This window comes from Somniosus microcephalus, chromosome 9 (genome assembly GCF_052327205.1).
Source record: "Somniosus microcephalus isolate GS21.2 chromosome 9, FLI_Smic_1.0, whole genome shotgun sequence".
NCBI lineage: Eukaryota > Metazoa > Chordata > Chondrichthyes > Squaliformes > Somniosidae > Somniosus > Somniosus microcephalus.
Genome location: NC_140995.1, coordinates 181261896 through 181333639, shown reverse-complemented (window position 1 = coordinate 181333639; position 71744 = coordinate 181261896). Strand labels below are relative to the sequence as shown.

The 71744-nt window shown below is 46.9% G+C and overlaps 2 protein-coding genes across 6 annotated transcripts in view; both read right to left on the bottom strand.

Moving 5' to 3' along the window:
* The window catches only part of ube3d (ubiquitin protein ligase E3D), a 182129-nt gene extending 169025 nt beyond the window's left edge, over positions 1–13104 (bottom strand). For all 3 annotated transcript variants that reach the window (XM_085997668.1, XM_085997669.1, XM_085997667.1), the window contains exons 1-2: positions 12936–13104; positions 3821–4017 (exon numbers count right to left, since the gene is read on the bottom strand). In XM_085997668.1, coding sequence (XP_085853794.1) covers positions 3821–4017; positions 12936–13012 — 274 coding nt within the window. In that variant the 5' untranslated portion in view covers positions 13013–13104. The remainder of the gene's footprint in view (positions 1–3820; positions 4018–12935) is intronic.
* A 30575-nt stretch (positions 13105–43679) lies between these two features.
* gjb7 (gap junction protein beta 7) lies at positions 43680–69058 on the bottom strand. Of its 3 annotated transcripts, none has more exons than XM_085996245.1 (3): positions 68889–69058; positions 56225–56315; positions 43680–45254 (listed from the first exon to the last, which is right to left on the bottom strand). In XM_085996245.1, exon 3 carries the CDS (start codon positions 45226–45228, stop codon positions 44470–44472), a length of 759 nt encoding a protein of 252 aa, XP_085852371.1. In that variant the 5' UTR covers positions 45229–45254; positions 56225–56315; positions 68889–69058; the 3' UTR covers positions 43680–44469. The 3 variants fall into 3 exon arrangements, with proteins under 3 accessions (XP_085852371.1, XP_085852372.1, XP_085852373.1); XM_085996246.1 differs by having other exon boundaries at positions 56229–56315; XM_085996247.1 differs by lacking the exon at positions 56225–56315.
* Between the last annotated feature and the right edge of the window lie 2686 nt (positions 69059–71744).

Here is a 71744-nt window from a genome sequence, read left to right as displayed (position 1 = left end):
CCAGTAGTGCCCGCTTCCCTCTTAGGGTGCTACCACTCAATTTCAGCTGCGGGGGCGCTAATTTTTTACCAGGCGAAGTTAGTGCCCCAAAGGGGGCGCGACTCAATTTTTCCCCCTCAATGTTTTCAAGGGGAGACTGGATAGGGACTTGAGGGAAATAAACTTGCAGGGCTACAGGGATAGAGTGGGGGAATGGGACTGACTTGATTGCTCTACAGAGAGCCAGCAGGGACTCAATGGATCGAATGGCCTCCTTCTGTGCTATTATGACTCCAGGGGGGAGAAATTTGGTTGCTTTGCACCTCCTGGTAGTGCCCTAACAGGGTGCAAAGCAACTAGTGCCCGGGCGCAGTGCCACCAATGCCTCCCGCGAAATTCAGCGGGAGGTTAGCGGCGGCAGTAGCCGTTAGCGCCCCATGACGCTGTGCCGCCGGCGATGACGTCATCGGTGTGCACAGCGCCCCGCTCGCAATCTTCGGTAGCGCCCCCTGAATTACCGCCGGACGCTATGTCCAACAGTGTCAGGGGGGCCTACCTGCGGCCGGGGTGGCACTATTTAAAGGCGAGGTACCAGGCGGCCATTTTTGTTGCTGGCTGCCTGCCAGCATCTGCCTCCGTTGCCATCCCTGGCCTCCTGAGCAGCAGCACCCCCCCCACCACCACAGTGCCGGCTGCGCTCCATGAGCAAGGCCGCTCCTGTTTAAGAAGGGGAGGAAGGCCTGCAGTACTGCGGCATGATATTCCCTCACAGCGCCCCAAGAGGGAGGCAGGGCGCCCCGCTTCCCTCTTGGGACACTACTGATGAATTCGGCCCCGGGGGGCGCTAATTTTTTTGGGGCGCTAGAAAGGGAACGCGACTCAATTTTTCCCCCATGACTCTATGATCTTCATACATAAATATTATTAATAACTTGCCACTTAAAAAAAACACAATGGGCCTGAAATTACGGTGCTTTCGACAACGTACGCTGTAGGAAGCTTCAGAAAGGCCCCGCAAGTTCCAGGTTTCTGCATGCGCATGCTGAAAACCCTGAACTTGCAATCGGTCAGGTTTCGCATCGACAGATCCATCACACCCGCTGCAAAAACACTTTCTCTGGTGCAGAGTTGTGCTATTTGCCCAGCGAATGCCCACCAAACCCTTACGTCTGGTAAAAGCAGGCGTTAGGCCTGCTTTTACCAGCGTAACGGTTAAAATAAATATTTAAATAAAAAAAATTAAATGGTTAAAACATACATACATTTAAAATTAGTTTAGATAAATTATGGCCCGTTTTTAAATGTTTAAATTTATTTTCAAAAAATTAAATTTTTATTTTAAATGCTTAATTAAAGGGTCTTTTAATTAATTTTGAACATGGGCACATTTATTTTTTATTTAAATGGTGTGAAATTTTATTTATTGGGGGATTTCTATTATGCTAATGGGGATTCCTTACATAAATGGAATCCCCATAAGCATCATAGGAGTCCCCCTTTGTCATTGGTTGACCGGGCCCACGTGATCCCGGGGACGCTTCCGAACCACATGCGCCCCGGGATCCATGGGCCTTTACGCCTGCAGGCCCAGGACCCAAAGAGTCCGAAGCTCCGGAGACACCAGGTACATTCAGATTTTTTTTTTCGGTTGGGAGCCTTTTTGTTCTGGTACGCCTCCAACCGCAAATTCAGGGCCAATCTTTTCAGCCACACACGCTTTGTCTGCTTGCAGGAATAACAGCCCAAAGTTACATTTTACACTGTGTGTTACTGTACCATAACCAATGCACTTAACAGTCCTTCCCTCCAACAGTATTCTTTCTATTCCAGAAAAATAACTCTTACTTTTCATGCATTGATATTTTTTTGTTTTAAAGCATATCAGTAATGATTTGTGACATTTAGTATTAACAATGCGGCGCCCGTCAATCACTGTAACATCACACCTGCAAGGCCCGTCCCCTCGAGCTCAGTTTCTATTACTGTCATGACACAGTTACTAACTGAAGTGCCTACCCCACAACCCTGACTGGCAAATATGCTTCAAGCAAAAAATGATAATGGAATTACTGGTGGCTGACAGTCCAAGTTTCTATCCGTGAATAAACAGACTATATAATTCACAATCGCCTCAGGCATGAGTGAACTATGCTCAACTTAGAAACAAGCAGAAAACTCATAGAACAAGACCCGTCATCGAATATTATAAGCATATGTGAAAACAACTGAGAAGATATATTAAAAAGGATGTACAAGTACACAACTGCTAGAAAAGGCCTGCTCTCACACTGTGCTCAGCCACCAGCTCAACACAGTAATGGCGATGAAACGTCTTGCTCAGATTTTTCATTCCGCTTATAAACTGATTGTGAGTCACTCATCCCTGAGCTGCCTGTCAATTTATTCATGGATTCAAAATTTGTACAACCTGTCCCTCAAAGCACTAACAAGCAGAGAAATGGAAGTTACCAGTGAGTCAGTAAGTGAAATAACACTGACAGACCATGAAACCATTCTGTAGACTATACTTGTCCTTCAACAGATTGGTCTGCATCTGCAGTTCTAACTTCCAAAAGGGAAGCAATTTAGGAGATTAGAATTCTATATTAATCTAACAGTTATAAGCAGGAAATGATTTAGGATATTAGAATTTAGGCTTGGGTACGAATTTATCCTCTGCACAGAACTCTGGGTAGCATTATGTTTGACACATACAGTATTTGGAAAGTTTTTTTTGTCCTTCAGTCTTACCCCTCCCTCTTTGGGACGCAGTTGAGGTACAACAGTCCTCAACCAATGGATTATTCTTACAATACAAGCCTGGACAGTGAGAATTGGTTGGATATTCAGTCAATGGGAGCCATCGTATCCAAAGTTCAAGCTGTCCTCCACCCCTGCATGCACATTTATGAACTTCCAGCAGGTGTCACTGGCATGCAGTCAGGAGTCGAAACCTCATCGGTTTTTTCCCCCGCTCTTAGCCCAGGGAGGTCGGGCCCAACCGTGCATCGCTATCAGCTAACTCAGCGGAGATTAAAACTGGGGCCCCTCCTGATCACATGGTGCTGTTAACCATTGAGCCACAGGTTGGGGGGGGGGGGCGAATTTGCTGTGCTGTGGTAAATCACGCCACGGGAGCTCTGAATGAGTTCACGTGATGGGAAAAGCGCTTCCTAGTTTGCCACGCTTTTGCACGTTAAGGATTGACCGGGTCACATTTATTATATGACCGAATCAAAATACGGACTTTAACCAATCTAAAGCTCAAAGAGCTGACCTTTGAAGCCAGTTTGCAGCCAATGAAATCTCTATTTTCGGACGTTTCTCCCAGCTGTAAAATTCATTGTGGGAGGCAGGAGGAAGGTGAAAGAAGGCAAGTAAAGAATTAGATTAAATAAATTGTGAGATTGGATGAAAAGAACATTTATTCTATTTTAATTAATTAAATTAAGAGAATGGTGAAGAGGAGCGACAGGGGAAAGGAACACAGGGTAAGCAAAAGTAAACTGCTTACATTTTTTATGTAAAATTATATTTGAAGTGGGTTATATATTGCAAAACTTTCCTGATATTCGAACAGCTTTGTTACTATAATCTTAGTTTATGTTTGAATGTTCAAGGTGTGTGAACCACTAGCTTAAAAAACTGGTGGGCCAGGAATTGTCCATTTCTCTGATCCAGCCAGCAGCCTAAAGGCTGACTATGAAATGTAACTATCTGCTGGGCTTTTGGGTAAATAATAATAATAATCTTGTGTAAATTGTGAGATTTTTAAATTGCAGACTATATTGGACAATAATTTTCAACATGATTAATTTAGTCAAAAATATAAGACAGTCACCTGCAGGTCTATCGATCTGAACTTGCAGCCTCATGTGTAATCCATCTCCCGTAATGTACTGGAGACTGCGGCAAGAGGGAGGAACAACTCTGACCCCTACTGGCAAATCTAAGCTCGCACACTTCTCAGCAGTCCGAAGATGTATGGATGATAGGCCGAGAGTAACTTGCAATTCTGAGTAATTCTCTGGGAAGTTCCTGCTCAAAGAATACAACGCATTATTTTCGTTGACCCACACTCAAACAGCACTGAAGCAAGTCCGCCCACTGTAGCCTAGAGATACAACATCCATAGTCGAAACACGCCTACCTCTCTGAATACATTATTCTAATCCTTACATGAGAGATTATCTTGTGAACATCATTTAATTTCAGATGATGATAACAGTGCAAAATTATGCAGATTCAATTAGCAGTCAAGCTGCATACTAAGTACCTGGCTAGAGGTGGCTAGATTTTTCATTAGCAGTTTCGCTAAGTCCGATTATTCACTGTCAAGGATAATACTATATTATGCATCGGCTAATAAAACTTAGACTGTAGAGCAACGTGTTAGGTTTATATCAATTATCCTGAGCCCTGTAGGTTTATATCAGTTATCCTGAGCCCTGTAGGTTTATATCAATTATCCTGAGCCCTGTAGGTTTAGATCAATTATCCTGAGCCCTGTAGGTTTAGATCAGTTATCCTGAGCCCTGTAGGTTTATATCAATTATCCTGAGCCCTGTAGGTTTAGATCAATTATCCTGAGCCCTGTAGGTTTAGATCAGTTATCCTGAGCCCTGTAGGTTTAGATCAATTATCCTGAGCCCTGTAGGTTTAGATCAATTATCCTGAGCCCTGTAGGTTTATATCAATTATCCTGAGCCCTGTAGGTTTAGATCAGTTATCCTGAGCCCTGTAGGTTTATATCAATTATCCTGAGCCCTGTAGGTTTAGATCAATTATCCTGAGCCCTGTAGGTTTAGATCAATTATCCTGAGCCCTGTAGGTTTAGATCAGTTATCCTGAGCCCTGTAGGTTTAGATCAGTTATCCTGAGCCCTGTAGGTTTATATCAGTTATCCTGAGCCCTGTAGGTTTAGATCAATTATCCTGAGCCCTGTAGGTTTATATCAATTATCCTGAGCCCTGTCGGTTTAGATCAATTATCCTGAGCCCTGTAGGTTTATATCAGTTATCCTGAGCCCTGTAGGTTTATATCAGTTATCCTGAGCCCTGTAGGTTTATATCAATTATCCTGAGCCCTGTAGGTTTAGATCAATTATCCTGAGCCCTGTAGGTTTAGATCAATTATCCTGAGCCCTGTAGGTTTAGATCAATTATCCTGAGCCCTGTAGGTTTAGATCAATTATCCTGAGCCCTGTCGGTTTAGATCAATTATCCTGAGCCCTGTAGGTTTAGATCAGTTATCCTGAGCCCTGTAGGTTTATATCAATTATCCTGAGCCCTGTAGGTTTATATCAATTATCCTGAGCCCTGTAGGTTTATATCAATTATCCTGAGCCCTGTAGGTTTATATCAGTTATCCTGAGCCCTGTAGGTTTAGATCAGTTATCCTGAGCCCTGTAGGTTTATATCAGTTATCCTGAGCCCTGTAGGTTTAGATCAATTATCCTGAGCCCTGTAGGTTTATATCAGTTATCCTGAGCCCTGTAGGTTTAGATCAATTATCCTGAGCCCTGTAGGTTTAGATCAATTATCCTGAGCCCTGTAGGTTTATATCAATTATCCTGAGCCCTGTAGGTTTATATCAGTTATCCTGAGCCCTGTAGGTTTATATCAATTATCCTGAGCCCTGTAGGTTTAGATCAATTATCCTGAGCCCTGTAGGTTTATATCAATTATCCTGAGCCCTGTAGGTTTATATCAGTTATCCTGAGCCCTGTAGGTTTATATCAATTATCCTGAGCCCTGTAGGTTTATATCAATTATCCTGAGCCCTGTAGGTTTAGATCAATTATCCTGAGCCCTGTAGGTTTAGATCAGTTATCCTGAGCCCTGTAGGTTTATATCAATTATCCTGAGCCCTGTAGGTTTAGATCAGTTATCCTGAGCCCTGTAGGTTTATATCAATTATCCTGAGCCCTGTAGGTTTATATCAGTTATCCTGAGCCCTGTAGGTTTAGATCAGTTATCCTGAGCCCTGTAGGTTTATATCAATTATCCTGAGCCCTGTAGGTTTATATCAGTTATCCTGAGCCCTGTAGGTTTAGATCAGTTATCCTGAGCCCTGTAGGTTTAGATCAATTATCCTGAGCCCTGTAGGTTTAGATCAATTATCCTGAGCCCTGTAGGTTTAGATCAGTTATCCTGAGCCCTGTAGGTTTAGATCAGTTATCCTGAGCCCTGTAGGTTTATATCAGTTATCCTGAGCCCTGTAGGTTTAGATCAATTATCCTGAGCCCTGTAGGTTTAGATCAGTTATCCTGAGCCCTGTAGGTTTATATCAATTATCCTGAGCCCTGTAGGTTTAGATCAGTTATCCTGAGCCCTGTAGGTTTAGATCAGTTATCCTGAGCCCTGTAGTTTTAGATCAGTTATCCTGAGCCCTGTAGGTTTATATCAGTTATCCTGAGCCCTGTAGGTTTAGATCAGTTATCCTGAGCCCTGTAGGTTTAGATCAATTATCCTGAGCCCTGTAGGTTTATATCAATTATCCTGAGCCCTGTAGGTTTATATCAATTATCCTGAGCCCTGTAGGTTTATATCAATTATCCTGAGCCCTGTAGGTTTAGATCAGTTATCCTGAGCCCTGTAGGTTTATATCAATTATCCTGAGCCCTGTAGGTTTCGATCAGTTATCCTGAGCCCTGTAGGTTTATATCAATTATCCTGAGCCCTGTAGGTTTAGATCAATTATCCTGAGCCCTGTAGGTTTAGATCAGTTATCCTGAGCCCTGTAGGTTTAGATCAGTTATCCTGAGCCCTGTAGGTTTAGATCAGTTATCCTGAGCCCTGTAGGTTTAGATCAATTATCCTGAGCCCTGTAGGTTTAGATCAGTTATCCTGAGCCCTGTAGGTTTAGATCAGTTATCCTGAGCCCTGTAGGTTTAGATCAGTTATCCTGAGCCCTGTAGGTTTAGATCAGTTATCCTGAGCCCTGTAGGTTTAGATCAGTTATCCTGAGCCCTGTAGGTTTAGATCAGTTATCCTGAGCCCTGTAGGTTTAGATCAGTTATCCTGAGCCCTGTAGGTTTAGATCAGTTATCCTGAGCCCTGTAGGTTTATATCAATTATCCTGAGCCCTGTAGGTTTAGATCAGTTATCCTGAGCCCTGTAGGTTTAGATCAATTATCCTGAGCCCTGTAGGTTTAGATCAGTTATCCTGAGCCCTGTAGGTTTAGATCAATTATCCTGAGCCCTGTAGGTTTAGATCAGTTATCCTGAGCCCTGTAGGTTTATATCAATTATCCTGAGCCCTGTAGGTTTATATCAATTATCCTGAGCCCTGTAGGTTTATATCAATTATCCTGAGCCCTGTAGGTTTATATCAGTTATCCTGAGCCCTGTAGGTTTAGATCAGTTATCCTGAGCCCTGTAGGTTTAGATCAATTATTATCCTGAGCCCTGTAGGTTTAGATCAGTTATCCTGAGCCCTGTAGGTTTATATCAATTATTATCCTGAGCCCTGTAATGGCAAAAGTAACTCAAGACCAATAAGAATGTATTAGAATAACAAACTATCACAAATCAGGCCAATTTCAATGAATGCCTGTCAGGTGATATGACATGCGTTTTTATACTTGGTGCACAATAAATACCTGTATCACAGGAACATAAGTGACAAATTACAACGTGCATCTATATAGCGCCTTTATCACAGTAAAATGTCCCAAGGCGCTTCACAGAAGAATAACCAGGAAAATCGATGCTCAACCAAGGAAGGTTTGTGCCTTTCCCTTTTTTTCTCTCCCACATGGCAGCTGTCTCTCATTCTGCCAGCGTATTTCACACTTCATCTAGAGCCAGCCTTTGTCTCTTTACCTGTCCTATTACCATCTCGTCTTGTCTTGAATATCTCTTAATGTCTCTTCACCTCTCACAGACCTTCCCTTTTGTTCTTTCATCCCCTCCCCCATTCCTGCTTTTCAATCTGTTCCATTTCCTGCTTTTTTCTCAGGTCTTGACAAAGGGTTTTGACCTGAAACGTTAACTCTGTTTCTCTCTCCACGGATGTTGCCTGGCCTGCTGAGTTTTTCCAGCGTTTTCGGTTGTTATATTGAAGATTTATAAGCTTGGTTAAGAGGTGGATTTTAAGGAGAGTCTTCAAGGAGGACAAGGAGGCGGAGAGGCTTAAGGAGTGAATCCGAGAGCGGGGGCCCAGACGGCGGAATGTACAGCCACCAATGGTGGGGTGAAGGGGATGGATGCACAAGGGGCCAGTCAGAGGAGCAGACAGTTTAGAAGAGGGTGCAGTATGGCTGGAGGAGGTTACAGAGATAGGGAAGGGTAAGGTTATAGAGGGATTTGAACATAAGGATTGGGATTGTAAATTTGAGGTGCTGGGGAACTGGGAACCAAATGTAGGTCAGCGGACAGAGGCGATGGGTGGGTGGGGCTTGATGCAGGATAGAATACTGACTGCAGATCTTTGGATGAGGTGAAATTTATGGAAGGTAGAGGATGAGAGGCTGGTCAGGAGAGCATTGGAATAGTCGAGCCTATAGGCGGCAAAGTCCTCGAGCAGGGTTTCAGCATTAAGTGGGTTAAGGTAGGGGTGGATGTTACGGAGGTGGAAGGAGGCAGTCTTTGCAACGGAAAGGATATGGTGTGGTCAGAAGTTCAGCTCAGCTCAGCTCAGGGTCAAATAGGATGCTGAGGTTACAAGCCTGAGAGAGCTGCCGGAAGGGGATGGAATCGGTGGCTAGGGCCGAAGATGATGGCTTTGCTCTTCCCAACGTTACCTGGAGGAAGCTGCAGCTCAAAGGCAGTGGAGAGCTTGAGAGTGGTGGTGGAGAGGTAGAGAATACCCAGTTTACCACACATGAAGAGCCCCTTCATTACCAGCTCTTCTTCACTTGCAATAGGAACTGCATGTTTATCACTATTTCCCTTACAGTCTATCATTGATTTATGACATGCGAAGTTTCTTTTTGTTTTTTAACTGTTGTAGATAATCGGTTAACATCAGTGAATGACGAATGACAAGTGTGCATTTAGTCTGGGTTTTAATCCACCAAAGAACAGTTTGCTTGGAGACAAATGAAGTGATGAAACTATCCATGGTGTACTATGCTCATTACTGCCATTAAAGTGTGCGCTTTTGATTGGGGCAGGAAAGATAACAGAGTGTGCATTAAAGAAAGTGGCCAAGCTAGTCCAATACACGATCCATTTCTGGTGTTTTCAATCCAAAAAGAACAAACTTGCATTTATATGACATATTTCAGATCCTTGGGATGTCCCAAATGCTTTACCACCGCTGAATTAGTTTTAAAGTGTAACTACTGTTGTTTTGTGGTCAAAAGTTGCAGCCAATTTATACATAGCAAGGTCACAAACACACAGACAGTAAGTGAGATAAATAATCAATTTATCTGTTTGTGAGGTTGCCTGAGGGACAAACATTGGCCAGGTCACTGGGAGAACTCGCTACTCTTCTTCGAATAGAGCCAGGAGATCTTTAGCATCCAGCTGGGCCAGCAGACAGGGTCTCAATTTCATGGCTCATCCAAAAGACGGCAACCTCCAACTCCTCTGAGCTTGATCACAGAGCTTGGAGACAAAGCTGGGTGAACACAATTGGAGTGGATCGCAAGCAGAGTGGAAGAATTTGGTGATAGCAGAAATCGGTGGAGAGGAGGAAGGCGGTTGAGGCGTCTAACTGAAAAGGAGGAATGGAGCTACAGAGCCCAAGGACTCTAAGTTAATAGGCCCAAGAGCGGGCCTGCGGGACAGCGAGAGGAGCGGGCGGAGATAAATGTAGGCCTGAGAGCCCGGAGGGAGCACGAGCATCAGGGAGCAAGGTAGAAGAACCTAAAGTGACATCAGCACAAGGGAGGGAGCTGATACGTGAGTAGCTAGTGATTTTTTTAAAGTCTTGAGTTTATTTCTGTTAAGTGAGTTAACAGTCTATTAAATAGAGGCATGGCAGGGCACCTCAGTCCTGTGGCATGCACACCTTGTGCCATGTGGGAACCCCAGGACGCTTCCTGTGTCCTGCACAACCACATGTGCAGGAAGTGTCGTCAGCTGGAGGAGCTCGAGCTCCAGGTTTCGGAGCTTGAGCAGCAGCTGGCGTCACTGCATCCATGAGGCCGAGAGCCATGTTTCAGGAGGCGGTCACCACGCAGTTTAAGTGTGTGCAGGCAGAGAGGGAATGGGTGACCACCAGACAGACAAGGAGGACCAAGCAGGTGGTGCAGGAGTCCCCTGCGGCCACAGACGTGATTCCTGGATGGTACGTTGCCTTCCTGTTGCCAGGGTCAAGGATGTCACGGAGCAGCTGCAGGACATTGAGGGGGGAGGGTGAACAGCCAGAGGGCAATGCGGTTGATGTGGTGTACAGGGACTTCCAAAAGGCGTTTGATGAAGAGCCACATAATAGGCTTGCCAGCAAAGTTGAAGCCCGTGGAATAAAAGGGATAGTGGCAGTGTGGATACAAAATTGGCTAAGTGACAGGAAACAGAGAGTAGTGATGAATGGTTGTTTTTTGGACTGGATGAAGATATACAATGGAGTTCCCCAGGGGTCGGTACTGGGACCACTGCATCTCTTGATATATATTAATGACTTGAACTTGGGTGTACAGGGCACAATTTCAAAATATGCAGACACAAAGCTGGGTGGGCGTGTGTGCTGTGAGGAGGATGCCGAGAAACTCCAGTATGATTTGGACAGGTTGGGTGATTGGGCAGAAGCATGGCAGATGCAATATAACGTGGATAAATGTGAGGTTATCCACTTTGGTGTCAAAAACAAGGCAGCAGATTATTATCTGAATGGCAATAGATTGGGAGAAGGGGAAGTGCAACGAGACCTGGGCGTCCTTCTGCACCAGTTGCTGAAGGTAAGCATGCAGGTGCAGCAGGCGGTTAAGGCGGCAAATGGTATGTTGGCCTTCGTAGCAAGAGGGTTTGAGTACAGGAACAAGGATGTCTTGCTGCAGTTGTACAGGGCCTTGGTGAGACCACATCTTGAGTATTGTGTGCAGTTTTGGTCGCCTTATCTGAGGATGTTCTTGCCATGGAAGGAGTGCAGCGAAGATTCACCAGGCTGACACCTGGGATGGCAGGAATGACGTATGAGGAGAGATTGGGTCGATTGGGCTTGTACTCGCTGGAGTTTAGAAGAATGAGAGGGGATCTCATTGAAACTTATAAAATTCTAACAGGACTAGTCAGACTAGATGCAGGAAGGTTGTTCCCGATGGTCGGGGAGTCCAGAACCAGGGGTCACAGTCTAAGGATAAGGGGTAAGCCATTTAGGACAGAGATGAGGAGGAATTTCTTCATCCAGAGAGTGGTGAACCTGTGGAATTCTCTACCACAGAAGGCAGTAGAGGCCAATTCATTAAATATATTCAAGAAGGAGTTGGATATATTTCTTGAGGCTCAAGGGATATGGGGAGAAAGCAGGGACAGGGTACTGAATTTGGATGATCAGCCATGATCGCATTAAATGGCGGAGCGGGCTCAAGGGGCCGAATGGCCTACTCCTGCTCCTATCTTCTATGTTTCTATGTCACAAAACTTGGAAATATAGTGAACAGTGAGGAGGATAAGGATAGACTTCAAGAGGACATAGACAGGCTGGTGGAATGGGCAGGCACGTGGCAGATGAAATTTAACGCAGAAAAGTGCGAAGTGATACATTTTGGTCAGAAGAGCGAGGAGAAGCAATATAAACTAAAGGCTACAATTCTAAAGGGGGTGCATGAACAGAGAGACCTGGGGGTATATGTGCACAAATTGTTGAAGGTGGCAGGGCAGGTTGAAAAAGCGATTAAAAAAGCATACGGGATCCTAGGCTTTATAAATAGAGGCATAGAGTACAAAAGCAAGGAAGTTATGATGAACCTTTATAAAAGACTGGTTCGACCTCAACTGGAGTATTGTGTCCAATTCTGGGCACCGCACTTTAGGAAGGATGTTAAGGCCTTAGAGGGTGCAGAAAAGATTTACTAGAATGGTTCCAGGGATGAGGGACTTCAGTTACATGGATAGACTGGAGAAGCTGGGGTTGTTCTCCTTAGAGCAGAGAAGGTTGAGAGGAGATTTGATAGAGGTGTTCAAAATCATGAGGGGTCGAGACAGAGTAGATAGAGAGAAACTGTTCCCATTGGCGGAAAGGTCGAGAACCAGAGGACACAGATTTAAGATGATTGGCAGAAGACCAAAGGCGACATGAGGGAAAACCTTTTTACGCAGCGAGTGGTTAGGATCAGGAATACAATGCCTGAAAGGGTGGTAGAGGCAGACTCAATCGTGGCTTTCAAAAGGGAACTGGATAAGTACCTGAAGGAAAAAAAATTGCAGGGCTACGGGGAAAGGGCGAAGGAGTGGGACTGGCTGAAGTGCTCTTGCAGAGAGCCGGCACGGGCTCGACGGGCTGAATGGCCTCCTTCAGTGCTGTAACCATTCTATGATTCTAACAGTGCAGCATTGCCTGTGGGTTGAAGCCCCACTATATACTTGTGCAGAAGTCTCAGCTAACACTTCAGCCCAGTCCTAAATTGTCAATGTGCATCTGGTTAGGTTTTCACCCAAATAACAGAAAATGCTGGAAACACTCAGCAGGTCAGGCAGCATCGTGGAAAGAGAAACAGAGTCAACGAAGGGTCATTGACCTGAAACATTAACTCCGTTTCTCTCTCCACGATGCTGCCTGACCTGCTCAGTGTTTCCAGCATTTTCTGTTGTTATTTCTGTTTTTCCAGCATCCGCAGTATTTTGCTATTGTATTAGGTTTTCTCCCATACAGCTTACCAACTAAAAAGCAATGAATTCTCATTGCTAAATACTCGACAGGAAATCCTCATTCCTCCATTGAAAAACAGTATAAATTATTCAGATCTTGACGATCAATGTAAGCAAACGCACTCAAATCTATTTTTAAAATCCACAAACAAGTTTTGAAATTACCACACCGATCATTTGAAAAAAAAAAGTTACCCAAATACTAAGTGCCCGCTTTGCGTGCTGTTTCTGATCTCTAAGAAAACCCGCGGCTGGGTTAGCTTTGTCTCCATTTCCCCCTCGAGCCCTGGGTCAGTGCAGATCCGGGGAAACACTGAATGAAATGTCAGAGAGTAGCACCCAAGCAGCGCGCGGCACCCTCCTTGGAACTCCGGCCCAAGCCCAGGTGCACGCGGCTCCCTCCTTGGAACTCCGGCCCAGGCGCACGCGCGGCTCCCTCCTTGGAACTCCGGCCCAGGCGCACGCGCGGCTCCCTCCTTGGAACTCCGGCCCAGGCGCACGCGTGGCTCCCTCCTTGGAACTCCGGCCCAGGTGCACGCGCGGCTCCCTCCTTGGAACTCCGGCCCAGGTGCGTGCGCGCGCACGCCGCCAACTCTCACCCCCCTCCCTCTCTCTCACGTTCCACTCGGCAAAGGCCGAAGAGCCGCATTCAGGATAAAACCCTTACACTGAGAGCAAAAATAAACAGCGCCCCCTGCGGCCCAGGAAGGTGCACGGCCTCTGAATCCTGTCGATAGGCACTACCTTTGATCCTCTTTTGGTTAGAACCAGTTAACTGTAACTTAATAAAACTTTAAACAAAACTTAACAAATTAAATTAAAATTTGGTTTACCACCTTTGGTGCCGTGCTTCAGAGGGCATGTTCGGAATTTTTGTAAAATTCGGATGTCAGAGTAATTAAAAATCTTTCCTCCGCCCACACCTAATGCAGAGGTTGTAATCATTCCTGAATTTCACAAATCCCAAACAATTTTGTGGTTTACTAATGTCCATCCACACTCGAATACAAAATGTACTCGGACGTTGTTAACAAAGTTGTATTTTTGATAATGCTACAGATATGTGCCCAAATATACACTGAATGTGCCCGCAAATGGAAGTTTGTGTATCAGCCAAGATGCTCTGAACATTTTGAGCTGAAGGGTGAGGAAAAATATCTAGCAGGGCAAGCTGCACGAGATGCCCCGCACCAGCAAATTCTGGGCCAATGAGTTTTTAAAAATTAAGCAATAGGTTGTAATATCAACGTACTATAGAATTTGCTGGAGTGGGGCATCATTTGTTAGCTTTTTTCCTCACCCATCAGCTCGAAAAAAATGTGCTTGAAGTGCGAGCTGATAACGGTGCAGCAAGGTCAATGGGACATCTGGGACCCTGGTGAACGAAGGAACCAACAGTATCCTTAACTAATGAGATTTAAAGATAGAGAACAAAACAGAGGAATGACGGAGAAGGAAATAGGGTGAATTAGAGTCAAAGTAGATAAAGAGCAAAATAAAGAGAGGGAAAGAAAGATTGGATTAAGAGAGAGAAAAAAAGATGAAAAATATTAAAACATTTAAAATTTTGAAAACCTCTAGGAACAATTTACTACCTGCAGGAATGAGATTCCACTGTTTCAACTGTTACCTTTCTAGGCTGGAGAGGTTGAGTGGCATTGCAAGAACATAAATCTCATCATTAAAAAGGTCGCTACGTCATTAAGTACCACCAGCCCTAAAGTTCTGCAGCAAGTTTAATTTGTTTTAACAGTGCAAATGCAGCAATTTCTTGAAACTCACGGGGAGGTTGACAGCGAGCTCCTGTTTTCGTGAGGCTAACAGTAGAGTGGCTCAAATAGTCCAGCTATTTGTGGCGATTCACAACTTATGGCGTATCTTTTCCTCACCACAAATTGTTGGGTTATTTAAACACTAATGTGTGCGCATTAAACTGGTCGTTACTTTCCCAGCAATTTTTGGCCACTACAACCTCCACATGGAGTAATTTATATGGAATTTGTAGCAGGAAATCATGCCTTACTAATCTACTGAATTTCCTGGAGGAGTAAGTAAACTAGTATATGAGGAAGTTTCAGTTGATATTATTTGCTCAGATGGCATTTGGTACACATGTGAAACATTCAAGAAGGTTACAGTTCATGAAATTAATGGTAAATTATTCATCTGGCTTGGCAACAAAATGCAAAAGGTAATGAAAAATTGAAAAAGTCATATCTGGAAGGCAGTGACAAGTGGATTCATGCATGTAAGGGGGTGGTGGTTGGGTGTGGCGCATGCGCCCAGTCAGTTATGCCCCTGACTGTTTTGTGAGCGGTTTGAATCGCTCCCACGCCCCTTGGGTTCTAGACACCGGAATTAGGTACAGGCGGCGATACAGAAAGACTCGAGTAGACAGGTGGTTTGGATGTAAGAAAACCAAGATTTTATTGAAACAGAAATTAACACAGTCTTACGAGAAATTACTAATGTAAAATTACAGGCAAATACAAAATAACTATATACTTATACAGGGAATGGGGAACACACGGCACATCGAGGGAAAACAACTATCTTAACAATCCCCTTATCCTTATCCCACCCCTTATACCTAACTAGATTAAGCTATGAGTGGCCAGAATTCATGCTCACCAATCCAAAATAAAACCAACTGTTAACGAGTGCGAGTTTTGAAGTCTGGTCTCTGGTCCTTCTAGGTACCCTGTCGCCACGTGGTCTTCAGGGGCACGATGTTGGGTCTGCTACTGCGACACATCTTCTCCCCTCCGCTGCCGTCATCGTCTCGTCGCGATGGGTTCTCCTCTTGTTCTCCCTCGGGCGGTCGTCGGTGGCACCGTTGTGCCTATAGGGCAGTTGGCAGTTTTTACTGCCTAGATTTTCCTACCCAAGCTTAAGAACGCCAGTCTATTCGTCATGGCGTGGCCACCTGCGTTATCGCAGTGTTCAACGAGATACTTGTCTTCCCAAGCGCCAGCTTATAACTAGGCGCCTGGATTTCTTATCGATATGTTTTTCGCTGCCCTGCTCTGCCCTTATCGAGTTATTATCGTCTTCTTCGTCTCCACTCGTCTCGTCTCGCCAGACTACTATACAAGTCCTGATCTACCTGCTCAACTTCGTCTTGCCCCTTTCTGCGGCCTGGGCGTCCTGGATGGCTATGGACTTGGGTCTCGTTCCCCTCCCCTGCAGTTGGTATGGTGTAACTGGTTACTGAAAATCTGCTATGGGGAGAGAACCCGCCACGAGGCCAGGGCACGAGTACAAGTGGCAGCCCAAGAGGCCGGAGCCACGAGAGCAGAGCAAGAGCCAAGAGCAAGAGCGCAAGCCAGAGATTGCTACCCGGGGCCTTCAGTTATACTCCTTTTGAAAACCCTTATCTGCGTGCCAAATCAGGTTAGTTCATTGTTCCAATTTTGGCAGGCTAGTTTAAATAATTGTAGCAATCTAAACTAACTGTTTTTAGATGGCCGTTTATGGCACCTAATGGCCTGATGTCTGGGCTGTATTGTTATTAATGCATTCTAATCGGCCTGTCCAGCCTCGATGGCTTCCTTAAGCTGTTTCCGATTATTTATGCAGACAACTTGATGGCCTCAAGTATAGGCCTAACTAGTTCTGATCTGTCTCCGATCTGACGTAATGCATATTCAAAGTCCTGTGTCTGCATTCCAAAACACAAAGTCCTTTTCACAGAAACTGCATTTTAGGTTTTGATTTCCCCAAAAGCTGCTTGTGCCACAGAGTCCAAGCTTTAAAATCTTGCAGGCTTTTGGTCACGAGGTGCGGACACCATCTTTTGGGTACCCTTTTTAAAATGTCCATGCAGGGTCCCCTTTTATTAATAACTTTGGGGAAATGTGGAAATTTTGTGAATCCTACATGTAGGAGTCTGTTTTGGCTTCCTTACTGTACATACGCAGATTGGCAGAAACCCCAGAGAAAGCGCAAACAACCATGTACACCATTTCTCCACGGTTTTCACCGAACTTACGGTGGGATATCGGAAGAACCTCTGGAAATTACCGGCAACTATTCATAAATGATTTGGAGAAGATGCTTCTTGTAATAATAATATTAAAAGTTTTGCTCATGACACCAAGCTATGTGGCCAGGTAACAAGGATAGGCAATCACGGGTTCTGGAGCAAATACGTAAACTAAAGATTAGCAGGTGGATTTTAATAAAGGAATGTAAGATATATGAGGACAGAAAACAGCAACATTTTTGTACAATTAAGGGGAATACATCAATGTATTACGTTTTTGTCAATATTACTATGTTATGTTGAAAATTGAGGACCCATTCACACAGTAATCCAACTATTATGTTATGTCATGTGAGAAGGAAGGCAGGGAGTTTGATCTTAACTGGCCATGGACTATAATTAGGGCCTTGAATTTTTCACCTTAATCAGAATCTGATCTTGTAGAATTAACTTTAATTTTTATATTTCACAATCCAGTGAATAGAAATTGTTTTCACTTTAATAAAGTTTTATCATAAAGAAGGGTTTGATCTGATCGGAGTTGTACGGAAGTGGGTTCAGCTGTACTGGTTATTTGACTATATATAAGGAACCTGAAATGAAGGTTTTCTTTTACAGTTACATAGAGTAAGTATTGTGAAGTCAGAGAGAACACTTGTGGAGATCCAGTAAATCAACAGAAAAAACTTTACTTAGAAAATGTGATGCAAATTCTTGGTTTGTGCAGAAGAAGAGTATTAGGAGATCACAACAGCTTCTGCTCCGTCAGCTGCAGGACTTTATCCAATAGCACCCTCAACTATTCTAATTATATAACAAAATGTCCTCTGGGTGGGGGACTTCAATGTCTATCACCAAGAGTGGCTTGGTAGCACCACAACTGACCGAGCTGGCCGAGTCCTAAAGGACATAGCTGCCAGACTGGGTCTGCGACAGGTGGTGAGGGAACCAAGAGGGAAAAACCTACTTGATCTCGTCCTCACCAATCTACCTGTTGCAGATGTATCTGTCCATGACAGCATTGGTGGAAGTGACCACCGCACAGTCCTTGTGGAGACGAAGTCCCGTCTTCATGTTGAGGATACCCTCCACCGTGTTGTGTGGCACTACCACCGTGCTAAATGGGACAGATTTCGAACAGATCTGGCAACTCAAAACTGGGCATCCATGAGGCGCTGTGGGCCATCAGCAGCAGCAGAACTGTATTCAACCACAATCTGTAACCTCATGGCCCGGCATATCCCTCACTCTACCATTACCATCAAGCCGGGAGATCAACCCTGGTTTAACGAAGAGTGCAGGAGAGCATGCCGGGAACAGCACCAAGCATACCGAAAAATGAGGTGTCAACCTGGTGAGGCTACAACACAGGACTACTTGCATGCCAAACAACGGAAGCAACATGCGATAGACAGAGCTAAGCAATCTCACAACCATCGGATCAAATCAAAGCTCTGCAGTCCTGCCACATCCAGTCGTGAGTGGTGGTGGACAATTAAACAGTTAACAGGAGGAGGAGGCTCCAAAAATACCTACATCCTCAATGATGGTGGAGCCCAACACGTGAGTGCAAAAGACAAGGCTGAAGCATTTGCAACTATCTTCAGCCAGAAGTGCCGAGTGGATGATCTATCTCGGCCTCCTCCTGAGGTCCCCAGCATCACAGATGTCAGTCTTCAGCCCATTTAATTCACTCCACATGATGTCAAGAAACGGCTGAAGACACTGGATACTGCAAAGGCTATGGGCCCTGACAACATTCCGGCAATAGTACTGAAGACTTGTGCTCCAGAACTAGCTGCGCCCCTAGCCAAGCTGTTCCAGTACAGCTACAACACTGGCATCTACCCGGCAATGTGGAAAATTGCCCAAGTATGCCCTGTCTACAAAAAGCAGGACAAATCCGACCCGGCCAATTACCGTCCCATCAGTCTACTCTCAATCATCAGAAAGTGATGGAAGGTGTCGTCGATAGTGCTATCAAGCGGCACTTACTCAGCAATAACCTGCTAACTGACGCCCAGTTTGGGTTCCGCCAGGGCCACTCAGCTCCTGACCTCATTACAGCCTTGGTCCAAACATGGACAAAAGAGCTGAACTCAAGAGGTGAGGTGAGAGTGACTGCCCTTGACATCAAGGCAGCATTTGATCGAGTGTGGCATCAAGGAGCCCTAGCAAAACTGAAGTCAATGGGAATCAAGGGGAAAACTCTCCATTAGTTGGAATCATACCTAGCACAAAGGAAGTTGGCTGTGGTTGTTGGAGGTCATTCATCTCAATCACATGACATCACTGCAGGAGTTCCTCAGGGCAGTGTCCTAGGCCCAACCATCTTCAGCTGTTTCATCAATGACCTTCCCTCCATCATAAGGTCAGAAGTGGGGATGTTCGCTGATGATTGCACACTGTTCAGCACCATTCGAGACTCATCAGATACTGATGCAGTCCGTGTCCATATGCAGCAAGACCTGGACAACATTCAGACTTGGGCTGACAAGTGGCAAGTAACATTCGCACCACACAAGTGCCAGGCAATGACCATCTCCAACAAATGAGACTCTAACCATCTCCCCTTGACATGCAATAGCATTACCATCGCTGAATCCCCCACTATCAACATCCTGGGGGTTACCATTGATCAGAAACTGAACTGGACCAGCCATATAAATACTGTGGCTACAAGAGCAGGCCAGAGGCTGGGAATTCTGCGGCGAGTGTCTCACCTCCTGACTCCCCAAAGCCTTTCCGCCATCTACAAGGCACAAGTCAGGAGTGTGATGGAATACTCTCCACTTGCCTGGATGAGTGCAGCTCCAACAACACTCAAGAAGCTTGACACCATTCAGGATAAAGCAGCCCGCTTGATTGGCACTCCATCCACCACCTTCAACATACATTCACTCCCTCCACCACCGGCGCACTGTGGCTGCAGTGTGTACCATCTACAAGATGCACTGCAGCAACTCGCCAAAGCTCCTTCAACAGCACCTTCCAAACCCGCGACCTCTACCACTTAGAAGGACAAGGGCAGCAGACGCATGGGAACATCACCACCTACAAGTTCCCCTCCAAGCCACACACCATCCTGACTTGGACCTGTATTGCCGTTCCTTCACTGTCGCTGTGCCAAAATCCTGGAACTCCCTTCCTAACAGCATTGTGGGTGTACCTACACCATATGGACTGCAGCGGTTCAAGAAGGCAGCTCACCACCATCTTCTCAAGGGCAATTAGGGATGGGCACTAAATGCAGGCCTAGCCAGCCAGCGATGCCCACATCCCATCAACGAATTAAAAAATATATATAATAAGAGATGAGGTCTGTAAGCAATTCCCATAAAGTGATTGTGTAATAACTGGAGACACATTTAGCAATCGTTTATAACCAGCCAAATCTCCATGTGTCAGATATAATCCTTGAGACTATATTTGACAGCTGAAACATAAACAAGAAATGATGATACTGAATTCTTCTTTCTGTAATCGTGTGCGGGCGGGGTGGGGGAAGAGAGAACAGGCTGTACTGAAAATTCTCGGCACAGTATTCTCCTATAATGCAGAATTAATGCTGTGGAAGTGGAAGCCACATTCCATTTGATCAGCAGCCAAGCATGTAACCATAAGAGAATAAAATAACAGGTTCAATTTTCAGGGCATACCAGTAGTTTAACTGGTTACACATTTAACTTCTAACTTTAAGGTTGTGAGGTCCTGTTTGCCTGTCACTGAAATTCACTTGCTTCAGTTGATTGGGTTTTGTAACTTTTTTTTCTTTCCTTCCCTCCTCTCCTGAAAGCATTGCTGGGGTTCAGTCCCACTATGCTTCATCCAAATAGCCATTCCGCATGTGCAAGCTTGGACAATGACTCTTAACAGGCTGTTCTACAATGAGGGCATCACAGCAGAGTCCAGTACTTTCTTCAGCAGACATCACAGCCAGAATTTTGCTCAGAGTGCGGGTTTGTAACCGGGTCCACTGTCAAAATCACAAAAATTGACAGCGGGTCTGTAAACCCGCCTCCTTGTCAGTCTCCCAAGTGTCGGGTCTGTCATCCCCGACACTAAGCGGCGGGTCAGCCAATTTAGATACTTAAAAGCTTGTTAAAAGGTAGTTGAGCACCATTTTACTATGTATCTACCATTTTACCAGCTTTTCCACGTGTTTCCCGGAGCGTGGGGATCACATCAGGTTAGTATGTCGGGTGTTTGTCAGCATGGAATGATTTACTAACCCGACAGCTGTAAATGGTCGATGAAAGCTTCCATTTCATAGGTCTTCAATTTCCAAGGTTAGAAGCTGTTGCTAATTGCCTTTGGAAGACAGATTGAGCTTTATTCAGCTAGCAAGTGTTTGGAGCAAACTCTCTATCCAGTGTCACCTCATTGTAACAACCTCTCTCACCATTGACAGATTACTTCTGTCATCTCAACTTCACCTGCCATCTATTCCATCAACATCGGTGCCCTTGAAAAAATCTCATCTTGGTCCTCAGAATCCCAGCACGATCAGCCCCAACACCAGCATCACCGGGCACATCAGCAGCACCAACATCCACATCAACTTTCGCCGCAATCAACTGATGCTGCACTGGACACAGGGCATCATCACCCATGCACATTGCTGCCCGGGACGTCAGCGATGGCCTCACCATGTCCAGATTTGCTTCACTTAAAACTGTACACCCTGGCTGCCACATGATGTGCCAGGTTGGCACCACCCCACACCGGCACCATAAAGCATCCCTACAATGTCCAAGCCATTCCTTTCACATTCATCACCTTTGGGGGGCGGGGGGGAAACGTTATGTCTCACCATTCACTGGAACTCACTAAGACACTTTCAAAGGTGCACACAAATCTGTCCAAGAATGCAAAGTGGTGAAAATAAGGATTTCAATGCTTGACACCACATTAACAGAAACTTTACACAAACATTGGCTAAAGCACACAAGTGCCTACCCTTGTGTGTTGTTAGTTTGAATGATTGGACAAGGATGAAGGTGAGTGTGAGGGGTGGCTAGTGAGATGGGGAAGTGATAATGTAGATAGAGAGGGATGGGTGGAGGTGCAAGGTAAGTTGGTGTGAGTAAGGATGTGCAGGAGTAGGGTAGGGAAGGCAGAGTGATGGGGATGTGATGAGTGGCACAGCAGTAACGCTTCGTGATCTATTGAGATCATTGAAAGGTTTGCGCCACTGCAGCCTGGTCCTCCTGACGACATCCCTGCTTGTGCCCTCCTGTGCAATTTGCAACCAGACTGCAGTGATCTCCTGGGGCGGTCTCTTCCGCCCATGGGAAGGGAAGAGAAGCTCCCTGCGTGCTGTGACTCCCTCCATAAGCATATGGAGGGAGTCATGGGAGAGCCTGGGTACAGCCGTGCACCTTTGCGCAGTGCTTGTCAGTGTTTGCAGCAGTTCAATGCTGTAGAACTGACAGCTCAAATGTCAAAATGAATGTAGGCATGGCCCCTTTAAGGAAATCAGACCCGCTTCCTTTTAATTGGCCGGGAACCTCGCAGGGCAGGCTTAACAAGCCCAATCAGGGCAAGATCACTTGGAGGAGGCAGGATGAAGACGGGAGCGGGATTTGAGGCCGCTGTCCACTCTGGCTGCACCGGACTCGCCACGGCTGATGAAGTCGCGGCCCACATGTGCATACGTTTCAGCAGGAGTCATTGGACCGTGATCGGCTTTAGGAATCCTGACTGATTTTTCATTTCACTAGCACAGGAACTTTGAAAGAAAAAAAGAAAGATTTGCATTTATGTAGCGCCTTTCACGACCACCGGACATCTCAAAGCGCTTTACAGCCAAAGAAGTACTTTTGGAGTGTCATCACTGTTGTAATGTGGGAAACACAGCAGCCAATTTGCGCACAGCAAGCTCCCACAAACCGCAATGTGATAATGACCAGATAAACTGTTTTTCTTATGTTGATTGAGGGATAAATATTGGCCAGGACACCAGGGGATAACCGAGGCCAATTGAAGCACCCTGTTACTGCCCTGACTGAGATCAGCTATCTAAGGACAGTGCAAGGACAAACCTGACACCTTTCCTGGTTAATACGACTGAGTGCTACATCATCAGGGGGCTGCATCAGTTCTGGGCTGAGTGCTGGATGGAGTACCATGCAATAGAGATATATCCCACCATTAGGATAGCAAAAAGCTGACATCCAGGACTGTTTGAATCATGCCTCTGTCAGACAATTACAGAGCTACATGGAGTGACACTACAGTCCCACACTCCGACTGAAAAAGATAGAGTAGAAGGGAGAACATTGTTCACAAGGCCACAGCCAAAGTGATTATTAGTGTCTAAAATGGAAGGCTCATATGGAAGAGTTTAGCTCATGGTTTACAACAAACTTTGCTGACTTAAAGTGTGGTCCAGTAGGCCTGTCAGGATGACACATCACAGCTCCCCACACAGATGGTTTCCAATCTCAACCAGTGTCATCCCAGGGAATGTAATAAAAAGTGGTTTGGGGCTTCCCCACTGGGAGGAAGTGGAAATCAGCCCAGGTCGCCCTTCCGCATGTCATCCAGAAACATAATGGCAGAGGCCTCGGACAGGACACTTGCTCACGATTTTGATCGGGGTAAGGTGCACTTAGCGGACCTAGAGGAACCTAGAGAGGAGAAATGGGAGAGAATAAAACAAAATACTACATTCAACAACAAAAAATTACAATTGAGTGAATCAATCTAATTTAAAATAAATATTTTTTTTCATTTCTGCAACTTTTTTTAAAACATTAACAGGTATATTTTTCAGTATCGAATTTCATCAAGCGTATTGTGGAGCACTGGAACTGCACAGAATGCTAGTAACCAAATTCATGCCTGTGATTCACTGCACAGTGAGTTTTGTTCAGGAAACCCAGAGGTCCGGGCTTCCCCGCATGCTGTGGAGTTATTTTCTTCAACAGATTCCCCGAGCAGAAGCCAGCCTGATTGACAGGCTTGGCTCCCTGTGGACGGGGAATACTCTGGAGAAGGCCACAGCTACAGGTAGGGAGCTTGCTGCTTCGTTAGTGGGAGTGAGGGGAAGCTCCGAATCTTGGAGGGGTCCGATCCCCAATCCTGGGGGGATCGATGGCAGGGAAGAAGGTAGCTTGATGGGCTGGGAGGAAGCACTCCTGCTCCTCCTTGCTCCTTGCCCATAAGCAATGCTGTAAGGGCACCTACCTCCCTTCAGCTGCCAGGTTTCCCAAGGCCCGGGAAATCCGGCTGGCCAGGGAAATCCGGCCGGCCAGGGTTAAACCTGTGAGATAGGTTAAATATGAGGCTCCCAGTCTCATTATAATATTTAAATGGCCAACCCACCTCCTGGGAGCGGGTTGGCTGCCCGCCCCCTGCCATGCCTCCGTTAAACCCGGAAGTTTGGGGTCTGGTTTGAGATTTTTAAATGTTTAACATCTCACCCGACCCCAACCCAACCATTTTTGGGGGTTAAAATTCCCCCCTGAGAGTTAGGTTTGGTTCCCTACCATTCTGCTGAGTTCCTGATCTCACTCATATAGTTTTGGGGAGTAAGGGATATTTTCGCAGAATAGAAGAGAAAAACTAGATGGAGAGTCCCCACCAGAGACTATTAAGTGCCTTCTGGGAAATGGCTAAGAATAGTATTAGCCATAGGCTGAAAACAGGCAGGCTCTCATGCCATCAGAGGCATAGGTGTTGCATGGCCTGGAAGGATCAATAATTGAAGGAAGAAATGAGGAAAATTTAGAGTACATGCTTCAGAGGAAGGCAGGTGTTATATTTTGGGGTCTTTTCTAATCTTCTCTTACCCTAGATTATTTTAGCTCTCATTTCTTAGGTCATTCTTAAGAATGAGCCCCAAATCCCTATACCTTCAAGGGTATTTTTTATTTATTTTATTTATTCATTTTGGGGATGTGGGCATTGCTGGCAACACCAGCATTTATTGCCCATCCCTAACTGCCCTTGAGAAGGTGGTGGTGAGCCGCCTTCTTGAACAGCTGCTGTCTGTTTGGTGAAGGTACTCCCACAGTGCTGTTAGGTAGGGAGTATCCTTGCCTGGAGATCTAGGTAAGCTTTTGGTAACATACTTGGGAAACAAATAACAAACCTCCTCTGATAAATGCTTTTTTGCTATTGTAGCCATCTTATGCCTCCATAAGCTCTCACTCCAGCCTTTGGAAGCAGTGAAGTACCACAGCAGCCCTCGTTTTAAGTTTAAAATATCACGTGAATTTATTTTACAAAAGATGAATAAGCACATAAGTGACAGTCACCTGACAATTTAATTTTATATCTAATGCAGACATCCTTCCAGTTAACTCTTCGAATGGAGAAAAATAATCAAAAGATCGCGGTCTAGAAATTCATATTGGGCGTTGGCGCAAAGCAGGCGGTATCGGATCGGCCGCCCGTCATACACAGCGCCTGATATTCAGTTCCATTGACTGCCCGAGACTGATTTATAAGCCCCACAACTCTAAGAACTAAGCTACAGCTTTGCAAATAACTTTTAAATAATTGTGTTTCTTTTCCTACAACTTCTAAACACTGTGGGGACCTAATTAATCTAAACTGTTACTTGAAAATTGAAACAGATTTTTATCTCACTGCCTACAGTTCCAAACTGATCAGTTCGTCCTCTGAGATTTTCAAGCAGCCTCTCTGATTTCAACCAGACAGTTTCTCTTTATATTCTAGGAAAGAGGTACCAGGATTTCTGGATTTTTAACACCTCGCTAACCAGTTTTAAACAAGAAATGTCAGTCATTTACAAACTGAATCAATCACAAAGCATTGTTTAAGTTTAAATTATTTCCCTCTCCAGGTCATAACTGACTAAACTTGCCATGTTGTATCAGAATAAGCTTAGTACAGTGATCTTAACTGTAATTGTTTTTTAAACTGCTTATCTACTGTCACTAAATCAAAACTAGACAGAGGGGGAAAAATTGGGTTGCTTTGTGCCTCCCGTTAGCGCCCCCAGGGGTGCTAACGGGGGGCGCAAAGCCCATAGCGCCCGGGCGCGGCACCGCTAACAACCCCCGTGAAATTCAGCAGGAAGTTAGCAGCGGCGGTAGCCGGTAACGCCCCACGGCGCTGCGCCACCGGTGATGACGTCATCACCGTGCGCAGCTCCCCACTCACGCCCCGGCCGCAACCTTGGGTCGCACCCCCTAACATACCGCCGGACGATATGTCTGACGGGGTTAGGGTGGCGTTTTTGCAGCCGCGGCATCGCTACTTAAAGGGCAGGTGTCGAGCGGCCATTTTTTGGGGGGCGCTAAAAGTAGCGCCCGGCAACGTTAGCACCCCAAAGAGGGCGTCACCGAATTTTACCCCCCTTATTTTTGTTATAGTAATACATACTCAAAGAATTTCGAGTTTCTCAAACGCATATGTTGATTTGCATATACAATGGCATTAGGAAAATAAATTCCTAGAAATCATTAAATGAAGTGAATTTACTTCAAATTTCCATTTTAAAACGCATCCAGCCAAACGTTTGTACTTGTTGAAAAATTTCAATCAAGATTATCATCCATATGTCAGGAGTGCTTAAAATGAGTAAAAAGACACAATGATAGATGAATTAAAAAAACACACACTAATACATTTATTTTTATCTTCTTCAAAACAACATCTGTTACAGTAAATATATTGCAATAACATTTATATAGCACCTTTAACATAGAAGAGCATCTCAAAGCACTTCACAGAAGCGTAATCAGACAAAAAACATACAAGATTCTGGGGGGGATCGACAGGGTCGATGCTGAGAGGTTGTTTCCCCTGGCTGGAGTGTCTAGAACTAGGGGACATAGTCTCAGGATAAGGGGTCGGCCATTTAAGACTGAGATGAGGAGGAATTTCTTCACTCAGAGGGTTGTGAATCTTTGGAATTCTCTGCCCCAGAGGGCTGTGAATGCTGAATCTTTGAGTATATTTAAGACCGAGATCGATAGATGTTTGGACTCTAGGGGAATCAAGGGATATGAAGATCGGGCAGGAAAGTGGAGTTGAGGTCGATGATCAGCCATGATCTTATTGAATGGCGGAGCAGGCTCGAGGGACCGTATGGCCTACTCCCGCTTTTATTTGTTATGTTCTTATGTTCTTAATGTAAAATATTGTCATAAAGTATATGCATAAAATATTGAAGTGAGCATCATGTCTACAACATATAAAGTAATGATGATTGACAGAAATAGCTCAGGTACAGTAGTTTAGCATGGTAAATTTAAATAACTTAATTAATCTAGTCATTTGTTAGCTTGCACCAGAAAAAATGACCATGAAAGGCTGCCAGAGTGTTGTAAAAACCCAACTAGATCACTGAAGTCTGTTAAGGAAAGGAACCTGCCACCGTTACCTGGTCTGGCCTACCTGTGACTCCAGCTCCACATATGTGGTTGATTCTTAATGCCTGCTGAAGTGGGCAATGAATACAGCCTTGCTAGTGTTGCCTACATGCCGAGAAGAAAATAAAACCAAGTGCAAGAAGTGAAGGAGATAAAAACAATCGGATTGCTGCACTGCCCAGTGATTTGGGACGGGAGAAAGAGCATTAGCTTTGGACTAAAGCTCATTCCATGACCTGCCCAAAGTCCTTAAACACCACACCGTACAATAAATATTTTTGTAACCCAGCTAGTTTATTTTTTTAAATATTTTTTATCATTTTACTCAATGTAAAAAAATAAATCCAACCAATTTAGCCACAAGGTGAAGTCGTAGCAGGGTGTTTTTGGTCACCCATCTCAAAAGAATGTGAGTGTGTGCGATTAGGTCCTCCCATTTGCAGCAATATATAAACACATTTATTGTTGTAAATCTATATAATTGATGGACGTGGTTGGTATATCAAACCAGAACTTTCTTGAAACTCCTTTCCTTCCCGTGTGAGATAAATAGCCTTATGTAATCTGAAATAACAACAGAAAGTGCTGGAAACACTCAGCAGGTCCGGCAGCAGAGAGAAACAGAGTCAACGTTTCGGGTTTAACCCTTCGTCAGAACTGGAAAAGGTTAGGGAGGAGAGATTTTTAAGCAGGGGCAGGGAGGAGGGGAGGAAAGAACAAAGGGAAGGTCCGTGATAGGATGGAAGGCAGGAGAGATTGACTGACAAAAGGGATGATAGTGCAAGGCAAAAGGAGAGGTAATGGGACAAGTTAAGAAACAAAAGATGGTTCTAGATGATGTGTGAATGATGATGGCAGCAACATTAACAGCTACGTGAGGAAACGAGGAAAAAAAAGGAAGAAACACAGGGGCCAATTTATAGTCTGAAATTGTTGAACTCGATGTTAAGTCCAGAAGGCTGTAAAGTGCCTAATAGAAAGATGAGGTGCTGTTCCTCGAGCTTACATTGAGCTTCATTGGAAAAATGTAAGAGGCCGTGGACAGAGAGGTCAGAGTCGGAGTGGAGGGGAGAATAAAAGTGACAGGCGACCGGAAGTTCAGGGTCATGCTTGCGGACTGAACGGAGGTGTTCCACAAAGTGGTCACCCAATCTGCGTTTGGTCAACCCAATGTAGAGGAGACCGCATCATGAGCAGCGAATACAGTATACTACATTGTAAGAAGTAAATCGCTGTTTCACCTGGAAGGAGTGTTTGGGGCCCTGGACGGTGGGAAGGGAGGAGGTAAAAGGGCAGGTGTTGCATCTCCTGCGCTTGCATGGGAAGGTGCCGGGCAAAGGGGAAGGGCTGTTGGGGGTGATTGAGGAGTGGGACCAGGGTGTCGCGGAGGGAGCGGTCCCTTCAGAATGCTGAAAGGGGGGCGGAGGAGAAGATGTGTTTAGTGGTGGGATCATGTTGGAGGTGGCGGAAATGGCGCAGGATGATCCGTTGAATGTGGAGGCTGGTGGGGTGAAAGGTGAGGACAAGGGGAAGGGGTGAGAGCAGGAGTGCGGGAAATGGAACGGACATGGTCGAGGGACATGTCAACCACGGTAGAGTGGAATCCTCGGTTGAGGAAAAAGGAAAACATGTCGGAAGCACTGGTATGGAAGGTGGCATCGTCAGAACAGACGCGGCGGAGACGGAGAATCTGGGAGAATGGAATAGAGCCCTTACAGAAATTTAACGGCAGGATCTCATTATAATTTTTTTCTTCTGTTTCCCAGCTGGCAGCCGGCCAAATTGACAGGAGCCACAGCCAGGGATCCTTGGGGACGTTCCCCAGCAACCGGATCTCGGAGCAGGCTGCAGATCGGGGGTTTGGGGGGGAGTGGGATCGAATCGTGGGGCAGGCTATAGATCGGGGGTTTGGGGGGAGTTGGATCAAATCGTGGGGCAGGCTGTAGATCGGGGGTTTGGGGGGGAGTGGGATCGAATCGTGGGGCAGGCTGTAGATCGGGGGTTTGGGGGGAGTGAGATCGAATCGTGGGGCAGGCTATAGATCGGGGGTTTGGGGGGAGTGGGATCGAATCGTGGGGCAGGCTGTAGATCGGGGGTTTGGGGGGACTGGGATCGAATCGTGGGGCAGGCTGTAGATCGGGGGTTTGGGGGGACTGGGATCGAATCGTGGGGCAGGTTGTAGATCGGGGGTTTGGGGGGAGTGGGATCGAATCGTGGGGCAGGCTGTAGATCGGGGGTTTGGGGGGAGTGGGATCGAATCGTGGGGCAGGCTGTCGATCAGGGGTTTGGGGGGAGTGGGATTGAATCGTGGGGCAGGCTGTAGATCGGGGGTTTGGGGGGAGTGGGATCGAATCGTGGGGCAGGCTGTCGATCGGGGGTTTGGGGGGAGTGGGATCGAATCGTGGGGCAGGCTGTAGACCGAGGGTTTGGGGGTAGTGGGATTGAATCGTGGGGCAGGCTGTAGATCGGGGGTTTGGGGGGAGTGGGATCGAATCGTGGGGCAGGCTGTAGATCGGGGGTTTGGGGGGAGTGAGATTGAATCGTGGGGCAGGCTGTAGATCGGGGGTTTGGGGGGAGTTGGATCGAATCGTGGGGCAGGCTGTAGATCGGGGGTTTGGGGGGAGTGAGATCGAATCGTGGGGCAGGCTGTAGATCGGGGGTTTGGGGGGAGTGAGATCGAATCGTGGGGCAGGCTGTAGATCGGGGGTTTGGGGGGAGTGAGATCGAATCGTGGGGCAGGCTGTAGATCGGGGGTTTGGGGGGAGTGGGATCGAATCGTGGGGCAGGCTGTAGATCGGGGGTTTGGGGGGAGTGGGATCGAATCGTGGGGCAGGCTGTAGATTGGGGGTTTGGGGGGAGTGGGATCGAATCGTGGGGCAGGCTGTAGATCGGGGGTTTGGGGGGAGTGAGATCGAATCGTGGGGCAGGCTGTAGATCGGGGGTTTGGGGGGAGTGGGATCGAATCGTGGGGAAGGCTATAGATCGGGGGTTTGGGGGGAGTGGGATCGAATCGTGGGGCAGGCTGTAGATCGGGGGTTTGGGGAGAGTTGGATCGAATCGTGGGGCAGGCTGTAGATCGGGGTTTGGGGGGAGTGGGATCGTGGGACAGGCTATAGATTGGGGGTTTGCGGGGGAGTGGGATCAAATCGTGGGGCTGGCTGTAGATCGAGGGTTTGGGGGGAGTGGGATCGTGGGACAGGCTGTAGATCGGGGGCTTGGGGGGGGAGTGAGATCGAATCGTGGGGCAGGCTGTAGATCGGGGGTTTGCGGGGAGTGGGATTGAATCGTGGGGCAGGCTGTAGATCGGGGGCTTGGGGGGGAGTGAGATCGAATCGTGGGGCAGGCTGTAGATCAGGGGTTTGGGGGGAGTGGGATTGAATCGTGGGGCAGGCTGTAGACCGAGGGTTTGGGGGGAGTGGGATTGAATCGTGGGGCAGGCTGTAGACCGGGGGTTTGGGGGGAGTGGGATTGAATCGTGGGGCAGGCTGTAGACCAAGGGTTTGGGGGGAGTGGGATTGAATCGTGGGGCAGGCTGTAGACCGAGGGTTTGGGGGGAGTGGGATCGAATCGTGGGGCAGGCTGTAGATCAGGGGTTTGGGGGGAGTGGGATCGAATCGTGGGACAGGCTGTAGATCGGGGGTTTGGGGGGGGAGTGAGATCGAATCGTGGGGCAGGCTGTAGATCGGGGGTTTGGGGGGAGTGGGATTGAATCGTGGGGCAGGCTGTAGATCAGGGGTTTGGGGGGAGTGGAATCGAATCGTGGGACAGGCTGTAGATCGGGGGTTTGGGGGGAGTGGGATCGCACCGTGGGGCAGGCTGTAGATCGGGGGTTTGGGGGAGTGGGATCGTGGGGCAGGCTGTTGATCGGGGGTTTGGGGGGAGGGAGATCGAATCGTGGGGCAGGCTGTAGACCGAGGGTTTGGGGGAGTGGGATTGAATCGTGGGGCAGGCTGTAGATCGAGGGTTTGGGGGGAGTGGAATCGAATCGTGGGGCAGGCTGTAGATCGAGGGTTTGGGGGGAGTGGAATCGAATCGTGGGGCAGGCTGTAGATCGAGGGTTTGGGGGAGTGGAATCGAATCATGGGGAAGGCTGTAGATCGAGGGTTTGGGGGGAGTGGAATCGAATCGTGGGGCAGGCTGTAGATCGGGGGTTTGGGGGGAGTGGGATCGAATCGTGGGACAGGCTGTAGATCGGGGGTTTGGGGGGAATGGAATCGAATCGTGGGACAGGCTGTAGATCGGGGGTTTGGGGGAGTGGGATCGAATCGTGGGGAAGGCTGTAGATTGGGGGTTTGGGGGGAGTGGGATCGTGGGATAGGCTGTAGACCGGGGGTTTGGGGGGAGGGAGGCCGCTGATCTTGGCCGGGGGGAGAGAGTGTCCTCGATCGACAGGGGGAGGCTCCTCCTGGAGCCAGCAGCTCCCATCTCCATTTTTGCTGCCGGGTTTCCCGAACCCTGGGACCTCCTCCCACCCGTCGTGGAGGGGGACGGCGGTGGTTAATATCGAGGTCAGGTGTCTTAAAGTACCTCACCTTGGCCGCGAATGGCAGCAGGCTCTTTGCCTGCAGGGAGCATCACAGGCAAGCCAAGTCCTATCTTTACCTAACGTCTGCATATTAACACTCCTACTAGGAGTCACTCCTGGGTCCCGTCCTCGTGGACCATTTTCCATACCTCAGGAGCCTACTGTCAACAAGGGCAGATGTCGATGACGAAGTCCAACACCGCCTTCAGTGAGCCAGTGGTCGCCTGAGGAAGAGAGTGTTTGAAGACCAGGACCTCATACCTGGCACTAAGCTCATGGTCTACAGAGCAGCAGTGATACCCGCCCTGCTGTATGCCTCAGAGACATGGACCATGTACAGCAGGCACCTCAAAGCAATGGAGAGGTACCACCAACGCTGCCTCCACAAGATCCTGCAAATCCATTGGCAGGATAGGTGCACCAACGTCAGTGTTCTTGCTCAGGCCAACATCCCCAGCATCGAAGCTTTGACCACGCTCAATCAGCTCCGATGGATGGGCCACATCATCCGCATGCCCGATACGAGACTCCCAAAACAAGCGCTCTACTCGGAGCTCCGACACAGCAAGAGAGCCCCAGGTGGGCAGAGAAAATGCTTCAAGGACACCCTCAAAGCCTCCTTGAAAAAGTGCAACATCCCCACCGACACCTGGCCCAAGACCGCACAAAGTGGAGGAGAAGCATCCGGGAAGGCGCCGAACACCTTGAGTCTCTTCGCCGGGAGCAAGCGGAAGCCAAGCGCAAACAGCAGAAGGAGCGCACGTCAACCCAAGCACCCCACCCACCCGCCCCTTCAACCACCGTCTGCCCCACCTGTGACAGAGACTGTAGGTCCCGCATTGGACTCATCAGTCACCTGCGAACTCATTTTTAGTGTGGAAGCAAGTCATCCTCGGTTCCGAGGGACTGCCTAAGAAGAAGAAGGATGCACTAGACAGAAATGAGTAGGATACTGTCTGGTTTTTATTATGTCCGTGTGTAATTGAGACACGGACTACAGGAGTTGGTTACAACAGATGTTTACTGAGTGGAGACAACACTGGAACTACTATGCAAAGTTACTACACAGGCTTATATACAGGGGTGGTCACTACCGGTACTGCAGTATACAGGGGCTGCAGAATATAGTTCCTTCTGCAAAGTACATACACTACAATTCCTCCCCTTTTAGCTAAACAGTACATAACATTCGATTAATAACTAAATAACATATTTACAATTACAGTCGCTATACATTAGCTGAAGTTAAGCAATTATAAGTTCAGTCTTTGAGGAGGCTTCCTGATTCTGTCTGGATAACGCCTCTTTGGGGTATCAGGTTCTTCTGGCAAAATTGATTCGGAATCAACGTCGTTGTTTGGTTCGTCTGCTTCCAATATCACTGATTCTGAGGTAGATGCAATTGGTACTTCGGTTTCATCACCAGGTGTATCGGATCGTGGTGTGGAATTGACGTTTTCCAGCGACTCTAGAATCTGGTCAGCATGGCGTCTTACAATGCTCTCTCCAACGTCCACGGTATACATGAGAGGTCCTTGCCGTGTGCAGATCGTTCCTGGCTGCCATTTCTCTGTGCGGTAGTCCCGGGCCAAAACTGGTTGACCTATCTTAAAACTCCTGGTCGGCCTTTCATTCATATTCTGAAACTGCCTGTTCTCCACATCTCTTCTGATGTTTGGCTTAACCAAATCCAAGCGGCATCGTAGTCTTCGATTGAAGAACATCATGGCTGGAGTTTGGTTGGTAACCGCATGTGTCGCATTCCGGTAGGCAAACAAGAAGTTATCCACCTTGTGTTGTAGGGGTATGTCTTCATTACACATTGCCTTGATAGCCTTCTTGAATGTTTGAACGAACCTCTCAGCCAATCCATTGGTGGCTGGACGATATGGGGCGGATGTGTAATGCTTAACACCATTGTTCTTTAAGAACCTCCGGAACTCTTCAGACACAAACTGTGGTCCATTGTCGGAGCAAATCTGTTCAGGCAGCCCATTTCTGGCGAATATGGTTCGTAAGACTGTGATAGTTTTTTCTGTGGTGGTTGAGGACATTTTTAGTACCTCTGGCCACTTTGAATGTGCATCCACCGCAATTAAAAACATTGAGTCCATAAATGGACCAGCAAAATCAATGTGCACCCTTTGCCATGGAGATGAGGGCCACGCCCATGGATGTAGAGGGGCTTGTGGTGGGGCGTTTTGGACCTTCTGGCATCCTGTACAGCTCTTGGTCATCTCTTCGATTTCTCTATCGATTCCCGGCCACCACACAAACGCTCTGGCTAAGTTCTTCATTTTTACCCCTCCCAGGTGACCCTCATGAAGCTCATTGAGCACTCTATCCTTCAATTTGGGTGGAATTACTACTCTGGATCCACACATCAAGGTTCCTCTGCACACCGACAGCTGTTCTCTTCTCGGCGAGAATGCTGGCAACAGTGGTTCACCATGTGCTGGCCATCCCTTCACCGTTAAATCATAGACCCTGGAGAGTGTCGGGCCATTTCGTGTTTCCTTTTCTATGTTTGCATTCGTCACAGGTAGACATTCGACTATGGTCGAGTGGAATATCTCCACAGGATCCACTGCAGGCGCTTCTTCCACCGTCAGCAACGGTAGGCGCGACAATCCATCAGCATTTCCATGCTGTTTAGTTCCTTTGTACTCGATGTCATATTGGTGTGCCCCTAGGAAAAGGGACCACCTCTGTAGCCGTTGTGCTGTCATTATCGGGATGCCCTTCTGAGGGTTGAAAATGGAGACAAGAGGTTGATGATCAGTTAGTAAAGTAAATTTCTGACCATGCAGGTAGTGATTGAACTTCTTCACCCCCCACACCAGGCTGAGGGCCTCTCTGTCAATCTGGGCGTAATTACGCTCGGCTGAAGTTAACGAGCGTGACACAAAAGCTATCGGCCTCTCTGAACCATCAAGGAATTTATGTGACAGTACCACTCCAATGCCGTAGGGAGACGCATCACACGCCAGTCTTATCGGTAGTGATGGGTTGTAGTGAGCCAATACTTCTCTTGAAGTGATTAGGTCTTTGCTCTTCTGAAAGGCCCGCTTACATTCATCGCTCCATTTCCATGCTACTCCAGTTTGTAGTAGGGCGTTCAGTGGGTGCAGAATTGTGGACAAATTCGGCAAAAACTTATGGTAGTAATTCACCAATCCGAGGAATGACCTCTGTTGCGACACATTTTCAGGTGCTGGAGCCTTAACTACCGCTTCAATTTTGTCAGGGGACTTATGTAACTCCTCTTCATCAATCATGTGGCCACAATACGATATCTGTTTCTTAAAAAACTCGCACTTGGGGCGATTGGCTCGTAGCCCATGTTCTCTTAGTCTAGTGAGCACCTGCTCTAGGTTGACAAGGTGTTCACTGTCATCTTCACCTGTCACTAGGATGTCGTCCAAGCAACACTGAGTCCCCGGAATCTCTTGCAGGACTTGTTCCATCGCTCTTTGCCATATCGCCGGAGCTGATGCTACTCCGAATACCAGTCGATTATACTGGTAAAGACCTTTGTGAGTGTTTATCATGAGATACTTCCTAGAGGATTCTTCAACCTCCATCTGCAAATATGCTTGTGCTAGGTCAATTTTTGTAAAACGCTTCCCTCCAGATAGTGAGGCGAAAATATCTTCTATCCTCGGGAGAGGATACTGTACTGTGTGAAGGACTGGGTTCACCGTCACCTTGAAGTCCCCACAGATGCGAACCTTCCTTGGTTCCTCAGACTTATTGTTTAACGTTTTCTTCATGACAGGAACGATGGGTGTCGCCCATTCACTCCAGTCCACCTTAGATAACACGCCTGCATTCTCCAGATTCTCCAGCTCTGCCTCGACAGCTGGGCGAATTGCATACGGTACCGGTCTTGCTTTGAAAAACTTGGGAATTGCATTCTCTTCTATTTTTATCAAGGCGGTTACGCCTTTAAGAGTTCCCAGTTCTTGTTGAAATACCTCTTTGGCGTTAGCTAAGATTTTTGACAATCGTCCAGGTCTGACGTCGTCATCCTTTTTACCAGCCACAGTCAGTGCCTGAATGGAGTGCCAGTCTAAACTTATCTTTCTGATCCATTCACGTCCCAATAACGGTGGTCCACCATCTTGCAGTATATACAGATACAATTTCTGTATTTCCTTGCCGTTGTATTTGACAGGCACCCTTATTTTCCCTCTGGGGTATACTTTCTGCCCCGTATACGTCTTCAAGACAATGGATGTCTCTTTCAAGGGTATGTGTGAGAATAGCCGCTCATAGTCTCGTCGATTCATGACGGTCAGGGCTGACCCTGTATCCAATTCCATTTTGACTTGGGACCCTGCTATCGTGAGGGTGACCCAAATGGTTCGGTGATCCTCTTTTGCGATTACGTTGTGAAGTTTGAGACAGCTTAGTCTCTTGTTCCCGGATTCACTATCGCTCTTCTGGTCTTCGGAACTACTGTCCGCCATCTTTTGTGCTTTCCTGTACTGTTCCTTAGTAGCCTTTTTGTTGTCGTTAGTCTTCTTCCCAGACCTGCAAACTCGTGCAATGTGTCCCATCTTTCCGCATTGCCTGCATATTTTGTTCTTGGACCAGCAGTCCTTCTGGTCATGGGTTGTTCTGCTGCAGCGATAACATTTTTCAAATTCCCGTGTCATTTCATGGGTGCCGTATTCCTGTGGCTTTTGCTGTATTTCCACAGCTCCCCTTGCTGCTGCTTCGTACGATACTGCCACGCTGAAAGCCTTATCTAGCGTCAGCTCTTTCTCTGAGAGTAACCTCTTCTGGGTTCCTTCAATCAGGAGTCCACAGACAAATTTGTCCCGTAGGGTATCTGCCAGTCCTGCTCCGAACTGGCAGTGCTTTGATAGCTTGCATAGTTCTGTAAGGTAATCAGCATTGCTCTCATCTTTATGCTGATTTCTCTTGTGGAATTTAAATCTTTCTGCTATCAGCAGCGGTGTAGGATTTAGGTGTTCCTGTAGGATATCAACAATTTCGTTAAAACTCTTCGCCATCGGTTTGGCTGGAGTAATCATGTTCCGCAATAGGCCATACGTTCTTGCGCCCATTAAGTTTAGTAGTACCGATGCCTTTTTCTCATCGGCTACTTCGTTTGCCTCGCAATAAACTTCAACTCTTTCCACATACGTGGTCCAGTCTTCTATTGCATTATCAAAGGCAGTGATATTGCCAGTCTTCGGCATCTTGGAAATCTAAGATGGCGCCTCCCGCGCTTTGCCTTCTTCCCCGATTGAACAAAATGGCGCCTCCCGTGCTTTGCCTTCTTCCCCGCTGGATTAAGATGGCGCCTCCCGCGCTTTCTGTCTTCTCCGCTGCTGCTAGCGCTGCTGCTGGCGTTTTTATGCCTTGATGGCGACGCCCTATGGTCTTCGCGCACTTCCCCCCCCCGCGCTGCTGCTAACGCCGCTCTCCGCGGTCCCCGTGGCAAACTGCAGCTACTCGCGGCTTTCTGCGCTTCTAATTTCTTTTATTTTCCCGTCGTCAGAGCAAACCCTACGGGACACTTTCCTCCCTCTTCTCGGGTCTGTACGCTGCCCGGCTTCGTAGCACCGGCCGCGCCCTGTGTGCTCCACCCTCTCTCTCTCTCTCCTCTTCCCGACAACGCTGCTCGGCCCCGTTGAAAAGCCACCCGATCGAGCTCTAGCCCGCCGCAGCCCAGGAAGGATCAGTGTACTACCTACCACTAGCCCGATTAGCTGTAACACCATAGACAGGATAACCAAGTCCCGCTCTCGACAGCCTCTCCTGCAAATCTTCAACTCCGATGAATCAGAGGCGGTTGCCCACAGTCGACGCCCGTTTCTTCTGTTTGTTTTTTTTTCTTTCTTCCTTCTGGCCTCGACCTCTAACAACTTCGCTTCAGGGATGGATCCCCATGAGGTGGTGCAGAACTGTAGGTAAGTTCGGATCTGCTCGTCGCCAGTATTATGTCCATGTGTAATTGAGACATGGACTATAGGAGTTGGTTACAACAGATGTTTACTGAGTGGAGACAACACTGGAACTACTATGCAAAGTTACTGTGCAAAGTTACTATACAAAGTTACTATACAGGCTTATATACAGGGGTGGTCACTACCGGTACTGCAGTATACAGGGGCTGCAGAATATAGTTCCTTCTGCAAAGTACATACACTACAGTTTTCTCCTCTCTAATCGAGGGTAGCACCCTTACCATTAATTCAGATGAGATCAGTTACCTCAGCATGGACCCACAATTCAGGCTTGGGACTTCGCTTGCCTGTCTGGCTCAGCTACTCACTAGATAAGCACTCTCAGTTATTAGTGGATGGCTGAGGGTTAAATAAAGCCCAGCTACATGAGAATTCTGCTGCTTTTTTATCTGTTTTGCATTGACGCAGCAGTCACATTTCAGAAGAATGTGCTCCGTGGCAACTTACACCCACAGGCATAAATGGCGATAATGCAAATTTTTAAGTAGGGTGTGTATCTTGTGTACATTCCTTGTTAAACCTGCCCTTCCCAGGTTCGTAGCATCATAATGCATGGATCTAATAGCAATAATCTTGCATTGAAAATAGACACCTGCCAGTACATCTCATTGGCCTTGACTCACACTGCCGACATATTTTCCATTAATTTTGTCAGATCTTCTATTTTTAACAATGAATTAAATTACAGATTTAAATCAATAGGAATGACCCTCGGAAGACCATTCTCCAGCACTATCAGGAAGAACTTCCAGTTGGTGAAGTTCACATAAAAATACCCTCGCTACAGTTCTGTATGTGCTATTTTTAGACAGGTATTAACCAAACAGGTCAAAATCTACATAAAAACAGCTCACACTGGAATATGGGTGGAGCATGTGAAGCATTCAGATGTGAACTTTGCCATTCAGAAGTTCTACCCATTGGTTTATTTGTATTTAAGCTTATTCAAAGAATTCTGTGATTTCATAAATGTTCTGTGGTGCCCTAGATTTCTGTTTTTCCCTCATAGTATCATAGGCTAGAAATCTGCAGTAAAAATATGTGTACAGTTATAGAAACATAGAAGATAGGAGCAGGAGTAGGCCATTCGGCCCCTCGAGCCTGTTCCGCCATTTAATGAGATCATGGCTGATCATCCAAATTCAGTACCCTGTCCCTGCTTTCTCCCCTTATCCCTTGATCCCTTTAGCCTTAAGAAATATATCTAACTCCTTCTTGAATATATTTAATGAATTGGCCTCGTGGAGTTGAGGCCAAGATCAGATCAGCCATGATCTTATTGAATGGCGGAGCAGGCTCGAGGGGCCGAATGGCCGACTCCTGCTCCTAGTTCGTATGTTTCTTATGTGACAATTTTCACAGCTCAGAGGTCATTCAGTGCTCAAAATATTAACAAGTGCTTTCTTTTCTACTTACAGAAATAAAATATTTAACTATAGCCGAGCATTCAGCAGGATACCAAGATTGGTACACGTGTTCCTTTGAGCTTGAATGTGCAGCTGGATGGAGCTGCAGTCTGGGGTTGGGAGCTCTTGGCAGGCTCGGGAGTAAGGGTCTTGGGAGCTAGTTTTTAGAGTAATAGGTGTCCCCGGGCAGAGGTTATGCAGAAATTGGAGGATGGATTTGGGAACACTTTGGGGAGAAATTCAGTATCGCCCCATTTGGGGCGCAATTATCGGCCAGGCGCAAAGATTAGCGCCTGGCGCTAATTATCGCCTCCGTCTGCAAACTTGGCTTTCATTGTCCCTGGAGGTGATTGGAGCACTAAATCAGGCGCTTCACATCTGTCTTAAGGTGCAAAGGCCAAGGAGCGAGGCGTTAACTCACAGTGCTGGCGAAGCTCATGTGATGTCAGTCAGCAATGGAACACAGACACACTGGCACTGGCCAATTCTTAAAGGGGAGTTCTGATGAATGGTCATCGACCTGAAACGTTAACTCTGTTTCTCTCTTCACAGATGCTGCTTGACCTGCTGAGTTTCTCCAGCATTTTCTGTTTTTATCTTAAAGGGCAGGGTTTATCTTGGTCTCCATCCACATCCTGTTCATTGCAGCCTTGAGTCTCGGCCTGGAGAGACCTGTACACCAAATCTGCTGGAAAGAACAATGGAGAGGCCCAGGGAAAGAGCTCAGAGTGCAGCCCCCACAGTCTCTTCTAAATCGATACAAGGAAGGGCAAATCAAAATGAACCTGCAAAGTGCTGCTCAGTACCCAAAACTCCTTCACACAGTGTAGAATCTCTCCAGAAGTCTCTCTCTCTCTCTCTCAGAATGCATGGTGCAAAAATGTCACCAACAAAAAAAGGCAGGAAGCGGTCGCCTTTAAATAGCGCTCCCCCAGTCCCTTCCCAACTGCAAAACGCTCCCCTCAACCTGTCGTTGCTAGCGGCAGGCGTTAAGGCAGGGGGCGCCACTCAATTTCCAGTCCGGGGCGCTACTGGGCGTTGCGCACTCGACTGACGTCACGATCTGCCGGCGCAGGAGATCGTGGCGGTAGTGTTTAGCACCGCCGCAAAATGTCCGGTCAATTCCGCGAGAGGCGCAGATACCGCCGCGCCCGGGCGCTAGTTGGTTTGCGCCCCACTTAGCGCCCTCTTAAGGCGCTAACGGGTGGTGCTACCAACTGAATTTTTCCCCCTTTGAACGGTGGGGAAGGAAGAAGTTTGTAGTCTGGACTCCTATGAGTTGCCAGGGTACAGAGAACAGCCACCAGGAGCAGAGAGAGTGACGTCTGGGAGCAGAGAATGTGACCCCTGGGAGCAGAGAACGTGACCCCTGGGGGCGGAGAGCGTGACCCCTGGGGGCGGAGAGCGTGACCCCTGGAGCAGAGAGTGTGACCCCTGGTAGCAAGGAGTGTGACCCCTGGTAGCAAGGAGTGTGACCTCTGGGAGCAGGGAGCGCGAGCCCTGGGAGCAGGGAGCACGAGCCCTGGGAGCTGGGAGCGCGAGCCCTGGGAGCAGGGAGCGCGAGCCCTGGGAGCTGGGAGCGCGAGCCCTGGGAGCAGGGAGCGCGAGCCCTGGGAGCAGGGAGCGCGAGCCCTGGGAGCAGGGAGCGCGAGCCCTGGGAGCAGGGAGCGTGAGCCCTGGGAGCAGGGAGCGCGAGCCCTGGGAGCAGGGAGCGCGAGCCCTGGGAGCAGGGAGCGCGAGCCCTGGGAGCAGGGAGCGCGAGCCCTGGGAGCAGGGAGCGCGAGCCCTGGGAGCAGGGAGCGCGAGCCCCGGGAGCAGGGAGCGCGAGCCCCGGGAGCAGAGAGCGCGAGCCCTGGGAGCAGAGAGCGCGAGCCCTGGGAGCAGGGAGCGCGAGCCCCGGGAGCAGGGAGCGCGAGCCCCGGGAGCAGAGAGCGCGAGCCCCGGGAGCAGGGAGCGCGAGCCCCGGGAGCAGGGAGCGCGAGCCCTGGGAGCAGGGAGCGCGAGCCCTGGGAGCAGAGAGCGCGAGCCCTGGGAGCAGGGAGCGCGAGCCCCGGGAGCAGGGAGCGCGAGCCCCGGGAGCAGGGAGCGCGAGCCCCGGGAGCAGGGAGCGCGAGCCCCGGGAGCAGGGAGCGCGAGCCCCGGGAGCAGAGAGCGCGAGCCCTGGGAGCAGGGAGCGCGAGCCCTGGGAGCAGAGATTTCCCCTCAAAACCCCTCTTAACCTCCTACCAATTACTTTAAATATATGCCCCCGGTTATCGACCCCACTGCTAAGGGAAATACGTCCTTCCTAATCACTCTATCTAGGCCTCTCATACCTTTATATACCTCAATTAGGTCTCCTCTCAGCCTCCTCCGTTCCAAAGAAAACAACCCCAGCCTATCCAATCTTTCCTCATAGCTAAAATTCCCCAGCCCAGGCAACATCCTCGTAAATCTCCCCTGTATCCTCTCTAGTGCAATCACATCCTGCAGAATCCCACTGGAAACAGCTTTCCAGTCACAAAAATGGCCACTTTGGTCCCTAATTGGCCCTACTCTTTCCCTGGTTATCCTCTTGCCCTTAATATACTTGTAAAACACCTTGGGATATTCCTTTATTTTGCCCGCCAGTGTTTTTTCATGCCCCCTCTTCGCTCACCTAATTTCTTTTTTAAGTACCCCCCTGCACTTTCTATACTCTAGGGCTTCCACTGTTTTTAGTCCTTTGTATCTGCCAAAAGCCTCCCTTTTTTTCCTAATCCATTCTTGTATATCCTTTGACATCCAGGGTTCCCTGGACTTGTTGGTCCCACCCTTGACCTTCACGGGAACATGTTGGCGTTGTACTCTCTCTATTTCCTTTCTGAATGACTCCCACTGCTCTGATGTGGATTTTCCTACAAGTAGCTGATCCCAGTCCACTTTGGCCAGATCCTGCTTTATCATATTAAAATCGGCCTTCCCCCAATTTAGAACTTTTATTTCCGGTCCATCTTTGTCCTTTTCCATAACTACCTTAAATCTCACCGAATTATGGTCACTGTCACCAAAATGCTCTCCTACTGACACTTCTACCACTTGCTCGGCTACATTCCCTAGAATTAGGTCCAGTACCGCCCCCTCTCTTGTAGGACTTTCTACATGCTGGCTCAAAAAGCTCTCCTGGATGCACTTTAAGAATTCCGCACCCTCTAAGCCTTTCACACTCTGACTATCCCAGTTAATATTGGGGAAGTTGAAATCCCCTACTATTATTACCCTATTATTTCTACACTTCTCTGAGATTTGCCTACATATCTGTTCCTCTATCTCCCCCTGACTGTTTGGGGGCCTATTGTACACTCCCAGCAAAGTGCTTGTCCCCTTTTTGTTTTTAAGTTCTGCCCACAATATGGCCTCATTAGAGGAACCTGCTAAGATATCATCCCCCCTTACTGCAGTAATTGACTCCTTGATTAATATGGTGACACCCCTCCCCTTTTACGCCCCCCTCTGTCCTCTTGCTCTTCATGTATTTATAAAACATCTTTGGATTTTCCTTGATTTTACTTGCCAATAATTTTTCATGCCTTCTCTTTGCTTTTTTAATTTCCTTTTTAATTTCACCCCTTCACTTTCTATACTCCTCTAGGCTTTCTGTAGTATTTAGCTCTCGGTGTCTGACATAAGCTTCCCTTTTTTGCCTTAACCTACCCTGTATGCCCCTTGACATCCAGGGGGTTCTAGATTTGGGAGTCCCACTCTTTTTCATTGGATGATCCTTCTAAGATATCATCCCTCCTTACAGCTGTAATTGTTTCTTTAATCAATATTGCGAACACCCCTTCCTTTTTACCCCCTCTCTCTCGTCTGAAAACCCTGTAACCAGGAATGTTGAGCTGTCATTCCTGCCTTTCAGCCATGTCTCAGTAATAGTTATAATATCATACTCCCATGTGTCTATCTGAGCCCTCAGCTCATCTGCTTTATTCCCTAGACTCCTTGCATTGAAGTATACACCATTTAGCACTGCCAAACACACTTGCTGTCTATTTTCTAACCTTTCTCTTTTCTGCCTTCCAAACTCGCTTACTAATTTTCTGCCTTCCATTTCCAGCTTTGCTTCTCTCCCTTGTGAATCCACTCTCAGGTTCCCATCTCCCTGCCAAGCTAGTTTAAACCCTCCCCAACAGCACTAGCACCACCCCCGCCCCGTAAGGATATTGGTCCCGGTCCTGTTGAGGTGTAACCCATCCAGCTTGTAAAGGTCCCACCTCCCTCAGAAATGGCCCCAATGCCTCAGGAATCTAAACCCTCCCTCCTGCACCATCTCTCCAGCCAGAGAGTGTGACCCCTGGGAGCAGACAGTGTGACCCCTGGGAGCAGAGAGCGTGACCTCTGGGAGCAGAGAGCATGACCCCTAGGAGCAGAGTGTGACCCCTAGGAGCAGAGAGTGTGACATTTGTGAGCATAGAGTGTGACCCCTGGCAGCAGAGCATGTGACCTCCTGGGAGCCAGTGTGATCTCTGCTAAAAATTCTTTGGGAAACACTTAAGAGCATAAGAAATAGGAGCAGGAGCAGGAGTAGGCCATTCGGCCCCTCAAGCCTGCTCCGCTATTCAATAAGATCATGGCTGATCTTCTACCTCAACTCCACCTTCCTGCCCGATCCCCATTACCCTTGATTCCCTTAATATTCAAAAATCTATCAATCTCTGTCTTGAATATCAGGGATTTTAATGTTTTTTTGTGAATGGAAATGTTTTAAGGAATAGTAAAATATCTGTTTATCATTGATTGGTACAAATTTGACATTTACTACAAAACAATCAGGATACTTTTCTGACAAATTTTACCAGCATACAATTCAAATGACATTCAGAAAGTAGGCTGAAAGGGCTGAGAAATGAAATCAATGTACATTTGTAACCTTCACACCCTTATTGCCAGAGCGTGTAAATTATGTTTCCGTGACTTTGCATGGCTGACATCAGGTATTGACTGCGGTGGCTCTTGTATCCTTGCAGATAGCTTCCTCAGCCGTGCAGTCACCTTTATGGTTACCGAACACACAACCACCATTTTTTTTCATAATTCAAAGGGAACATGAGGAACTTAGCACATAAGGGTTAACTTTACAAGTTTGCACAACTTGTAGATGTGCATTAGGGAAGAGGTCTTTTGTTAGCTTGGTCTAAAGTCTACTGAGGAATATCATTGACATCTGTGAATCCGGTTATTCTATGTGCACCACCCTCCCAGGTATTCTTTATTCAACTGTAACAAGGGTTAGTTGCGGTTTACATATATTTGAACCATAATAAACGCAGTATTCTACACATCCCCCATCTGTTCAGTCAAAAAACATTCAAGTAATGAAAATTTCTTCAAAGATTCTGTGAAGAATCCCAGACAGTAGTTAATTCATGTTTGTTCATTTCCTAAGGTGGCTGCACATTGGTATCTCTGTTCTCAAAGCAGCTTACGTCAGCAGTATCAGAGATGGCATTGATGTTGTACTGGTTTCACATTGTGTGAATGCTGACGGAAGACCTCAAAGTACCATTTTTAAGTGCGTTCAGATTATCACGTTTCCTCTGCAATGGGTCACATCCGCATTTCAACCTTTGAGCTTGTTTGTCAGATCTCTTCTCACAGAATTCTCTGCAGTGCTTTATGATGAGGTAACTCATCTCGCAGGCGTTTAGCAGTATGCACACTCCCGAGGAGACAGCCATGCAGTGGAGGAAGATGGTCTTCTCTGTTGGCCGACCAACAAAACAATCCACCACATTGGGGCAGGGTTTGATCTCACATTTCAACAGGCGAGGAACAGAGAACCCGTTGTACAGCCACTGAAACGCGAACAAGGAACCGAGCTCAACTCCTGTTTTGAACACCAGACTAAAGAAATAGGTCCACCACAGACCCCCGTCTATGCTCCCTTTGTCTTTATACAGTTTCTTTCCGTACTTCTTCTCCCTGTGCTCCCTGTAACCTACATGCATGACAACCAAAAGAGAAGGGGTGGAAACCATGATAAGTTGCAATGCCCAAAGTCTTGCTTGTGACAATGGAAAGAAGTGGTCGAAACACACATTTTCGCAACCAGGTTGCTCTGTGTTGCAGTTGAACTCCTTCTGCTCATCACCCCAGACACTTTCGGCTGCCACCACATAGATGAGGACTCGGAATATGAACATAACACTCAACCAGATTCTCCCCACTACGGTCGAGTATTGATTCACTCCACTTAAAACATCACGGAGTAAACTCCAGCTCATGGCTCCTCAATAATTTGGTGATGGATCTGCAGAATATAGAAAAGAAATTCAAAAGTAATACACTATACAGTTTATTGAATTAATATGCTGAGGATTAAGGGGAATTAAACAATGGCGTTGTTGCCACCCATCCTTTAAACCCACATTTTTTATGCCATATGTATAATAATGCATTGTTCAGTTCATGTGATAAGAAAGAAAGATTTTGGATCTTATTGCACCTTAGCACATCTATCAGAAATATCTCAAAGCGCTTTACATACAATGAGTTATTTTGATGTACAATGACAGTTACACAGCAAACACTGAAGTCATTCTGCCCACAGCAAAATCCAACAAAGACTAATTGGACGAATAACCAATTAATCTGTTTTTTGGTGATGCTGGCTGGTTGCTCAATATCGGGAGAATCTTCTGTTCTTCATCGACAATTGGGATTTTTAAAGTCCACTTGTGTGACAGACTGGGCCTCCATTTAATACCTCATGAAGGATAGCACCTCCAGCAGTGCAGCCAGCATTCTCTCAGTACTGCACTGAAGTATCAGCTTAGATTCTGAACTCCAATTCCTGGTATGGGGCTCAGACCTACAACCTCCTGACCAAAGACAAGATTGCAACCAATGGAGGAAAGCTGACAAAGTTTGGTATCCACATATGGGTATCCAAGATCAGACTTGTGATTTGAATTCTAACTGATATCTCTAGCACGTTCCAATGGTGTCACATTCTCAAAATCATTCTCAATGGTGCTATTCTGAATTGCATCACATCCCTCCATGGAAGCTGCTACAATTTCTGCACTGGAGATTATATTTAGCTAGCAAATGAAGACTTTCTCATTATATGCTTGTGACTGTGTTGCCTGTACATCATTGAGTTGGTATCACACGTGTGCAGAGCTCTGCTCGCTGGTATCCCATTGGCAGTTAAAATTGTCAATGGGATAGTTGGTTCTACTAACATAGAATGATTAAAATGAAATTTGACTAGTTGCTAGGTTACCTCCTCAAGGTGAGCCCCGCAGCGCTTGCCTTAATTTTCACAAAGGGAACTACAGACAAGGGAGGCCACTCGGCCCATCTAGTAGATCCTTCCATAGTAACATAGGGGTAGAAATTCACCTTGGATGGTAGGGCAAAACAGACAGTATTGTATCTGCTGCCCATTAGACTCCCTGCCCGATATTCAGTTCCATTGACTTGAATAGAACTGAATATCAAGCAAGGAGTATTACAGGCAGCTGATGCGATACCGCCTGTTTAACGTTACTGCCCTGAATGAATTTCTACCCCCTACAGCCCTCCAATGTATCAATATTGGTATAACTTTGTATCAATAGTCAAGTGTAGGAAGGTCCCTGACTGTTCCCTCTGACCATTTTGCCAGCCCTGGGGAGGTGGGTTTAGAGGCGGGACTGCCGGGAAAATGGCAGAATCTGCACCCGCCCCCAACCCGCCTCCGTGCCATCCTGCACAGGTAGTTAACAGGCAGATAAGAGAATTATCCCCATTTTACCCACACAAGTGCAGGCTTCCCGAAGGCTCTGAACCCCGCCAGGGTCACCGAGGCGAGCAATGGGTCTGTGGGGGTCGGAGGGGTGCAAAAGTGTGCTGTAAAGGTAAGTGATGGGTGCAAGCGTGGAGAGGTGAGTATCTGAGGTAAGTGGAAAGTGATAGAAAAAGTTTACTTACCTTTGTTTCTTCCTGCAGGCTTCAATCGGTGGGTATGCGGAGAGTCTCGCAAAGATGACAGATGACCGTTGCATTCGCCAATGCAACAACCATCTAATTTCTGCTTAAGAAAGAGGTTTGATGAGTTCTTGTATTCAAGAACTCATCAAACTACAGAGAATGTCACTGTTTTACAGCTTCACAGAGCTGTCAAACGATGACAGTTCATCTGTCAAAAATTTTTGACAGATGAAACGTCATACATTGACATTCACTGTAACCAACTTTCCCTTAATTGGCCTGCTCAGCCCGCTAGGTGAGCTTAACAAGGTTAATCAAGGAAAAATAGCGTGGGTTGGCCAGAAGTTGATGGAGGCGGGACTGAAACCCGACAAGTGGGAGTCCCGCCTCCAAAAGCTCCCCATTGGCAAAATCCAGCGAAGTGTTTGTATGATTTGGAAACTGCATGTAAATTCAGTTGAAACGGCTGATCAATAAAGAACAAGGGTTACACCTTCAGTAAGATGGCCTCAGATTTATATTTGCAAATTTCACAAATACACCTCGCACACCAGAAGCGCAAATCCTCAAATTGTGGGGGCGCTTCCCATAATTTTCCATCCATGCATGGAATTTCCCAATACGCGATCCTGGTAGGCAAGGTTCAGTGCTCGGAGCTAAAATTCATACAATTTACCCGGTGCTCCGCTGATTTGGCAATAGACCTAATTATTCTGTTTGCCTTCTTGATTGCTGCTCCATAGTGACCAGGTCTGGTCAGCCCTGAATTTACTATCACTCCCAGATCCCTTTCAGCCTTCCCCATTCATTGAGTAATTATCTCCCCCATTTGTTTTCCAGCATGTAACATTTTGCACTTATCTGTATTCAGTTTCATCTGCCATAGTTCTGACCACTTGCAAATTTTGTCTGGGCCCTATTGACTGCCCACCCTAATTTAAGGGCCAAACTTTCTAGGTAGGTAAAGAAAATCAAAGTTGAATCTTAGTCAAACCACAGTTGGAGTACTGTTTGCAGTTTTGGTCTACACATTACAGGAAGAATGTCGAGGCAATAGAGTACAGTACAGATAAATAGGATGCTGCGTGGTATGAGGAAATACAAATATGAAGTAAGATTTGAAAAACTGGGGCTATTTTCGTTATAACAGAGGAAATGAAAGGGTGATTTGAAGAAGTGTTAAAATTATGAAGGGATGAGACAGAGCAAATAGAACCAGTCTGTTGCCAGTGACTGAGGGGTCTAGGACAAGGGGACACGGATATAAGATTAAATGAGGGCAAAGAACAGCAGATGCTTTTCTCCACAAAGGGTTGTGAGGCTGTATTGTATGAATTTTAGCTCCGAGCACTGAACCTTGCCCACCAGGATCACAAAGCACTACCAGAGTTAGTGACTGAAGCAGAGACCATGTCAACATTTAAGAATAGGTTAGATGGGTGGTTGCAGGAAAGGAGAATAAAGGGATATGGGTACAGGGCATACACATGTGATTAGGGCTACAGCCCTTGTAAAGGATTAAACACCAACATGGCCTGTTTCTGTGTTGTCTTTATAATTTCTATATGATTCTATGTAAGTGCGCTTCACCCAGGCTTCCTGCTATCTCTCATTCCTGCTATCCCTTTGGTCATTGCTGGAGGGAGTCTATGGGGCACTACAAAGACCCCAAGACAAAGTCCCAGCATTGCCTGGGCCTTAAAGGCAGCAGCAGTGTTGCAGCGACAACTCAAGTAGAAGCCCCGTAAGAGGTCCGGAAGATCCTTGTTTTTTTAAAGGGCAGAGGGAAGGATTTTTACAGGGCCAACCTCTGACGAGTTATACGTAGTAAGTGTGCAATTTTATTTATTTGTGCCAGAAGCTGCGATTTGCATGTTGGTGGTCTTTACCTGTATTTAAAAGTTCTGTCCCGTGTGAATGAGTTTGCGCTGCTGTGCCATGACTCGAATGACAGCAGCACCCCTTAAGCAGCAGTCCGGGCATTCTACAGTCTATCGTGGATGGAGCACGTAAGAGAGGCGGCACTGTTGTGACAAACAGTAGGTGGAAGAACAGGAAAAACAATATGGATGTGAAGTATGATGGTGCAGGAATAGAATGTTTGCTTCACTGTGAGGTTTCAGAAGACCAAAGCCATTGTTTTTGGTCCCTGCCACAAACTCCATTCCCTAGCCACTGACTCCCTCCCTCTCCCTAACATCTGTCTGAGGCTGAACCACACTGTTCACAATCTTGGTGTCATGTTTGACCCTGAAATGAGCTTCTGACCACATATATCCGCAGCATAACTAAGATCGCCTATTTCCATCTCCATAACATCGCCCGACTCCGCCCCTGCCTCAGCTCATCCGCTGCTGAAACCCTCATCCATGCCTTTGTTAACTCTAGACTTGACTATTCCAACGCACTCCTGGCTGGCCTCCCATATTCTACCCTACGTAAACTTGAGTTCATCCAAAACACGGCTGCCCGTGTCCTAACTCGCACCAAGACCCATTCGCCCATCACCCTTATACTTGCTGACCTACATTGGCTCCCGGTTAAGCAGCACCTCGATTTCAAAATTCTCATCCTTGTTTTCAAATCCCTCCATGGCCTCGTCCCTCCCTATCTCTGTAAACTCTTCCAGCTCCACAACCCCCCCTGAGATATCTGCGCTCCTCTAATTCTGCCCTCTTGAGCATCCCTGATTATAATCACTCAACCATTGGTGGCCGTGCCTTCTGTTGCCTAGGCCCTAAGCTCTGGAATTCCCTGCCTAAACCTGTCCGTCTCGCTACCTCTCTTTCCTCCTTTAAGATGCTCCTTAAAACCTACCTCTTTGACCAAGCTTTTGGTCACCTGCCCTAATTTCTCCTTATGTGGCTCGGTGTCAAATTTTTTGTCTTATAATACTCCTGTGCAGCGCCTTGGGACGTTTTACTTCGTTAAAGACACTATATAAATACAAGTAGTTGTTATTGTAGGTAGCATGCTGCAGCTGTAAGGTCAGCGGGAGGGGATTACAGTTGCGAGAGGTTCAAGAGATGTCCAGGAAAAAGGCTTCAGCAGCTGTCAAGCGGACTTGCGGTTGTTTCCCTATGTCTGCCCCCAAATAAGCCATATCAGAGACTTCCTGGAAGTCTAGGCACAGTTGGAACTTTATTTCTTCAAAAGGAAATCTAGGAGATTCTTCAGGCAACCATATTGGTTCTGAAACCATATTGGCTGCCACATAATCGATTATTCTCATATGCGCCAACTGTTAAGGGAACAGGTGAGAGTATTCACGCCTTTAATTAGATAGAAGGCCTATGTCAGCTCATTAATTTTACCTTGTGCAGGATTATTTTTCTTTAACTTTCTTTTGGTATAATGATGTGGCTGACAAATGTACTAGGGGTCACATAGGTTGTAGTTTCAGTCCTTAAATAGAGCAGCAGTTAGCAGCCTAGTTGAGTATGTGCACTCAGGGTAAGAACACTGACAGCTACAGTCAAGGTGCCCCCCAGATTTGGTAACGACCAATCTGTTCACTTCGTGAATACAGCTTGCTGGATGAAGAACTTTATTACATGCATTGTCTCATTATATGAATTTGGTAGTAAGTGAATAATAATTCCTGTAGAATCTCTTACATAGTAAATGATTTGTTACTTGTTTTATGATACGAATTTTATTACCATGGATTCTACATTTTAATATAAAGCCTAACCTTAGGGAGACTAATATGTGGAGTGGCTTCAATGAGAGTTCCAAGCAAAATATATGTAGACCTTTGAATTAGTCTAACATTGGGTTTCTTGGGCAACTTTCTTGAAATTTGGTATCAAATTTTGAACTAGGTAACCTCACGGCCGAGTTACCTCAAAGCTGTTTTGCATTGACGCAAATTGCTGGCACTATGTAAATAGGAACAGCTGTGTTTAGTTGCCAAAATTTAATTAGATTAAAGAACATGTTGACAGATATTATGATTGCAACAATTTTTTTAGCAAATATACCATCCAATTTCATTGCATTCTCTTATTCACAAATTTAATTGTTAGTATCAAAAACAAAATCAGAAACAAATTACATTTTTTCTGAGATGAATATTTACTTTAAATGTTGGGGAATAGAACATTTTGCAACCAATGTCAGAATTGGCTTTGCGTAAATCGTCCCATTGTAACAAAGGAGCTCATTCATCATTAACAATACATTCAGTTACACCTGCCTCACTCTGTCAGCAATATCACTGTCAGTTTGTCATTTTTCAAAATCTCAATAATTATATTACAATTGTTAATGGACTCAAAGCTCCAGGTTACTGAGCGATACAGTCATCTGCCAGTAACTAAGGGGGGTTCAGCACATTAAGGTATTAATACTTGTTGTGTTTTGTTTTTGTACAGTAGTTCACTTTTTTAATTTGGCGTGTTTTCTAGGTTAGTATATATAATATTGAATTTTGCATTTATCATTAAATAATATAAAGAAAGAAAGACTTGCATTTATATAGCGCCTTTCACAACTACCGGACGTCTCAAAATGCTTTACAGCACTTTGAGAAGTTTAGTGAATTTTAGTCTGGCTACCCTGTCTGATTTAGTGCAAGCCAAGTAATCACTGTTTTTCTGAGGTGATTATCTGGACTGTTCAAGGTGACGGACATCAGTACTGCAGAATGGATCAACTTTCCATTTTTTGTACCCACTGCCAGCACTGGGCACCCGTGAGTTAGGGATAACAGGAAAAGTCTTTGTTGGTGTGAGTTCCAGAGGGCAGGCATGTCGAGACACAAGAAGCGGCTGCCACCGGTGAAAGGGGTTTCAGCCCTACACCCTCCAGATCTGGTTTTATTTATTCCTGCACATCTATTTTTCATTTCACCTCGTCAGTTTGTCCCAGCCATTGGTTTAAAAAGGTCATCCAAAGGGCCAAGTTTAAAACGAGCTCAAAAGATTACGGGGGGTGAATTTTTTGTCTGCGTTCAGTAATTGGGTAGGTGGCGGGCATGCGCGGGAGCTGCCTAGAGGAGTCATTGCGGGAGCAGTGCATCTTGCATGGTTGGCCTTCATTTGGTAGAATCGGAACAGCTGTGAAAGTTCCACGTTAATCTAAGTGACCATTTTACTGGAGTCAAACTGTTATAAGTGTAAATAATAATAACCCGGCTGTCACAATAAAAAGGCCGCTGCGCCAGCCTGCTCCCCTAATTACAGAATAGATCCCAGAATGCAATCACTGCCAGGATCACCTGCAACAACACCCAAGCCTGCCTTATTCTGAGACTGTGACCCCTGGTTCTAGACTCCCCAGCCAGGGGAAACATCCTCCCTGAATCTACCCTGTCAAGCCCTGTAAGAATTTTGTATGTTTCAATGAGATCACCTCTTATTCTTCTAAATTATAGAGAATATAGGCCTAGTCTACTCAATCTCTCCTCATAGGACAATCCCCCCATCCCAGGAACCTTTGTTGCACTCCCTCTATGGCAAGTATATCCTTCCTTAGGTAAGGAGACCAAAACTGTACACAATACTCCAGGTGTGGTCTCACCAAGGCCCTATATAATTACAGTAAGATGTCTTGGTGAAACCCATCCTTTTTCTCCAGTAATGGTGTTAGATTTCCACCTGGAGCAGGGAATGGCATCATCACCAGGTGCCCAGAAACATTTCTGCCCCCTGATTTCAGCTGCCATTCACACATGTTCAGTGGCTGGAAAACAGCTAATGTTGGTTCCCTGAAACCAGCTGTTGTCCAGCTATCAGCACAAATGGGGGCTGAAAAAGTGGATGTTTGGCAGCCATTGTGCCTGTGCATTATCCTCACCTGTAGTTTCTACAGTAGAGGGGGTAGAGGTTCCACTTTCGGTGCAATCAGCGACTCCGGTGCAAATTGCGTCCAAAATTGCACCCGTTTTGAAAAGAGTTTCTTTTCCCCGAGTTTCCACTCAAACATATTTGCATATTGGCGAACACAAAATCTGCCATGAACCAGCGCAATTGCGCAGCATTTTAGAACGTCATTTAAAAAAAAATTCTTTAAAAATTTTCCTTGATATATGAGAGTGGTAACTTGTTGCAGTTTGATTAATGTAACATAGTTTGTCACAAAAAATCAGCATTTTTAATCACAGTGTCGATCCACCACCCGTCATTAACCCGATTTTCAATGACTGAAAATTACTTTTAAAAAATGTACAAAACTATTTTCTAGTTAGATTGGGGTACAGTAGTTAGGGGGAAAAATTGAGTCGCGCCCCCTTTGAGGCGCTAACTTTGCCCCCGCAGCCGAAATTGAGTGGTAGCGCCCAAGAGGGAAGCGGGGCGCTACTGGAACTGCCCCGTCTCCCTCGTGGGGCACTGTGTGGGAATATCACGGCGCTACGTGCCGCAGCGCCATGTGCTGCGGCACGTCACACCGCCGTATTGCAGGCCTTCCTCCCCTTTTTAAAGGGGAGGGGCCTTGCGCAGCGCGACCCGGGGTCCAACTGGGCCACCGGGGATCGGAGTGCCAGCAAAAGAGCCCGGCACTCGAGAGAAGTGCCGGGCGCCTGGAGCGCAGCCGGCACTCCACGGTGGGGGGGCGTTCAGGAGGCCAGGGACAGCAGCGGAGGCAGGTGCTGGCAGGCGGCCAGCAACAAAAATGGCTGCCCGGCGCTTCGCCTTTAAATAGCGCCGCCCCGGCCACAGGTAGGCCCCCCCTGACCCCGTCGGACATAGCGTCCGGCGGTAAGTCAGGGGGCGCTACTGAAGATCACGGGCAGGGCGCAAGCGTGGCACTAACGGTTACCGCCGCCGCTAACCTCCCGCTGAATTATGCGGGAGGCGTTGGCAGCGCCGCGCCTGGGCACTAGTTGCTTTGCACCCCGTTAGCGCCCTTTTAGGGGGCTAACGGCAGGCGCAAAGCAACCAAATTTTTCCCCCTTAGTTTCTTAGTAAAATTTTTTTTTAAATCATTCAATATCTTTCAAAGTGTACCAATTAGTGTCCTTGCACTCAGAGTTCTGGCTTAATTTTTGGAGCCTCCTTGAAGGCCTGCAAATGAACACAACGAGCGGAAACTCCCAAAGGTGATTCATTCTCCCTGGGGGTGTGGACAGTTTTGTGGGCGGGGTCTGCTTCTAGCGTGATGATTTTAAAACTAGCACAAAAGATCACGGAAACTTGATTGTTCTGAGTGCAATTTGCACTTAAAATTCCGCAATCTTTTGCACCGTTTATGCCCATGTCGGGGGAATTGCCGCGAAAAAAACAGCACAATCGAGCGGAAACTCTGGGCTGAAGAGTATGCATGCACATTACTGTCACTGTGCCAGTTTGCATGCATTGAACAGGCAAAAGAACAGCAAAATCTACCACTGCAGCATTCATGCCACTATCTTCTTAAGGGAATAAACACATCTTAAGCTGAATAACTTTAATTGAGTCAAAAAATTGTATCTTCCACACTTCAATTAAACTAAATACCGGGCGGCACGTATAACAGGCGGCCAATGTGACATCGCCCGTTATGCGCTGCCGCTCAAGGCGAATTGCTACCCTTATATATTCCATCCACTGCTTCACATATCTCCAACTCATTATGTGTCAGCCGTGGCTCAGTCACCTCTGCGTCAGAAGGTTGTGAGTTCAAGTCCCACTCCAGAGACTTGAGCACAAAAATCTAGGTTGACACTCCAGTGCAGTGCTGAGGGAGTGCTGCACTGTCGGAGAGTGGCGTCCTTCGGATGAAGTATGAGGCCCTGTCTGCTCTCTCAGATGGACATAAAAGATCCTATGGCACTAATTCGAAGAAGAGCAGGGGAGTTATCCCCGGTGTCCTAGCCAACGTTTATCCCTCAATCAACATCACTAAAACAGATTATCTGGTCATTATCACATTGCTGTTTGTGGGAGCTTGTTGTGCACAATTTGTCTGCTGTGTTTCCTACATTACAACAGTGATTACACTTCAAAATACTTCATTGGCTGTAAAGCGCTTTGGGACATCCGGTGGTTGGGAAAGGCGCTACAGAAATGGAAGTCTTCCTTTTCTTTTCTCTTAGGCTTTACTTTGCTTGCTATTCCTCCTCCACCGCAGTGTAAAACAGAGAAGTTTAAATACATAGGGAAGAATTTATTTATTCCTGTGAGACATTGCGCCTTCCTATCACCAAGTATGAAGGAAGGTAACATAGAGCAGCAAGGGGTATGGGTAAAAATTACATTTTATTTTCTTAGTTTTAATGTTCCTTTCCTCAAAGAATTTGAGTACCTTTTCATTGTGAAAGCTAATTGAGGATATGGTTTTCTTTCGCTCCTCCTTCACTACGGTTTGTTTCACATTCCAATTGACTGACTTGGCAGTTCCATGTCACTTATCTGTTGGCTTTTACTTCATTACGTGGATCATTGTAAATCGCTTGAATGCTGAACGCCATGCCATGGACAGGATGTGATTCATTTTGTCTAATGAATGCTTTGTCACACAGGCATGGAATGTTTATTTAACTTTCCCCTCAGAATTTCTGTTTTCCCCAGCTTGCTACACTTACACGTTATATGTGCTGTAGTCATAACAAAGGCAACAAGTTTTTTTTAACATTTGCTGCACTCGCTAAATAGAGGCAACTAAATGAGGGAAAATGATGCCATAGTAACGACTACACCATTGCCATTTAATTCTCAAGTCCTTGGTACCAAAACGTTAGCAACTTGCCAAGAAGCAAGAAAGCAAGAATATATCGCTGCACCTTTGTGATAGTAGGTGATTTTAACATTGTATATCGGGGAGGAGATAACTATATCCTATAAGTTTGTATTTATGCAACATGCTACAACTTAATATTAATACAAGACTCCCAAAACAAGCGCTCTACTTGGAGCTCCGAGATGGCAAGAGAGCCCGAGGTGGGCAGAGGAAACGCTTCAAGGACACCCTCAAAGCCTCCTTGAAAAAGTGCAACTTCCCCACCGACACCTGGGAATCCCTGGCCCAAGACCGCACAACGTGGAGGAGAAGCATTCGGGAAGGCGTCGAACACCTCGCGTCTCTTCACCGGGAGCGCAAACAGCGGAAGGCGCACACATCAACCCAAGCACCCCATCCACCCGCCCCTTCAACCACCATCTGCCCCACCTGTGACAGAGACTGTAGGTCCCGCATTGGACTCATCAGTCACCTGCAAACTCATTTTTAGTGTGGAAGCAAGTCATCCTCGGTTCCGAGGGACTGCCTAAGAGAGAGAGAATATCAATCATAGAATCATAGAAATTTACGTCACAGAAGGAGGCCATTTGGCCCATCGTGTCTGTGTCGTCATGCTGTTGGACAATGCAACTACTTTATTACCTACGTTGAAGAAGGTTTTCGTCCTTTGAGTGTTGGGACAATATGGCTGAGATATTCTGTTTCAATTCAACATCATTGACAAAGTTGTGTACTGTAAGAAAAATAATTAATTTGTTAAGTTGAGCTACATTGGGAGTGATGAAAATTAGGTTCCGTTGGTATGGTAGTTGCATTATGCCCTCCCATGGCAGCGACCTGTGTTAATTTCCTTGGTCATGATACATCCCTTCACTTCTAATGTAATTGTGCAGAAGAAGACACCCACTGGTTGAGTTCTAAGGGGGCTAAATTCAGTTGATTTACGCCTCCCGTTAGCGCTCTAAGAGGGCGCTAACGGGGCGCAAATCAACTAGCGCCTGGATGCGGTGCCGCTAATGCCTCCCACGAAATACAGCCGGGGATGACATCATCGCCGTGCGCAGCGCCCCGCTCGCGCCCCGGCTGTAATATTGGGTGCTGCCCCCTGACTTGCTATGTCCGCCGGGGTCAGGGGAGCCTACCTGCGGCCGGGGCGGCGCTAATTATAGAGGAGGTGGCGGGCAGCCATTTTTGTTGCTGGCTGTCTACCAGCACCTGCCCCCGTTGCTGTTCCCCCCCCCGCCCCCCGGCAGGATGCCGGCTGCTCTTTGTGAGCCTGGCACTTCTCTTGAGTGCCGGGCTCGTTTGCCGGCACACCCGATCCCTGGTGGCCCAGCTGGGTGCCTGGACGTGCTGCACCAGGCCCCTCCCCTTTAATAAGGGGAGGAAGGCCTGCAGTACTGCAGCGTGATGTGTCCTCCTCCCTCTCGGGGCGCTACCTGGGAAAATCGGCGCTACCCAATTTTTACCCCTTATTATTGTCATAATCAGCACTGAATAACACCATAAGGTTCTTTTCTAAATTTATTAATACCAAATAGAACAAGAACAAACCAATAGGAACAAATTATGTTTCCTGTTAAGGAGTGTGCTGTCATAAGCAAAACAGAATAAGTCAATTCGCTGGCTCAGTGTAGATTATTACATTCCTACAGAGACTATGACACATCATACAAAGCAGTTTCATTAACAATAATTACAGTAATGAAGGTTAACAGGCTTGGTTACTGTTAGCACTGGTCTCATATCCGAAAGCCAGCTACCACATTCTCTTCATAACTTCAATTCTTTCACTCACTCAGCAGCAAAACTAATCAAAAGCAAAATACTGCGGATGCTGGAAATCTGGAATAAAAACAGAAAATGCTGGAAATACTCAGCAGGTCAGGCAGCATCTGTGGAGAGAGAAACAGAGTTAACGGCCTAGAAATTCAGTATAGCCACTTTTGGGGCGGTAAAGTAGGGCGGGCGCTAAAGTTTGCGCCCGCCGGAAAGTGGAGGCCACTTCGCCGATATTCAGTAGCTTTGGCCAAGGAGTTTGGGCGAGCGCTAAAACTGGCGTTGCACCCCTCTCTTTAGGCGCTAAGCCGGCGGTGCAGAGTGATACCGCCGAGGCCGGGCGCAGCGCAGGTGCGGTCATGTTTTGATTGACAGCAGACACCCTGACGCCGGCCAGCTCTTAAAGGGGGAAGGGTCGACTTGGCCTGCTGCCACGCCCTGGATACTGCAGCCCTCCAGCTAGGCCTAAACACTGCTGCTGGAGAGAAATAGCGCCAGCAACGATGCAGAGGGCCCGTGAGCGAGCGCAGCGCTTCTCTGCCCATGATTTGAAGGTGATGCTTAGGGGTTTGGAGAAGAGAAGAGATATCTTGTGCCCGGACAGTGGCAAGAAGGCTCCCAAGAGGCTGTACAGGAGAGCCTGGAGGGAAATCGCCCAGAGGGTCACAGCCAACAGCGATGTCCCCAGGACTGCTGACCAATGCCGGAAGAAGTTTAATGACCTCACTCGGTTGGTCAGGGTGAGTACCCTTTCCAGTGTCCTCCTCATCCTTGCATATGCACCTCACATTATGGGCAAAGGGACCTCAAAGGCCTAATGGCCAGCCCTCCTCCAGCAGCTATGGCACTGGCATGCTCATCAATAGCACTTTCTGCACTTTACACACTGGCCAAGCTATTCGACCATGGGAGGCAGTGCACACACCAACAGGGCACCACACTGGCCAAGCTATTCGACCATGGGAGGCAGTGCACACACCAACAGGGCACCACACTGTACTTAGAGGCCGTCCTTTCTCTTGCAGGCCAAGCTGGCGCAGAATCTGAAGAGCCGGACTGTCACCGGGGGAGGCCGTTCCCAGTTCCAGGAGCTCAATGACCTGGAGGAGCACGTGGCTCGACTCATGCGTGCCCGGGTGATTGGCCCCGTTGCTATTGGAGATGCCGACTCTGTGCTGGGCCCCAATGGTAAGGACATGACCGTTTGGACCTCTCTCGGTCCCCTTGCGCTTCAGATCTACATCCTTTGCCACTGTCCCACCAATGCGCATAATGCCACCACTCATGCCTCCCTCGCTGATGCCCTGTCCTCACTCTAAAGCTACTCTTGTGCCTTCCTGCTTTCAGCTGGTGAGGAGGAGGTCCCTGAAGCTGCGAGTGTCAGTCCCTCGGAAGAGGAGGACGACGAGGAGCAAGAGGAAGGCGGCACATCGGGGGAACCCTCATCCACGCCAGGGGATGGCAATGGAGGGGACACGTCTTGCCTGGAGGAGAGCCAGGGGGAAGTGTTGCAGGGGGGTGTAGCTCCTGTGCCCAGTGGCGTCCAGCCACGCGGGAAGGGTCGGCCAGCACGGCTGCCTTCTCCCCAGAGGGGGGAAGTGTTGCAGGGGAGGGCAGTTGCTGGGCCCAGTGGCGTCCAGCCACGCGGGAAGGGTCGGCCAGCTCGGCGGCCTTCTCCCCAGAGGGAGAGTCCGGCCTCCAGTCCGGAGACGGTCCTCGCCCAGGAGGTGCGCCTCCTTGATCAAATGTCCGCAGACTCGGAGCGTCACCACACCGAGTTCATGGGGGTTGTGGCACAGTTGCCTCAGGCCATTGAGTCCCTGGCTCATAGTGTGGCCAATTTCGGGGACTCACAGGCCAGGGGTTTCGAACAACTCGCGGCAGCACAGGCCAGGGGTGTTGAACAATTCGGGGCATCACAGGACGCGAGTCGGGCAGAATTCAAGGCATCACAGGACGTGAGTCGAGAGTTCATGAGTGGTGCCGTGCAGACACTGGCTGGTCTGATGCGGGCACAGACCAGGGCAGTACGGGCACTCACTTCTGCCACACTCGCTGTGTCACGGACGCATCGCCAGGGCACCCGCCGCGCTGCTGCAGCACAGCGGTCTGTCCTTCACCAGATTGCTGCGCTTGCTGCAGTGCCAGCCCGGCCGACTGCCAGTGTCGCTGGCGACCAGTGAGCGCCTGGCATCAGCCAGCTTGCCCCCATTGCTCCAGCCGCCACTGCCACTCCCCCAGCAAAGCTGCGACGAGCTGCTGGAAAGACTGATGCTGGCCAGCCACAGCTGCAGCAGTCAGCAGCCGGCCCCTCCAGGGCCAGACCTCGTCTAGGCCGACCCCCAAGGGCATCTGCCGTCACGCATTGTGCCCCTCAGGAGCCTTCCCCCAGCCTTGCAACACCCACAGGGCCCAGGTTGAGGCGGAGCAGCAGGTCGGCCAGGGGCCGGAGAAGCCTGCACAAGGACTCGCCCTCTCGGCACACAAAGTAGAGTGTGTTGCCAAATGTTTTTTTATATGGGGGTGTTTGTGTTCTCTATGGGGGGGGTTTATTTTGGTAAGGCCGAAGATGAAGGCCAATTGGATGGACAAGTTTTGTTATTCCTCCCCAGGTTGTGGGAGTGAGATATGTTTTTGACTGTTTTTTGGGGGTCTTGTCTGTTTTTGTGTTTCATGTGGGAAGGGCCCTGAGTTTGTTAAATAAAGCTTTTTATTTATTCAGCTTGTCCATGTGTGATGTTTCAAGTGGTTGTTGCGTTAACCGGCTGAGGGCTTGTGGAGCGGCTGCATTCAGGTGCGTTCATTGCCACAAGCCATTCCCTGACAGGGGGCCTAGAAGTGTCGTTCAATAAGCCGCCGACGGACGGCCCTTGGACCTTGTGGCTCCCTCCTGGGCTGGTACTCCTCCTCCTCCTCCTCCTCCTCCTCATGGTCCTCCTGCTCATCCTCCTGAGGTGGTGGTCCAACATGAGGTGGCAGTGCCTGAGTCCTGCGGATAGCCAGGTTGTGCAGCATGCAGCAAACGACGACGAACTGGGAGACTCTATCCGGCGAATACTGTAGAGAGCCGCCGGAATGATCCAGGCAACGGAACCGTTGCTTGAGGACGCCAATCGTTTGCTCTATGATGTTCCTTGTGGCTTGATGGCTTTCGTTGTATGCCTCCTCAGCAGGGGTCCTGGGCGCGCGGAGCGGGGTCATGAGCCATGTACACAAAGGGTAGCCCTTGTCCCCGATAAGCCATCCTCTTGGGGGAGGCTGTGCCTGGAACATGTCAGCCACAGCAGTCTGGCGCAGGATAAATGCATCGTGGTTGCTTCCTGGAAAGCGGGCATTGACAGCTAGGATGCGCTGCCTGTGGTCACACACCAGCTGTACATTGAGGGAATGGTAGCCCTTCCGGTTGCGGTAATCCTCGGCATTGTCGATAGGTGCCCGCATAGCCACATGCGTGCAGTCAATGGCGCCCTGCACCATGGGGAAGTCGGCGATCCTCGCAAATCCGACTGCACACTGCTCCTGCCTCTCTAGGGTCATGGGGAAGGAGATGAATTGGTGTCTCCTTGCGAAAAGGGCATCGGTGACCTGCCGGATGCAGCGATGCACGGCGAACTGGGAGATGTTCGCTATGTCCCCAGCAGCGGCTTGGAAGGAGCCGCTTGCATAAAAGTTCAGAGCCACCGTGTCCTTCACTTCCACCGACAGAGACGTCCTGCACATCAGCTGTGGACGCAGATCTCTGTGAAGCAGCTGGCAGATCTCTGCAACCACCTCCCTTCTGAAGCGCAGCCTCTTAACACAATGCGCGGCAGTCATGGTGAGATAGGACACCTGCCGGTATTCCCTGAGTGGGTAAGGCCTACGTTGCCGACGCCTGATGGCCCCTCTGCGTCTAGGCATGGCTGCCCCTCTCACACAGCGTCTGCGAGCTCTTCGCACATAATGCTGGAACTGAGGGTTGCAACCCCATGCAGCCCCCATAATATACTTGCAAACAGTGAAATCACAATGAGTCAAATTTCCAAGCTCTGGCCAGAAGCCAAAAATACCTCTCCTATGTTGTCCCAAATCAGTAAGGTCTGTTCCTTGGTCTCTGTCCAGAAATCCAAAGCACTAAAGTCATTGCAGCAAAATGGCTGGCCTTTATAGTTCAGTGTAAGTGCCCTTTAATTAGCGCTCCCCGAGGCCCGCAGGGCCTCTGCTGCGTTCCACTTCACAGTTCTTAACAGCACCACGCCCACATTGGGCGGGCGCCACTGAAGTTCCGGTTTGGGGCGCACAAACAGCGTTGCACGACGAAATGACGTCATAAGCTGCGCGCGCAGCTGAGCGCTCGCAAACACTTTGCGCCGGCGCTAACTGTCAACTGAAGTTGGGCGTAGGCGCAGATCAGTGTGCGCCCGGGCGCTAAGTGCCTAGCGCTCGAAATCTACCCCTCTTATGGCGCTAACGGCTGGCTAACGCAACTGAATTTCTAGGCCAACGTTTCAGGTCAATGACCCTTCGTCAGAACTGGAAAAAGCTGGAGATGGAATAGGTTTTTAAGCAAGTGTAGGGGCAGGGAGAGGGGGGAGGGGAGGAAAGAACAAAAGGGATGGTCTGTGATCGGATGGAGGGCAGGAGAAATTAAATGACAAAAGGAATGGTGAACCACCCTGTTCCAAGCAACAACTGAGTCCCGTTCTAACCTGTGAGCAGTACCGCAGGTTCCAGCAGAAAGATTCATAACCCTGTTTCCCCAAATAACTATTTGATGGTTGCCTAATTTGTGATGGTATATCTAATTTGTTGCAACTTGACCGTGTGTGGAGAAGTGTGAAATTATCCACTTTGGTAGGAAAAATAGAAAAGCAGAATATATCTTAAATGGTGAGAGATTGGGAAATGTTGGTGTTCAGAGGGGCCTGGGTGTCCAGGTACAGCAAGCAATTAGGAATGCAAATGGTATGTTGGCCTTTATTACAAAGGGATTGGAGTATAAGAATAAAGACGTCTTACTGCAATTATATAGGGCCCTGGTGAGACCACACCTGGAGTATTGTGTACAGTTTTGGTCTCCTTACCTAAGGAAGGATATACTTGCCTTAGAGGGAATGCAACAAAGGTTCACCAGACTGATTCCTGGGATGAGGGGATTGTCCTGAGGAGAGATTGAGTAGACTAGGCCTATATTCCCTAGAGTTCAGAAGAATGAGAGGTGATCTCATTAAAACATAAAAAATTCTTAAAAGGTTTGACAGGGTGGATGCAGGGAGGATGTTTTCCCTGGCTGGGGAATCTAGAACCAGGGGTCACAGTCTCAGAATAAGGGTTTGGCCATTTAGGACTGAGATGAGGAGAAATTTCTTCACTCAGAGGGTGGTGAATCTTTGGAATTCTCTACCCCAGAGGGCTGTGAAGGCTCAGTCGTTGAGTATATTCAAGACAGAGATCGATAGATTTTTGGATACTAAGGGAATCAAGGGATATGGAGATAGTGTGAGAAGGTGGAGTTGAGGTAAAAGATCAGTCATGATCTTATTGAATGGCGGAGCAGGCTCAAAGGGCCGAGTTGCCTACTCCTGTTCCTATTTCTTATGCTCTTATGTCCTTATATGGCTGCTGAATGTGTTTGTGTGTGTAATTTAGCTCTAGCCTCATAGAATGATAGAATCATACAACACAGAAGGAGGCCATTCGGTCCATTGTGCCTGTCCCAGCTCTTTGAAAGCGCTATCCAATTAGTCCCAATCCCCTGCTCTTTCTCCATAGCCCTAAAAATATTTTCTTTTCAATAATTTATCCAATTCCCTTTTGCTGTCATCAACGTGTATTGATCAGGAACCAAATTTTTTCAAAGTTGTTAAATAATACATTTGTATATTCTCTTAATTTCTGGCACCTGAGCTTGAAACCAATCTAGACTAATTAGATGGAAGTCCCTCCTATCTGCCAGTTGTAAAGTGCTATAAGAATTGAGTCTGGTCGATATCACCTTAGTTCTTAGTGGGTATGTGGCTATAGCACAAACTAGTATTAAACTGGCAATCTCATTCAGCAATGCCACTTTAGCTGGTTTGGGAATTATAGTAATCTACCCCAATGCAATAGAAAGCAGCTTTCTGAGATTGGAGTGAAGGTACATTGATGGCGGAGAGGAGAGGAGAGGAGACTGCACTGTACACCTGGTTGTGCTGTACCTACACTGAGAGTGCCTGATATTGACACTGGGTAATAAAAGGCATTCCGTTCCTCAGCATTGATATCCTTTACCCTGGTGAGCATGCAAACAAATATAAATTTAAATGAAAAACATCAAAAAGGAACCTCTTTACCCAGAGAGTGGTGAGAATGTGGAACTCGCTACCACAGGGAGTAGTTGAGGTGAATAGTATAGATGCATTTAAGGGGAGGCTAGATAAGCATACGAGGAAGAAGGAAATAAAGGGTTAATGCTGATAAGAGTTAGATGAGGAAAGACGGGAGGAGGCTTGAGCGGCGCATAAATGCCAGCATGGACTGGTTGGGCCGAATGGTCTGTTTCTGTGCCGTATATCCTCTGTAATCCTATGTAAAAATAGTAACAAGAGAATGGGAAGATCAAAAATGATGGAAAGAGCAAAATAAAACAAGAGAAGAAAGACAACAGAGGAGCATGAGAGAATAAAATCTATACAAGCAAATAAAGCATTGGTATAGAGAATAAACAGTAATCTGTTAAATATTGAAAAGGCTGGAAATACTCAGCAGGTCAGGCAGCATCTGTGGAGAGAGAAACAGAGTTAATGTTTCAGGTCAATTACTTTTCATCATCGATGACCCTGCATCTGACGAAAGGTCATTGACCTGAAACATTAACTCTGTTTCTCTCTCCACAGACGCTGCCTGACCTGCTGAATATTTCCAGTATTTTCTGTTTTTATTTCAATTTCCAGCATCCGCAGAATTTTGCTTTCGTACCATTTAAATATGACTGAATCCTTGAGAGTGAAATCACATGAAGAAAACAATGGAAAAAATTTAATAATTTCTAAAAAAAATTCTTTGGTGCATTTGCACCTTCGGCTATATACAGGGGAAAAAAGAAAATTCAGTGTGTGCAAGAACATGAAAAGGGGCCATTTGAGCTATCAAAACACATGCTTCCATTATATTCTTTCTCCCACTATATTTCTCAGACTGGCGGAAAGTGCTGGGACCACTGCTGTTCACCATATACATAAATGATTTGGATTCAGAAATTGGAGGTGCTGTGTCTTTTCCTGCCTGAAATATATGACAATGCTACAAACTGGTAATTATAGGCGTTGGGTTGGCTTTCCACAGGGATTCTTCCGGCTGTCTGCCATTTGCACCATTTTAATAGGATTTCTGCGGCTCTTCCGCGAGTTGATGCAGATGAACAGGAGAATCCCGGGAAAATTCACGCCCCTTGTCACTTGCAGACATGTAACTCAAGTACCTTACTTAATTACAACTGTGACTTGAACATACGTTGATCTGTATCCATTCGTCAGCAAATTGTGAAAGCAATGCATAAGTTTTCATTTCATCACTTTTAATGATAAAGTGCTTTGTTATTTGCATTAATGTTGTTTTATAATATATTCTGGCCAATGCGATAGACATCTTCTTGCATGAATTTCAGTGGACAATTTTAACCATACGCGTAGGATTGCCAGGTGCCTACTCTCGAGATTGTCTGGAAGCCTCCCAGAATAACAGATTTATCTCCCGGGCACTGCTGCGAGCAAGCCAGGAGAAAATAAAGAAGTCGAATTGATGGGCAGTGCCAATGCACTAATGAGATGATGCAAAAGTGTGGTGGCCAACAGGCACAGGACGGGTTCCCATTAGTGTATTGGAGCCTGTGTGAGCACCGTAGGCAGTAAAGTTCCCAGATAATTGCTGTCGCTGTTTTGGCTGCAGCAGTAGCTGTTTCAGGTAAGCACTTGTGATCACTTTTCTATTCCAATCAGTTCCTTTTTCCATTTGCCTCCCCCCTTCCCCTTTCACTGCATCTTTTCCTAAGTCTGTAGCCTACCTGTGAGGGAAATACCAGGTAACTTTGAGAATGAAGTGAACATTTATTTGTCACCATTAAAGGAACCCAGATGAACATGTTAAAGCATGTTTAATCTGGTTCATGTTAAAACTGGGCAGTGCCATCTCTAACAATGCCATGATCGAAACAGAGGGCACCAGCTGCATCAATAAGGCAAGGGCCTTCTTTCAGCATCTCAGGAAGCGGGCGTTTGATTAGCACAGCATATATGCAGACAAAGCTCTAGTCTATCAAGCAGCTATCGGCACAGATTTTGAGGTGGTTAATGACGGCGAACTGTCAGAGTTCACCGTCATTGCCCCCCTGAAACTGTCCGCAACTTCAGGATTTAGCGCATGCACATCTAAAAGTGGAATTCCTGAAGTTGTGGTCAGTCATTCACTGCTCTGACACTGGCTGCAATGTGGATGCACCCGCCCCCCCCAATGCTGGCAATCAGTGGAACTGATGAAAACTTGGGCTTTTTCCTGCTAATATCACTGTTAAATACCCCATTAAATACCCCCAGCTTCTACCCCCAGGCCATAAGACTCATGAACGAATAATTTATTATTATTTATTACTGTTGTTTTATTTATTATTACTGCATTTCTATTAGTATTTTTATCATTGCTATGCCATATTTATTCCAATGTTGGGAGGACTCGTAAAAATCAACATTTCATTGTGCAGTACATACGTTTGCTGCATATATGACAAATAAAATTGAATTGAATTGAATTGAAGTATTAAGCCTTGTTGGAATAGGTATAACTGGGGTTTTAACAGTGTACTGACTGCTAAACAAATGTTCTGGCTCTAAAAAACTAATTTTTATATTTGTGGTATGCCAAATTTCTCCATTATGATAAAAATTACAATTTAAAAAATGTTTTAAACTTTTTTTAAAGTTTGTTCATGATATTTCTGCTTCTACCTTATCCCCTTGTGAAAGTCCCAATCTTTATTTCGCCCTCTAACATTTTGTAAAAGTGCGGATAAAAGCTGCTTTTCATTTCCTGGTTTGCTGTCTGTGATACTGATAAAGGAGCAGCTGCGCTCGATTTACCGCGCGGTGAGAAGAAGCAAGGATCAGTTCCCAAAGCAGATCTTTTGCCACAAGTTCAAGGAGGGAAAATGTAAGAAAGGCGGCCAGCACAAACAGTTTGAATATGCACACAAGCAAAATATGATCAACTGGGACTTGCCAGTGGAAAACCTGGAACTTGGTTCCATGAACTGGCCAACAGCTGAAAAGAAAGGAAGATTCATCTGAAAATGTAACCTGCTAGTGATAACTACAATGCAGGTTCATTTCCCGCACACAAGATCAGACTTGCTAGCCACCTGTGTGCAATCACCTGGTGGGATAGCATAAAGATGAGTGCGATCTGAGACTTCTATAACTGACGTGAAAAATGCAATGCTGTCTGAGAACAATTCTTGTCAGTTTCATAGGGTGCGGCTCAAATTTCAGCAGTCAAGGTTGTCGACAGCAAGATCAGATTATGTTACAACAGTTGATCCATCCATTGACCCAGTGGCTCACAGCTCTCCCGCGCACCCACCCACAAATTCAATGAGGTGCCAATAAACAAAATATTATTATTCCATTGGAATTCACTAGGGTTGGGTTCTATAGGGTAGATTTTACTCATTTATCCTCCCATGCAGAGCTTCATGTGCTGGGAGTGGACACCTAATTTGTAGGATTTATCCTTACGACTCTTGAGAAGGAAGATGATCTTGCCTTGTTGCGTGTACAGTTAAACGCACATTGGCATTGTCTCTGTTTGAGGAGAGTGGCTAAAAACATGCCAGTCAAAGCCCTCCTTCACAACCACTCCCCCCCGCACCCCCCGGCCCCACCCTGCCAATGCCTCTGTGGGTAAAATTGCCTTAAGATGTGGTAGCGAGCCACACAGATCAATAGGGCTCCAGGTTTGATCGCTGGCGGTTAAGAAGGCAAATGGTATGTTGGCCTTCGTAGCGAGAGGGTTTGAGTACAGGAACAAGGATGTCTTGCTGCAGTTGTACAGGGCCTTGGTGAGACCACATCTTGAGTATTGTGTGCAGTTTTGGTCGCCTTATCTGAGGAAGGATGTTCTTGCCATAGAAGGAGTTCAGCGAAGATTCACCAGACTGATACCTGGGATGGCAGGAATGACGTATGAGGAGAGATTGGGTCGATTGGACTTGTACTCGCTGGAGTTTAGAAGAATGAGAGGGGATCTCATTGAAACTTATAAAATTCTAACAGGACTGGACAGACTAGATGCAGGAAGGATGTTCCCAATGGTCAGAGAGTCCAGAACCAGGGGACACAGTCTAAGGATAAAGGGTAGGCCATTTAGGACAGAAATGAGGAGGAATTTCTTCACCCAGAGAGTGGTGAACCTGTGGAACTCTCTACCACAGAAGGCGGTGGAGGCCAGTTCATTAAATATATTCAAGAAGGAGTTGAATATATTTCTTAAGGCTAAAGGGATCAAGGGGCATGGGGAGAAAGCAGGGACCGGGTACTGAATTTGGATGATCAGCCATGATCGCATTGAATGGCGGAGCAGGCTCGAGCGGCCGAATGGCCTACTCCTGCTCCTATCTTCTATGTTTCTATGGTCTGTGCTGAGTTAGCTGATATCAGTTGAGGCAGTGCTAGGGATGCCACAATTGATCTCAGAGTCTATGGGCCAAAGGGGAGGGATGTCTGCCAGAGTTCCTGCTCCTGATCTGTACCTACTGAGAAAAGGGCGTGCGTGTGGACATTGAGCGAGGACAGGATTATGCTCCACAGTCATAGCCATAATGGTCAAATACTGACATTCACAGGATAGGCTTAAAAATCAAGACAAAGACCACTTGGAAAAGACCATAGGGCTGCCAGTACTCACGGAACCATATGTCAGCATGAATCAACAGAGGAAAAAATTAGATTAAAAAACTTACTGATCTACGACAGTCTGACGACAGACATTTCCTTCAGAATATCTTCTGTTGTGATATCGTGAGTGACGGGTCCAGGTGCTGCCTACTTCCCGTTCACAATACCACTGCAGGGAAAATTCGGCATAACTCCCTCCTTGAGTAATTTAGATTGGCATTGTGTTTTTATTATCACAGCTCTGGACTACAAATGATATTTGATCACTTCTGATTCAGATAACTTTTTCTGTAGTTACTGTACAAAATGTTGCCCAGGAATCGTTCAAAAATTCATAAACTCTGTAATGTTGTTGAAGGCACAAATAGGTTAAAAATTTGAAAAAGCAGGAATCATTGTGAGTTCTGCTTTCCTTTTTAGTAATGGCACTCTGGTTTTAACGTGAAATTTGGTGGAATCTCTATCAGCAGCTTTTGACTTGATGGAAACATAAAATAAATTAAGAAACATAATTTCAACCCTTTTCCACTACATGCCCTGAATGTTAGAAATATATCACGGCGCAAATAATCTGCCACGTTCTGAGTTCCGATCTAATTATTCCTCTGAATTAAAACACATACCTTGTAACTACTGACAATTCAATCGTCTCCGGATTACCCCTCTAGCAAGTTTACATCAAATGATCTGAACTGAAAAATTATTTTCTCCATGTATAGAGCAAACTGGAATTACTCACAGTCCGATCTGTTTCGTTATATATTGAAAGTAAAATGAGCTGTTTGTCCTTCCCCTGCTGTGATCTCAGCAGGTGTAACCCGAGCTTGCACTCCTCCAGTTTGCTTGGGTAACTACTTCCAATCATTCAAATTAGAACCACCCATAACTCTAGCCTGGTTTCAGTTCTTGGTTAACTGTGCAAACAATGGCTATGTTCGCATACAATTTGCCCCTCTCAAAAAAAGTGACTAACTAAAAAACAATTTCTCTTCGAATTTTCTCCTGACTAACACCAAGGTACAGTTCCATGGGTATTGACGGCCTTCCGCTACTTCACCAAGCAACTGTTCTTCGTGTGAGAGCCTTGCCGGTAAGGGGTAGAAATCTGGTATGGGCCCTTTTCAGGCGCATAATTGACACAGACACCCGAACCGGGAGATCCAAGGTTGGTCCAGAATTGGGCCTCGGGTCTCATTGTAATCATTGGGATGAGCTACTGGCGCCTGGCACGTCTCCAGAGGCAGCTTGCTCTTTAGCAGCGGTCCAATTTTGGCCCGTCTGCCTTGCCAGCAGTGGCCCTCAGGTAAGATCGGGGGGAGGGGAAAGAAGTGCGGGGACGGGGGGTGCGATCTTGGGTCGACAGCAGCTCTCCGAAGAGCTGCGGAGCCAGGAGGCGCACCCATGCCCCTCCCAGCTCCACAGGAAGGTAAGTTAATCAAAAACTTACTTCTTGGTGGCGGCTGTTCGTTCGGCTGCAGCAATCCCAACAACACCTGAGTGGAGCAGGCCTGGCCCCTGCTCTGCTCAGCACCGACGAATTTTGTTGAGGGTTCCTTAAACATTCATTAAGCCCTTTATTCGCATATGCAAGGGACCTAACATCTGTTTAAGGCAGCCACCCCAGGACGGCTGAAAACCATCCACAGCCAATATGGTGTTGGACTAATTTCAGGCGTCCTAGGGGCACAGGGCTTAGTCCTGTGAAATTGGTCATTTTTGTCCCTGTTTTCTGCCTGGAAAATGATCACAACCAAGACCAATTTCTACCCCTAAGTCAACAGGCTCTTCAATTGTGGGGCCATCCTACATTACAACAGTGACTACACTTCAAATAGTACTTCTGATGTGCCTCAATAATTCCGAGACTCGAAGGTAGCAGAACAAAACAAGGCTTTTATTAACTTAGAACGAAACACGTAAGCGAGAGAGATGTCGTCCTTCTGGAGATTGGGGCTAGACTGAAGCTAGCTTACAAACGGGGCCAGGTATGGGCGGAGCCCTACACACAGCACATTCCAGTATACAATACAGCACATTCCAGTACACAATACAATGAGGTCTGGGGGAAGGGAAATGACACTGAAACCGATCTCAGTGATGAATGGAAATATTTCATCACAACTTCATTGGCTGTAAAGCACTTTGGGACATCCGGTGGTCGTGAAAGGCGCTACATAAGTCTTTCTTTCAAAGCTGAGTGCAATCCTGTCTTCAACTGACGGCCACACACACAAACTTCCAGCATGGATTGCTGGATAGTGATGAGGCATGACAACCTTGTGTTTTTTTTCCCCTTCTATCCCCAAACCAGGCGTATTTTGGCCACACGAGATAAGATCAGCTAACTCAACACAGACTGGTAATTAAACTTAGAACCTTGCTGGTTTACATGGCTCAGCATTGGACCAGACGGTGTATATTGAGCCATTGAGAGAGCTCCCAATAAAAGCTTTATATGCATTTGTAGTATATAAATGATAAAATAGCTGGTATGTTTGACTTTAATAGACTCAAATTGCTTGGCAGAGTATTCTGCTTTGTATTTTTTTATTTACTTTTTCGTGAGACTCTCCTTTCTCGAAGCTGTACCATCTCTTTCCTTTACCCGGATCTTCCTGGAATATGTTGATTCCTCCCAGGCAGAAAAGCTGGATGAGCAAATGACTTGCAAACCACAAAGAAATCCGTGACAGTAGCCGCTCAGTTGAGTGCATCTCTGAGGAAAGCAATTGGCCTCTCCCATGCTGGCAAGGCTGGGCTCCCTAATCCAGAGTGTGAAGGATCATGGGGGCAATGCTGTCCCTTGCCGTTCTGTGGCAGAGCGCGCTTCCAGATTTTCAGCCTCCCCTCTCTTTGATATTTCTAGCAAAATCAAAGTTGTGTTCTTTTAGAACTTGTTTACTAAATAGTGAAACAAAGGAATTCTTCAAAAAAAGCATTTGTGATGCCGTCACACATAGTGACCAGAGGGATGCTTACCTCATTAACGATAGTCATTAAAATTAACTTTTTGAGTGAGGGACAAATCTTTTCCTTGTATTATCACTGCTGGAGATTATAAATCCACAGATATGTTAATAATTGTTACATACCCAAAAACAATGTACTTTCCAGAGAGGTAGTGAGCTCTGCTATCACTCATCTACTGATTCTCAAATCTTCAGCCTGACATCCTCATAGCGACCATGTTGTATCTGTCAGCAGCAGGTCGACCAGCAGAACACATGTCACTCAATACCCAAAAGGTGTGAGCAAGCAGCGAGAAACACGTCCACACTGGTAAAGTTCCTTTGAATGTATTCTGAGCGATTGTTGACATTGTTTCTTCCTTCTCACAGCAACAGGAATGCTAGAAATAAATGGCTTCCAATTGATGGAACGCAGAAAGTGATGTGGGACTACGTCAAGCACTGGGCTACTTTGCATATTCAATTGCTCGTTATTTGTTGTACACAGATCAAAATTTGCCAGCAGACATA

Bases quoted from the DNA above. Each gene is read 5' to 3' on its own strand.
- gjb7 (XM_085996245.1), bottom strand. From the start codon at position 45,228: ATGAGCTGGAGTTTACTCCGTGATGTTTTAAGTGGAGTGAATCAATAC.